The sequence below is a fragment of the Nyctibius grandis genome, chromosome 2 (assembly GCF_013368605.1).
Source record: "Nyctibius grandis isolate bNycGra1 chromosome 2, bNycGra1.pri, whole genome shotgun sequence".
In the NCBI taxonomy this organism is placed as follows: Eukaryota; Metazoa; Chordata; class Aves; order Nyctibiiformes; family Nyctibiidae; genus Nyctibius; species Nyctibius grandis.
This window is the reverse complement of record NC_090659.1, coordinates 81,354,160-81,426,248: the sequence shown is the minus strand read 5'-3', so window position 1 is coordinate 81,426,248 and position 72,089 is coordinate 81,354,160.

Sequence of the window (72,089 nt, the reverse complement as noted above, 5' to 3'; positions counted from 1 at the left end):
CATAACCAATCAAAGTAGCAGCTCAGGTAGCTAATCTAACAGTAGAGACCTAGAGAACGTGAAGTGTAATTGCATGGAGAGTTATAAGGAGTAAATACAGATTTCTACCCTACAGACACCTCTATTGGAGTTAGCTGAGCCAACTAGCTGAGCTAGTCATTCTACCTTCAGCTTACAGTCAATGAAAAGCTTGCATGTTTAGTGTAAAATACATTCTATACTTACACATACATATCAAATGAGTCAGAAAAGTGACTGTGAAAGAGTCTAGTTCTCTCTGGTCTAGACAATTGTCATCAACTATACCTGGCCAGAATAAATCCTCAAAATGGCTTTGTCAAATCAATTGATAATAACCCCCACACACATTTGGACATAGATGACCTATTTACTGCCAAGTCAGTTATCTCCTTTTTGCAGGAAAGCAACCAATAGAATGGCTGTGAAGAAGTTCTGAACTGACCTAAATTAGTAAGAATTCTCTGATGCTTCTCAAGCATTGTCTTTGAATAGCACAGAGATTCCAAAGGTCTTTCCATGACCCTAATTCTTGACATTGTTTCTTCACCCCATGTTTCAGTGCAAATACCTCTGAACACACGATTTTCTTCATCTAATAAGAGACTTCACAAGAAACATGAATAACTGAGGATTATATATGATACTAAAATAAGAAAGGCGTTTCTGAAAGGATTAATTCATGGGTTTTGTGAATACCTTCTGCTGTTCCTCTAGAAGCATATCTATCCTAGGAGATGGAAGATAACTGAAGACTGGTTTCCAGGCTCATTAAAATATACATAATTCTCCATCATTAGATTAGATCAGGAAAATATAAAAAATCAGATTTTAAAGCTATTATATGCATGAGCAATACTATTATTTTATTATTACTGAAAACACGGGGTTAATTAATTTTGCCACATCTCTTAAGTCAAAAAAAGTTTAAATAAATGTTAAATAAATTATCTCTGGCACAAACAAACATTTGTATGTATTTTCCATAAAATACAAAGTAATTCTGTTCTCTGAAGATTATAATAGTTTTAACCTAGTTATGGTTGAAATGAATATGAAAATACAAATATATTTAAATATTTTGCTATGATATCTACCAGCAGTCCTGGTTAACTGGAGAAGTTCCAGCTGACTGGAAATTAGCAACTGTAACACCCATCTACAAGAAGGGTCGGAAGGATGATCCAGGGAACTATAGGCCTGTCAGCCTGACCTCGGTGCCAGGCAAGGTGATGGAACAGATCATCCTGAGTGCCATTACACGGTACGTGCAGGACAATGGGGGCATCGGGGCCAGCCAACATGGATTCATGAAAGGCGGGTCCTGCTTGACCAACCTGATCTCCTTCTATGACAAAGTGACCTGCTTAGTAGATGAGGGCAGGGCTGTGGATGTAGTCTATCTAGACTTCAGTAACGCATTTGACACTGTCTCCCACAGCATCCTCCTAGACAAACTGGCTGCCCAGGGCTTGGATGGGTGGACTCTTAAATGGGTTAAAAACTGGCTGGATGGCTGAGCTCAGAGAGTGGTGGTGAATGGGGCAAAGTCCAACTGGCGGCCGGTCACTAGCGGTGTTCCCCAGGGCTCAGTTCTGGGGCCGGTGCTGTTCAATATCTTTATAGATGATCTAGACGTAGGGATTGAATGTACCCTCAGTAAATTTGCAGATGACACCAAGCTGGGTGGGAGTGTCGATCTGCTGGAGGGTAGGAAGGCCCTACAGAGGGATCTGGACAGGTTAGATAGATGGGCTGAGACCAACGGCATGAGGTTCAACAAGAACAAGTGCCGGGTCTTACACTTCAGCCACAACAACCCCGTGCAGCGCTACAGGCTGTGGGAAGAGTGGTTAGAAAGCAGCCCAGCTGAAAGAGACTTGGGGGTGCTGATCGACAGCCCGCTAAACATGAGCCAGCAGTGTGCCCAGGTGGCCAAGAAGGCCAATGGCATCCTGGCCTCTATTAGGAATAATGTAGCCAGCCGGTCTAGGGAAGCGATCATCCCTCTGTACTCGGCACTGGTGAGGCCTCACCTTGAATGCTGTGTTCAGTTCTGGGCCCCGCACTTCAAGAAAGATGTTGAGGTGTTGGAGTGAGTCCAGAGGAGGGCGACCAAGCTGGTGAAGGGTCTGGAGGGTCTGACCTATGAGGAACAGCTGAGGGAGCTGGGGTTGTTTAGCCTGGAGAAGAGGAGGCTCAGAGGTGACCTTATTGCAGTCTACAACTACCTGAAGGGAAGTTGTAGTGAAGTGAGAGTCAGCCTCTTCTCCCGGGCAACTAGCAATAGGACAAGAGGACATAGCCTCAAGCTTCGCCAGGGGAGGTTCAGGTTGGACATTAGGAAGGATTTCTTTTCAGAAAGGGTCATTAGACATTGGAACGGGCTGCCCAGGGAGGTGGTGGAGTCACCATCTCTGGATGTGTTTAAGAAAAGACTGGACATGGCATTTAGTGGCATGATCTAGTTGACATGGTGGTGTCAAGGCAATGGTTGGACTTGATGATCCCAGAGGTCTCTTCCAACCTGATTGATTCTGTGATTCTGTGATTCTGTGATTCCGTGATTCTGTGATACATATATATACATTGTAAATAAATTGGTCAAAATCACTCAAAATATCTCTTCTTAACTTAAATAATTTACAAGTCTTTTTAATGTTCCAAATAAAAACATGTAATTCTTACTCCATACTTACATAAATAGTCTGCATAATTGCTCTTTTAGCATGGTTACTTCATTGGTTGTTTTGACTAATATTAGATATGTATGAATTTCCTGCTGTTCCCTAGGGCTTTCTGAAACAAGATGAATCTCAAGAGACTGGTTTAAAGTTTAAATTTAGAGAAGAAAATCCTTACAGATTCAAGCATCTTTGAATATATTTTCAACTGTTGAAGTCTAATTTTCACCTCAAGTAAATATTTAATAAATAATTATTGCTTGAAGATTTACAAGCAATGCTAATATTAAGTAAATTTTTTGTGTATCTTTTTTTCAAGCTTTTAGATGGTTCTATATCCACCCAAACAATAAGTAGGACATGACTGATCTTAACCATATTTACTTTTTGCAACACTGTTCACGTTGATGAATTAAAATTTTCCCATCCAGCTGACCAAGTAACTAAGTTCCAATATCAGTCTTGGAACATGCAATTCTTATAACACTGTCCTCCAGAAATTGCTGATATCTTAGCTAGCTGCAGATAACAACTTATAATAACTGTCAATAATAACATTTAAATAACACAAGTAACATTTTGTTCATGCTGATAAGGAGTTAATCATTTGTTACGCATGAAAGAATCTTTTGAGCTATAATACAGGTATTGTCATTGATGGACTTGACATTGCCATTGCTACAAATGGTGAGTTTATGCAGAAGTCAATGAGTTTGCAAAGTATAGCATCTTGTTAAAAGTATGTAATGTTTTAATTCTAATACCCTTCAACATATAGTACATATGCCTCATTATATTACTTGCTCATGCATTCTCAAGAATGCCTTAATGCAGTCTTAAATACTGTACATGCTGAAACCATGACTGCATATATGTGCATCTTTGTCCTTCTACAGTTTATAGGATTATGTAATTGATAACAACACTATGTTGAATTTCCTGGGAACATTGAAATAGCTCTTGATAACTTCTTAACAAAGACCTAATCTTATACACTTTGAGTACACTGTAGGCTGTAGAGAGGTAAGAGTGGTAAGAATCTTAACGACAAGAGCACCAGATGGAAAGCTGGTCCAATGTAGCCTGTTAGAGCACTGTATTGCTGCAGGTATATAGCTGAGGTTGTTCTAAACTGCTTCTTAAGCCAGTCCTTAGGCAGCTAATGCTAAAGCTCTCCAAAACCATCTGAGCTGTAAAGGGGACAAAAAAAATAAAAAATAAACAAACAGTTTTTATAATCGTTATCAGGGCTCTTGGTCAAACTATAACAACAGGATGTTTAGAAACCATCCCTCATTACCATTGGTTATATACTTACGCATGTCAGTTAACTTTGCTGCAAACATTTCACATCTACACAAGTGAAAGGCAATTCATTTTAACTTTGGGTCTCTACGTAAAATAGACCATGCAGTTCTAGTAAATGACACCTCTTCTGACCCCTTCTAAAGTTTAGTATGTGACACACAGGTGTAGAGAAATGCCTTACTGCCAGTAATAACCGTTATGTTTTCCTGAATCTGTAGGTTATAAGCAGATACCGGATATTTTCCAGTCTAAACAGAAGCAAAAGTTTATTCATATGATGGTTAGAAAAAAATAAAAATAAAATTTGAGGTGACTTCAATGTGAGCCAAGTCATATAATGAACCTATAAAATGCTTAGTGAGATGCAGTCAGGCTTGCAGATGTGTTTACAAAAAGGAATCTTCTAGTTTCATATTTATTATGAGCTTTCTCTGATTTAAAACTACTATATATTGAAACTGAGTAAACAGGCCTTTATTTACATAAACGTCAGCATAACAAAACAAAACTAAACTGGAAAAAAAGCCTTTCAAAACAGTATTATCTTCAGCAAGTTTTCTGTAATTAGGGAATAAAGAAACCTCATTGAATGCAAGAAACAGTTCAGAAAGGCTATTAGAAAAAATCGATACCCTTAAAAATAGTAATGCAAAGATGGGATTCTAAAATGCTGTTCGTTGCATTCTGACTGCATGAAACCATCAAAGTGCAGCACTCCTGTAACATTTTAATAACACATTCAGGTGGTAATATAATAGATAGGCTTTTTGCATTATAGTCAAAATGTCTTGATGCATAATTCTAGTGTATGAAAAAAGAATTCTTACAAGCAACCTTGCATAAGCGGGTCTTTACTTTTCCAATAGCTGAAATATAGAACGTTGATAAGACTCTCCTTTTATCAAAGCCAAGGAAGCGCAATTGCATTGTAAACCCTAAAGCAGTGATAGAGTAGGACTTTATATTCATTTTCAAAAGTTCAGAGGACTAAACGAAGTACAAAACAAGGGACGTTTGGGTCTTTCATGGGTTAAACATGCAATTCAGTTCTCAAAATGTTAGTAGGAGTTTAATGACTTCAGCAGTGGGTAGGCCTAGATGGAACGGGTTTTGTCAATGAGATACTAAGTATTATTTTCCGTATATTGAGTAAAATCAAATACAACCAATTTCAAAAAGGCCTTAGCATCTCCTGACAAACTGGCTCTTTGACTGTTCCCACTGAAGTCAAGAGCAAAAACTCCCTTTTACTTGTGGAAAAGCAAGTCCTAAGTACATGATTCTTAAGCGAGAATTTTCCAGGCTAATTATACAAAAGAATGGCTCATTCTTTGCTTCTTTGAATGGCCGTAATATGAAATGATTAATTTAAGGACAATATTCCTACTGTTAAACCGGTTACTTTGCATAGTAACAAATAATCATCATCAAGGGAAATTATTTTGGAACATACTTCATACTGTTTATGCCATACAAATACAAATGATAGGAAAATGTTGCATATCTGTTCTGCTGCTCCTTTGGGAATATTGTAATGGCAGGAGAAACTGGCCAGTTCTAGCTTAGATAAAATCTGTTCAGTTTTCTTACGTTTAGTTCCCATATGTTCTGGCCCTCAGGAGATATGAGTTTTTCCATTATTTAATGGGGCTTCTACCACCTCCCTTGGGAGGCTATAATGTAGTCCAATAAATCACACCATTAAAGCAGCTTTTCAGTCTAAATTTCCTTTTTTTTATACATACATCATCGCTTTTATGTAGTTGTATCTCCACGTATCGTCACAAACCCTTTTTTCAATTGTTTTTACCTCACTTGTTAATAAAATCCTGCAAAGCACCAAAGGTCTTACAGCCAAAATAGAGAACTGACAAGATACTACTGTACTTTTATGGCTGCATGGAAAGACACAAAATTAAATTTGTTCCAAGCATAAGTACTGCAGAGCAAGTGAGATAGAGTACTTCCAGCAGTTTAGTCTTCCAGTGTGCAAAATGGTAATTCCGGAGAAGCATGCTCATCATGTGAAATATGAACATAAAATTCACCTACAGTAGAAGCATCTCCTTATACTCCAGTTTCAGAAACAGAGACCAAAGAGAGGCCACGTCAAAGATTTTAAGTTTATGTCAGACCTCTATACAGTTAATACGCATTCTGCTTTAGCTCAAAGGGCAACCCAATGTTCATCCTACTCCAGCCCAAAACAATTACTCTATCTGGGAGCCACCATGCACCAATTACTTCTGTGGTGAGCCATGAGGCATTAGCCACAGGCCATGAAATGACACACACTACCCAATAACAGCTCTTCCTTCCCCTGCTGAGCAAACACTTAGGGCTTAGGTGCTGCAATTATTTACTGCTCGTGCAGTTGCAAAGAAAGGGAACCAGAGGCCTGACTGCATGTTGGGACTACTTTTGCTGGTGCTCTGCATACACTTGCATGGTTTAATTTTAAAAGAGTCAAGGGTTATTATTTTCTTATTTGTTAGTTTCACCCACATTATAATGTAATATGTGAACCTAGCACTTCTACATGAAGAAGACATAGGAACTAGAGACTGGCAGCATTTTCAAAACCTTTCAAATAGCCAAGAGCACAAATAACAGGGCAAGTCAGGGGGCAGGTGCCCCTAAGCACATTTGAAAAAAAGGATTTGAAAATCAAGCTTTCTGCTGCTAAAGAAACAATCAGTCACATTCAAATACAGGCACTAAAGTTACGGATGAGCTTTTAATCTCACATTAATGCTTCTACATTTCAAGAGGGTGGTTGATCTACACTGGTTGGAGATTTTTTGTTTTGTTACGGTTTTTTTAACACTTGTACATTATCAGGTTTTTGGCTCCTGTACACTGACATTTTTCTCCTGACTTCCCTGAAGTTGTGACAATTTATGTTAGCTGATGATTTGACCCATCTCTGCCTGTGAAGGGGGAATTTTTCTATATGAACCTCTATTCTTCACTGCAAGATATTTGAAAATGTTTACTTTATTTCAAGGTGATTCTTGGATTATAAACATACAGAAAAAAAGCATAATCATATGAATGTTACACACAGCTTTACTGAATATACAGTAGCTTCACTTGATTTCCTTCTCATATTTGTATCAAGCTGGGTATCTATTCTAGACAGACTATCCTTTAAAACAAGAGACATACCAAATGAGTAAATGAGGTTATATTACTCATTAGCATACTGCCTCCTACTACCTCCAATAAGCTACTAAAATGTGACTTCCATTTTATCACATAGATGAAACAGTTATCTTTCAGGGTTTGAAATTTCTGTGATCTTTATGCTTAATAAGCTCAGTAAAAGGCATTCAAATTACATCACTTTTGTCTTGGAAGTTAAATTGGGAAATATTGCATTCTCTGAGATGATAAACTCTGTAGAAGATAAATTATCACGAGAAATAGTTTTAATTGATTTACCATAATAAAAGTTATGTGACTTTGAAGTGTAAATGACACATTAAAATTAAGCTACAGTATGTTGATAATACAGTGGCTTCTTTGTTAATGGAATTACTGACACTGCAGATGCTTGCAGAAGAGTTGTCCTCTAGTGTTAAGTGAGAAACACTGATGGAAAATGAAGATATACTTCATTAAAATCCAAGCTCAACTCTTCTTCTTCTGTGAGCTCTACACTGATCTCAACAAATGTAAATGCAATATATTTCAACAACACATGTAACATGAGAACAGCTTGAGTCTGAAATGTCAATGATAGGTTTAGAATACAGTTATCCTGTCTTTATTATTGTGACTGCACTGAAGCCTCAGGAAAATGATTAGTCCCTACCTCAATTTACTCATTTGCAAAATGAGCTAATAAAACCACTTTCATGATCAGAGACATTGGCCAATACCTAAACAACACTGTGTGTCACCTTCAGACATATCTAGTGTTCAAAATGAAGGAAAATGCACATAGGTCCTGGGAAACAATGCTTGTAAGCGTTCTCCTTTTAGCTTTGTAAGGCTAAAGAAGCAGCCTAAGAAAATTATAAACCCAGAGCGTAAAACAAAGCAACTTTGTTTTATCTCATTGTTTTTTCACACCGCTTACTTTTTTGATCTTTGAGTAGATTATGCAATGATCCTTCTTCCTTTATCCAGATATTTTACATTCTCTTTCTTGTGATTTTACAGTCTTTTTCACCACTCCCAGTGTTTCACTCCTCCTTCAGTTCTCTCTTACCTGTGAACCTTTCAATTTCTGTTTTCCTTTCCTTGACAAATATCTTTCCTGCTTTCCTTTCACACAATGGTATACATTTTCCATCTTTTCTCTGGCCTTTTCTCAGCTGCTGTATGTCTTATCCAACCTTATCCTTTACCCAGTCCTACATTCTCATTCTTTTTTCTGTGCACATAATTATTCTCCTTCTGAGATTTCCTTATCATTTATCTCTTCTCTTCTTTTGCTCCTTACCATTCCTGAATTCTAAGTTCAGAAATATAGTAAAAGAACTTCTGATATCTCATCATCCTGTTAATTTTGAGCAAAAAGCCTAATAACTATCCAAACTATTCTGAATCCATTGGTGTAAGTATCTGTAAGCACTCTACCCATAAACGTTGATGATAACTTCCTTCTTCAAATGATAGAGGAGCCAATGAGGAGTGGTGCTATGCTGGACCTTGTTCTCACCAACAAGGAGGGGCTAGTGGGGGATGTGAAGCTCAAGGGCAGCCTTGGCTGCAGTAACCATGAAATGGTGGAGTTCAAGATCCTTGGGGCAGCAAGGAGGGCACACAGCAAGCTCACTACCCTGGAAGTCAGGAGAGCAGACTTTGGCCTCTTCAGGGACCTGCTTGGTAGAGTACCATGGGATAAAGCCCTGGAGGGAAGAGGGGCACAAGAAAGCAGGTTAACATTCAAGGTTTGCCTCTTCCAAGCTCAGGAGTGATGCATTCTGACAAAGAGGAAGTCAGGCAAATACTCCAGGAGGCCTGCATGGATGAAGAAGGAGCTCCTGGACAAACTCAAACACAGAATGGAAGCCTAAACAGGGTGGAAGCAAGGGCAGGTAGCCTGGCAGGAATACAGAGAAAATGTCTGAGCAGCCAGGGATCAGGTTAGGAAAGCAAAAGCCCTGATAGAATCAAATCTGGCCAGGGATGTCAAGGGCAACAAGAAAAGATTCTATAGGTATGTACGTGGTAAAAGAAAGATTAGGGAAAGTTTGGGTCCTCTCTGGAAGGAAACAGGAGACCTGGTTACCCAGGATATGGAGAAGGCTGAGGCATTCAATGACTTTTTTGCCTCAGTCTTCACCAGAAAGTGCTCAAAGCACACTGCCCAGGTCGCAGAAGGCAAAGGCAGGGACTGGAAGGATGAAGAACCGCCCACTGTAGAAGAAGATCAGGTTCAAGACCATTTAAAGAACTTCAGGGCACACAAGTCCATGGGACCTGATGAGGTGCATCCACAGATCCTGAGGGAAATGATGGATAAAGTTACTAAGCCACTATCCATTATTTTTGATAAGTCGTGTCAGTCCGATGAAGTTCCCACTGACTGGAAAAGGGGAAACATAACCCCCATGTTCAAGAAGGGAAAAAAGGAAGACCTGGGGAACTACAGGCCAGTCAGTCTCACCTCTGTGCCTTGCAAGGTCATGGAGCAGATCCTCTTGGAAACTATACTGAGGCACATGGAAAATAAGGAGGTGATTGGTGACAGCCAACATGCCTTCACTAAAGGCAAATCATGCCTGACAAATTTGGTGGCCTTCTACGATGGGGTTACAGCGTTGATGGATAAGGGAAGAGCGACTGATGTCGTCTACCTGGACATGTGCAAAGCATTTGATACAGTCCCGCATGACATCCTTGTTTCTAAATTGGAGAGACATGGATTTGATGGATGGACCACTCGATGGATAAGGAATTGGCTAGACAGGTGCAATAAAGAGTTGGGGCCAGTGCTGTTTAACATCTTTGTTGGCGACATGGACAGTGAGATAGAGTGCGCCCTCAGCAAGTTTGCCAACAACACCAAGCTGTGCGGTGTAGTCGACACGCTGAAGGAAAGGGATGCCATCCAGAGGGACCTTGACAGGCTTGAGAGCTGGGCCTGTGCGAACCGCATGAAGTTCAACAAGGCCAAGTGCAAGGTCCTGCACATGGGTTGGGGCAAACCCAAGCACAAACACAGGCTGGGCGGAGAATGGATTGAGAGCAGTCGTGAGGAGAAGGACTTGGAGGTGATGGTTGATGAGAATCACAGAATCACAGAATGTTAGGGATTGGAAGGGACCTCGAAAGATCATCTAGTCCAATCCCCCTGCCGGGGCAGGATTGCCTAGACCATATCACACAGGAACGCGTCCAGGCGGGTTTTGAATGTCTCCAGAGAAGGAGACTCCACAACCTCTCCGGGCAGCCTGTTCCAGTGTTCGGTTACCCTCATCGTGAAGAAGTTTTTCCTCATATTTATGTGGAATCTCTTGTGTTCCAACTTGCACCCATTGCCCCTTGTCCTGTCAAGGGATGTCACTGAGAAGAGCCTGGCTCCATCCTCATGACACTTGCCCTTTACATATTTATAAACATTAATGAGGTCACCCCTCAGCCTCCTCTTCTCTAAGCTAAAGAGACCCAGCTCCCTCAGCCTCTCCTCAGAAGGGAGATGTTCCACTCCCTTAATCATCTTCGTGGCTCTGCGCTGGACTCCCTATAGCAGTTCCCTGTCCTTCTTGAACTGAGGGGCCCAGAACTGGACACAATACTCCAGATGCGGCCTCACCAGGGCAGAGTAGAGGGGGAGGAGAACCTCTCTCGACCTGCTGACCACACCCCTTCTAATCCACCACAGGATGCCATTGGCCTTCTTTGCCACAAGGGCACACTGCTGGCTCAAGGTCATCCTGTTGTCCACTAGGACCCCCAGGTCCCTTTCCCCTACGCTGCTCTCCAACAGGTCTGTCCCCAGCTTGTACTGGTACATGGGGTTCTTCTTGCCCAGATGCAGTACTCTACACTTGCCCTTGCTATATTTCATTAAATTTCTCCCCGCCCAACTCTCCAGCCTGTCCAGGTCTCTCTGAATGGCTGCGCAGCCTTCCGGCACATCAGCCACTCCTCCCAGTTTGGTGTCATCAGCGAACTTGCTGACAGTGCACTCTATTCCCTCATCCAAGTCATTAATGAATATATTGAATAGAACTGGTCCCAGTACCGACCCTTGAGGGACTCCGCTAGACACAGGCCTCCAACTGGACTCTGTCCCATTGACCACCACCCTCTGGCTTCTTTCCTTCAGCCAGTTCACAATCCACCTCACTACCCGATCATCCAGACCACACTTCCTCAGTTTAGCTGTGAGGATGCTGTGGGAGACCGTGTCAAACGCTTTACTGAAATCGAGATAGACCACATCCACAGCTTTACCATCATCTATCTGCCGGGTTACGTCCTCATAAAAGTCTATCAAGTTGGTTAAGCATGACTTCCCCTTGGTGAAGCCATGCTGAGTGCCCCTAATGATCCCCCTATCCTTGATGTGCCTAGAGACAGCATCAAGAACAAGTTGTTCCATCACCTTTCCGGGGATGGACGTGAGACTGACCGGTCTATAGTTACCCGGGTCCTCCTTCTTGCCCTTTTTGAAGACTGGAGTGACATTCGCTTTCCTCCAGTCCTCAGGCACCTCTCCCGTTGCCCACGACCTAGCAAAGATGATGGAGAGTGGCCTAGCAATGACTTCCGCCAGCTCCCTCAGCACCCATCAGGGTGCATCCCATCAGGGCCCATGGATTTATGGACGTCCAGACTGTTTAATTGGTCCCTGACCCAGCGCTCATCTACCAAGACAGATTCCTCCTCTATCCTGACTTCTTCTGGGTCCTCAGGGGTCCGGGGCTCCTCAGGACAGCCTCCAGCAGTATAGACAACATGAACTGACAATGTGTGCTTGCAGCCCAGAAAGCCAGCCATATCCTGGTTTGCATCAAAAGCAGCATGGCCAGCAGGTCGAAGGAGGTGATTCTTCACAAACTCCTCCAGCATGGGTCCTTTCCACAGGGTGCAGTCCTTCAGGAATGGTCTACTCTAGCGTGGGTCCCCCACGGGCCACAGCTCATGCCAGAAAACATGCTCCTGCATAACCTCCTCTCCACAGACAACAGGTCCTGCCAGGAACCTGCTCCAGCATGGACTTCCTTCAGGGCACATCCATCTGCTCCCATGTGGGGTCCTCCATGGGCTGCAGAGTGGATATCTGCTCCACCATGGACCTCAATATGCTGCAAGAGGTTAACCTGCTCCACCATGATCTTCTCCACTGGCAGCAGGGGAATCTCTGCTCCAGCACCTGGAGAACCTCCTCCCCCTCTTTCTTCACTGACCTTGGTGTCTGCATAGTTGTTTCTCTCACGTTTTCTCATTTCTTTCTCACAGCTGCCTTGCAGTATTTTTTACCCTTTCATAAATATTATCACAGAGGTACCCCAGCATTGCTGATGGGCTCAGTTTTGTGCAATGGCAAGTCTGTTTTGGAGCTGGTTGAAGCTGGCTCTATCATGGGGGCAGCCCCTGATCTCTTCTCACAGAAGCCAACTGTGCAAACCCCTCGCCCATTACCAAAACCTTGCCACATAAACCCAATACAGTGTGCAACTATGCAAAAATGCATTCCTGCTTAGAGGAATTTTTTTTTAATTTGGTTATCTATTCCTTTGAAAAATAATAAAATACAGTGTTTGCTATATCATTTCACATGCCTGTGTTAATAATACTTTACCAGTACCTAAACTTTTCATGCTAGGTAAGAGACAAATACAGAGAAAATAGCTGGGGTAACAATAAGCATGAGAATCTTACATGTGCATTCATTTGCCAGTTTGCGACACTCATATATTCCACAGCCTTTCAGCTTGGAAAGCTTCTATCCACTTTTTTTTAGTAGCTGTTTAAACAAAAATAGATGTTTATCTCTTTAAAATTTTGCCAGGAAGTTGTCACTTTCCCATTTACTCATGCTATGTTGTGACAGAATGTGTCAGCTTCTTGCACAAATGAAAAGAGATATAGACCTGTATTTACTTTAGCTGAAAAATAAGTAGTCATCAATTCTGCGAAAAGTGTTTTCCCATCTGAAAAGATGGATAAATAAGTGAGGTTTTGTGAAGTAACTATTTACCAATGCTTAAAAGGCAGTTGCACGCCGAATATTCCAGTTCAATTCACCAGTACTCATCACTGAGAGAGCAGATAGACTCATGAGATAGACTCGTGTAGAATTAGATATCTGTAGCAAATAAAAGCAGATATCCAAGGAGCTAATGTTCTTATTGAAGCCTTTGATGTTTAAAAGTATCAACAGTAACAAAAACAGGTAGATGAACCTATGCAAGACTTCCTCTTTGCTCTCATGTTTGACATAGAACAGAAAAGCCAGTTGGAAAATCTTTATCCTAGATTGGACTCAAATACTGAAAAGTAGTGAACTAATCAGTGAAAATTAAGTAGAACTGGTACAGTACTTTAGGAGATTCTTAGAGATATTTTTATGGGTGTGCATACATGAGAAGGAAATAAATAAGAAAGGGTAATGATACATAATATCTGTAACTTTCTCTTCTTGAAAATTCTTTAATATTTATAAGTGTCACAGAACCTAAATTTCTACCATGTAATAAACTAAAATGCAAGATGCAATTTAAAAAATCAGTTTTTCAAAATATCCATGGAAAACTTAACCCCTATGAGAAATCACAGTATGGAATTGCAGAATGCTTAAAATCTATTAAATTCCAACTCAAAAATTCCATGCACCATGAATCCAGGAAAAGAAAAGGAAAACTGCCTATGAAACATAAAAGTCAGATCTTAAAGAGATTTCAAAATGAAACTGCAGATCAGCTGAAATCCTGGGAAAACATCCACAGATTTTAAATGAACAAGGGTTCAGCCTAGAGGTTAAATCTGTAAGATAATTTATGATGCAGCATAAGACAAAAATGTCTTCATATGGCATGTTTTCTGTTGCAAAATAGAACATAGTACATAAATCATCAAGCCAATGGAAAGTTACTGAGAAATGTTTTTCTATCCCTGTCTGACACTGCAGTAATACAGCTATACTGCTGTTGGTACAGGAGCCAAGGTCATTGTGTATACCATGGAGGCTGCATTCTCTCTTATGTATGTCTTATTGAATCAATCCATTGAGTCATTTGGCCAAATGATTCCAGGATACCTTACAGCTGCATTAGGGCTGCTCTCCCTTGACCCTCTTTACTGAAGTCTTTCAGAGGAGTTAGAAGATACCAGAGAGATGCAGAGTCCAACCAACCTTCCTCTGGTTCCAGGTACAGGTAGATGTGAGGAAAGTCTACACAGTGCAGCTTTAACGTGATGCAAAAGCAAGAGAGGGCATAGGTCCTGATCTGTGCCAATGATCTAATGAGATTTTGTTCATGACAGACATGTTCTTCATAACCAGGCCTATATCCCTCATGGACAGGCAGTATGGAATATCTTAAACTGCTACTGTTTGTGTTATACCATGCATTCTGTTCAATGGAGAAACAAAGATATTAATCTTATAGCAAGATTGGTCTGTCATATTTTCATAAGCACTAGTATGTTTTCTAAGATAGCAGTCAATACTGGTATTAACAGCAGCTTTATAAAAATACAAAGAACCTTACTCAGATTGAAAGCCCACTTTCTCAGTCACAATATGGAGATAAAATAAGTAACAGCCAGATGCCTGTGAATAGTTAATAATCATCATCTGCCAACTTCCCCCTCACCCAGCCCCTACTCCAATCATCAGGAAAACACATCTTGTTAAATAATAGGTGGGGTACCCAGCTGTTGCCATTGCATTTCCTGTGCGCGTATCTGTTCTTAGTAACAGCTGCAAGTAGATTTTAGTTCTTTCATTTCACATTGAAAACTTCCATTTCAATGACTTAGAATCATAGAATAGAATCATAGAATATCGCAAGTTGGACACAAAAGGATCATCAAGTCCAACTCCCTGTTCCTCGCAGGACTACCTAAAACTAAACCATATGACTAAGAGTATCATCCAGATGCTCCTTGAACTCTGACAGGCTTGGTGCCGTGACCACTTCCCTGGGAAGCCTGTTCCAGTGATTGACAACCCTCTCAGTCAAGAACCTTTTCCTAATGTCCAACCTGAACTTCCCCTGACACAGCTTCATACCATTTCTTCATGTCCTGTCACTGACCACCAAAGAGAGGAGATCAGCACCTCACCCTCCGCTGCCTCCCTTGAGGAAGTTGTAGACTGCAATGAGGTCACACCTCAGCCTTCTTTTCTCCAAGCTGGACAAGCCAAGTGAACTCAGCCGCTCCTCATAAGTCTTGCCCTCGAGGCCTTTCACTACCTTCATCACCCTCCTCTGAACATACTCTAATAGTTTGATGTCTTTCTTATATTAAAGTGCCCAAACCTGCACACAGTACTCAAGATGGGGACACACCAGTGCAATGTAGAGTGGGACAATCGCCTCCCTCTACCGGCTAGCTATGCTGTGCTTGATGCACTCCAGGACACAGCTGGCCCTTTTGGCTGCCAGGGCACACTGTTAACTCGTATTCAACTTGCCATCAACCCAAACCCCTCTCCGTGGGGCTGCTCTCCAGCCTCTTGTCCCTCGATTTGTACATATTACCAGGATTACCCCATCCCAGGTGGAGAATCTGGTGCTTGCTCTTGTTAAATTTCATACGGTTGGGGATTGCCCTGCTGTATGATTTCATTTACATTTCAATGAAGAGATTATTTTTTGAGGTCACTGAGTAGCAGGTATCTGCTTTCAGAAATGTAGTGGAAAACTCTCATTGCAAGGATAAAGGCAAACAAATTAATAATCTGTAGCTCTGTAGGGTTTGGTGACTAAGGCCCTGTGTCTTCTATGGCCAAACGTATGTTTCATGGAAATTCTGCTAGGGTAAATTTGGCAATAATCTCTTTGCATAGCTGCTTTCACCCTGAAGAGTAAGCAGGAAAGTAACCTCGTTAGGCACTCATGAAAAATTACCAATTGGTTTGATAGTGAACTGGATCTTCCTTATTTTGATACATTTTTATGTATCATGTGGTTACAAATTGGACATCAGGGAAATAAATCCTGTATATGTATGAATATATATGTGTGTGTATGTGTGGGTGTATGTGCTCTAATAATTCAAAGTCCTTACTCTATTTCATCAACACATGAGAAAGAATAAAAACACAAATGGGAAAGAAAAAGCACTGTATCAAGCTTTGATTAATTCATTTTAATAGTGCAGGAATAATATTCTTGAAGTAAATCACAGCAAACTGTGATTTGGATAGAGGTCATATGCATACCTAAAAAACAATGTAAAGTCAAGGTCATTATATATGAAATTTCTCAAAAATAAACACTTGGGCTTTAGGATATTTATTCACTGACCCTGAAATGTCAGCCTGACGCTGATACTAATGTAGCACACTTGTCTCTGGAGTTTATCCCACTATGCAAAGGTGCCGCTTACTGTGAGAATCTTTCTGAGGTTCTCCAAATGCATTCTAGAAACCATCTGCATATGTTATTTTATTGCTAGGTCTCATAAATCAATATTATGTAGAACCATCTATAATTTCATATTGTATTAGAAATAGGATAGCCACAGTGCTACACATTTGAGGTCCTAATGACACAAGTGCTACAGTACTTACATTTTAAAAATTTTATTGAACAGCTTGAGGTTATTTGGTTTATAAAACCCCCAGACCGTTTCTTCACAAAGCCCTAGGGCTCTGACCTAGTAAAGTTCAGGCTGTTAAGGGAGGAGTCTTACTTGCACTTGCTAATGGATAAATAGTAGAAAACATTAGAAAACAGTAGAAAACTAAAGATCTGAATGCAGGTGGCTGCATATAATCAAGACAGCTGATAATAAATAATGGCTTTTTAAATAAGTGAACATGTTGCTGCAAAATAACTTGCATTAAATGTACAAGGGCCCAACAAGGAGAAACAGGGTGCACTAAACATAAGCATAAGCACAGAAAAACATCTAACAATGAATTCCTGGTTCTGGGCTATGGTACTACGGTGTGCTCTACCATGTTACTCATTTTATTGAATATCTCATCTGTATCGTCTTCCTACCCTGAGTCTGAATAGGATATATGTCAAAAATTGTAAGAACGATTCCCTTAGGAATTTCTCCCTACCTTATTGCTTTGAGAAGGTTTTGTCAGACCAGAGGATATTGTAGAAGAGGTCTTATTGCTCATTTTCTTTCTGCAAAACTATATCAAGGCTTTTGACTTCACAGAGGTACCTGACAAGCCCACAGTTCCAGATATATAGATTATTTCAAACTGGTCTCTAGTTTTAAGTGGTTAAATCAACAAGGCCAAAGGCTTCAGACATAAAAGGAGTTTTTCCATTGCCTGAATTTTGCTGGGCAATGCCATCTGAGATGTCTTGAGATATCTTTCCTCATCCTCAACCGCTGTTCCCAAGCAGCCCATCTGCCAGCCCCAAATGAAGAACTTAGTTCTGCTTAGGCACCATGTTTAGGCACCTGAACTACTTCTTAACCACTCTTTGTGCAAAAGCAATCTTCTTCAACCTTCTGTCAGTATTATTGTACAAGGCTAACACAAGCTCCTGCGAAGACTAGACAAAAATGATAAACCAGAATGAAGGACACAGCATGTGATCTACTATTCCAGACTATTCATTACAGAACAAATCCTGTTTCTATGGATATCTCCAGAGTTTCCTTGCTTACTTTGTCTCAATACTTTTGTGTTATTTCATCTGGTTTTCTCTCACACACACAAGCCCTGCACAGCAAGCATTCAGCCTTCTGATTTCCCTTCAGAATTCATGTGATCCCAATGCTGCCTGGCATGTGGCCTGCATCTTTGGCAACAACTCCTGTTTGAGATAAATACTCCACAAAAATCTGAATGCTCTTTTATACTTCATCTTACTTCAGCAGCTCGAACACTCATTAGTCTCAAAAAAATTTACCGAGGAGAAGACCTCGGTATTTCAGCATACTGAAATACTTTTACAAACCATAGGGATAGTATCTTTGGTGTGATTATACAGTCTAGAGTTTCTCAGCTGTGAAAAAGAGATCTATCAATCTGAGTTGTATGCACACTATTGTTTATTTATTTTGCACATGTCATGGTTAGTTTGCTAAGAGCCAAAGAATTATAATTATTTTGTTTTCCCAGTTTGGCCCAACCAGCCATGTTTAGATGACTTGGAAATTGTGTTAGCTGGGGTGAGAAACTGGTCGTGGAAACAGCTATTCCTCTAATATAATTCAGCTGTAAATTCAGAAGCTTCAGTTGCTGCTGTATATGATCTGTGACCTTGGACAACATACGCAACTCAGTGAAGGACTTCAGCATAGGGGAAGGAAAAAACAACTACTTATAACTGACTACAAGTCTCCATGAAACCTCCAATCCTTCTCCTTAGTTACATCGGGAAAAGAGCTTATATTGCGCCCTAGAAGCTTAGAAACTTGTTTTTTTCTGCAGCTCCAGATATTGCTGTCCTATTTCTACCCCATCACAATTCCTACTTTTGAATACATTCGGTGTTAACACTCTCACCTGTCCTCTCAATATAGTCCTTCTCCTAAAATAGTACTATGTAATTCCTTCTGAAGCTTCCCAAGCCAAACAGCAGTTAGATATCCTAACACCTTTTCTTCTATTACTTTTCTCTATCTGCTGTACTCCATGTTCTCATGTACTCTAGCACAAAGATTACTCTAGTACAGTCATATGAAAAGGTTATTGCTGCAGGCCTTTTCAGCAGAGGCAAGTAGCAAAAATGGAAGCTGCCTCACACTGCTAGGGGTTATACACTCTCTGTATTTAAGCAGCAGGTTAAAGCATAAGGTTTTTGTTAATGGGACAAGTCAGCTCCTAGTGTACATGCTATGAATTTTCCTTTCCAGGTTTCTTTGATCATGTAGGGAGTTCAGTCCTCTAATGTAGCTTGTGACATTAAATATCTAGTGTTAAATGGTGTAAATAACTTTGTGTATGTACAAAGTAATTATTGTAAATCCTACAATTTAAATTATTTATGTGCATAAGAAAATACTCAATTATGTTTTGATAATTTTTTATGGCATAGTTTCCAGATACCATTTTCCTTGCCTAATAAACACTGGTGAGTCACTGTTTTTTCCATTTTCCTGTGAATAAAGGTGTCTTTTGCAAAAGCTGTGCATTACTTTGTAGGAATGCGGATCATAATATAAGAATGAAAAAAGAACACGTGACTGTAAAAACTCAAGTATAAAACAGTCTTATGTAAATACTTTTATCTTTGTGGCACTAATCTTTTTTTTTTCATTTTATAACTGTAAAAACAACATTCAAAACACAATTCTCTCCTCTACTGTGAATAGAAAATGCTTAGAGGAGGCAGCTCCAAGACTGAAAATCAACCACAAACGGAAGAATATTCTTGAAAAGGAAAGCTTATTGAATATGCTGCATTTTAGTTTTTTCTTCCCTAGAGATATTTAGTTATGGTTTTGATATTTATGTATATTTCTGTCTTTGAAATCTGATTATTTAGGAATTGTAGCGAGTATGATTACCGAAGTTTTGAAGCTGAAATTGGCTTGAAGTAAAAAAAAAAAGTGTTTCTTAAGTAAGTTATGTCTGGTATCTATATAGTGTTTACCACCTGACTGAATTAACTTTCCTTTAATAGTATCTTTCTTTTTGATGCTTCAGTGTTGCTAACATTTTTTTAATATCTACTTTATTACGTTAAAATAGTATAAAATTTATGTCATAAGAAAACCTAGAACAATCCTTCTGTTTAAATAGAGGTAGAGGAAATGCTTATATACATGGAAGAGGAATGAAGAACATTTTACTTCTGAGGAACCTCCCTCAGTTTGAACACATCTAGATGCTGTCACAGAATCTTTCTAAGATAAAGTATTGTCATGGGCATTTTCATGGAGTTCCATGATACAAAAATATGTTTCCGTGGCTGAGTGACACATTTTCTAGAACAGCTGTTCAGACAAGAGCTTCATCTGGGGGCAGTAAATGAGGTTCTAGGATGTTTCCACAGCTGGCAATATCAAGTATCTTGCTAAAAGTTTAATTTGAAGAGACTCCGAGTTCTATTAAGTCCAGTGTTGTGCATTAGAATTACTGTCACCATTCAATTTTATTTTGAGGGTACTTGGCAAAACAAGGCTTTCTAATGTGTCTGAAGAAGCATGTTATACGAACAGAGAAAGCTAAGGGATAGAAACTTTGTGTTGATTACCCTGGAAATTCAAGATACATTTTCCATCTCACTGAAGTGAACTATCAAGATTTACAAGCAATACAGAAATCAGTATCCCAAGCTTTTTGCACTTCAAACTAGCTAGAACTGGATAGTGATGCGACATTTCATATCTCATTCTGCCTGCTATCAGAGAGTCCTGAGACATTAGAAAATGGCATGTTTTGTAACATATGAGCTTGCAAACTGAAAGTTACTGCAATGTTTTGATGGATGTGGAAAACTGCATTGCCATGAGCACTACCCATTATTGTTGTGTGGGAAGCTATGATATTAGGCAAACTTTGCAGCATTTCTTAGCAAAAATTTGTATTGATGTCAGTGAAATTCAGTACATTTTGTGAAATTCATTTGTACCATTTCACCTACTATAGGATTTTAAAAAATATTTTAAAGAATCCACACATATATGAAAAAGGTTAATTTACATCTAGGAAGACCAGTAAAGACCTTTTCAAAATAGTGTTAAAAATGTCTCAAGCTCATATACTGCTCGTATTTCACAGCACACATAGCATAGAAAACACATATTGCATTGAAATATGAGCACCATGGCCTTAAGAGATTAATAAAGTGAGTTCAGGAAGTCTTTGTTGTGTTATATTTTATATTTTATTTTACTGTGTTTTCCTAGAATATAAATAAGCAACAAGGTTAATTGCATGAATCTGAGGATAGGAAAGGATGAGGGAGACAGCACATTATCACCTTCATCTATCTTCCAGTTGATCCAGATTAAGTAGAGTTTTGTTAATCCTGTCAGCAGAAATGAGCCTGTACATGCTTCAGAAGTTCCTAGTGGTAGTAGAACCAACAGGGAAGCATCAGTTAAAGGGAACACAACGAGGTTAATGTGAATCCATAAATGGACTTCTTGCCTGAAAATGTTAAAGCTTCAAAAGAAGTCAGCCTGTCATACTCTTTCGAATCCTTGCGGTTTATTCCCCATGTGGCAATTTAACAGATTTTAAAATAGATTTTCCCCAATTAATGTAGTATTGCTTGCCTGTTGAGTTCATTGCTGGCAGCAGAATTCCAGAAGTCTTCAATACATTATATATTTATTCTGTAACTATATGTAGCATTTTGCCAAATCCACAGCTGGCTATTTTTTAAATAGCATGTTTCACTGCAGTATTATCAGAAGGACCTTGAATTAGAAAGTTTTGCAATCTTTTAAGAAGAAGATTGGGAAAAGAGAAAGAGGACAAAATGGCTGGTTACATATCAACACAATGCAGAAAGACTATTCTTCCCTGCTGCCACTTGGAGCCTAATGTATAACCATAATACTACAACCATATAACCATACATTCCTATAGCAATAATCACAGAATCACAGAATCACAGAATGTTAGGGATTGGAAGGGACCTCGAAAGATCATCTAGTCCAATCCCCATGCTGGAGCAGGATTACCTAGACCATATCACACAGGAACGCGTCCAGGAAGGTTTTGAGTATCTCCAGAGAAGGAGACTCCACAACCTCTCTGGGCAGCCTGTTCCAGTGTTCAGTCACCCTCATCGTAAAGAAGTTTTTCCTCATATTTATGTGGAACCTCCTGTGTTCCAGCTTGCCCCCATTGCCCCTTGTCCTGTCAAGGGATGTCACTGAGAAGAGCCTGGCTCCATCCTCATGACACTTGCCCTTTACATATTTATAAACATTAATGAGGTCACCCCTCAGTCTCCTCTTCTCTAAGCTAAAGAGACCCAGCTCCCTCAGCCTCTCCTCAGAAGGGAGATGTTCCACTCCCTTAATCATCTTCGTGGCTCTGCGCTGGACTCTCTCTAGCAGTTCCCTGTCCTTCTTGAACTGAGGGGCCCAGAACTGGACACAATATTCCAGATGCGGCCTCACCAGGGCAGAGTAGAGGGGGAGGAGAACCTCTCTTGACCTGCTAACCACACCCCTTCTAATCCACCCCAGGATGCCATTGGCCTTCTTGGCCACAAGGGCACACTGCTGGCTCATGGTCATCCTGTTGTCCACGAGGACCCCCAGGTCCCTTTCCCCTACGCTGCTCTCCAACAGGTCTGCCCCCAACTTGTACTGGTACATGGGGTTGTTCTTGCCCAGATGTAGGACTCTACACTTGCCCTTGCTATATTTCATTAAATTTCTCCCCGCCCAACTCTCCAGCCTGTCCAGGTCTCTCTGAATGGCTGCGCAGCCTTCCGGCACATCAGCCACTCCTCCCAGTTTTGTGTCATCAGCGAACTTGCTGACAGTGCACTCTATTCCCTCATCCAAGTCATTAATGGATATATTGAATAGTACTGGTCCCAGTACCGACCCTTGAGGGACTCCGCTAGACACAGGCCTCCAACTGGACTCTCTCCCATTGACCACCACTCTCTGACTTCTTTCCTTCAGCCAGTTCACAATCCACCTCACTACCCGATCATCCAGACCACACTTCCTCAGTTTAGCTGCGAGGATGCTGTGGGAGATTGTGTCAAACACTTTACTGAAATCGAGATAGACCACATCCACAGCTTTACCATCATCTATCCACCGGGTTATAATCCTAAGGTTATATGCCATAACTACATCAGAATTTCCTTTATATTAGTTATATTTAACATGGTTCCCTGTAGGAAGAAATGTTCTAGAACCACACAAATTTCAAAGAAGGACTACCTGAACGGTGTGTACTTTATACAATATTACCAGTTCAATAATTAATATGATCACAATAATTGCTAAATCTATGAATTTAATAAAGGCCAGATCCAATAAAGAGCTTAGTAATATGGGGTTAGATACAGCAATTTGTATATCGTAGGTGATAGATTTCTGAGTCAAAATGTGTTTTATACTGAGTCAATGAATGAAAGTATGCATAATATAAATCATAGGCCTCCATCCTTATAGTTAAGTTTACTCATTACGTACCGAAGTCAGTTTCCTTGTACACATGCCCTGAAGAAGAATTCAAGGCTCCCAGAGAACTCACTAAAATGACATCTAGCAAATTTTGACAGCAAATACTTCAAGTAATATCTCAGAGGAGATTTTCTAGATCACAATTTCCAGCATAAAACCTTCAGCCCACTCAAATCCTTTTTCTTGGATCTGGCACTACAGTTCCATCTACCAAAATATAATAAAGAGAAATTAATGGAGACATTGGCCTCACAGCAATGGTAGTACAGCATAAAATACTGGTATTAACTTAGAGTCTCTTACTGACGGCCACTTAACAGCAAAGCCTGGCAGATTCAGAATTATAAAAATTCTTAGTAAAGTAATGCTTCTTATCCATAAAGAGTCCAGTAATAGTCTTACAAGCTATAGTGGTTTTGATCATTATTGTAAAACAGGGCAGTATCTATTCATAAAGGCTAGTGCTTGATTCACCACTCTGTAACACCAGCTTGTATGCCTCTATAACAACTCTAAGGATTTTCCTTTTCAATTAATTTAGTACTCATGGCAGGTGCCAGGTTGCAGAATCCAAGGCTCATTACTCAGTCACAGAAGTAATTTCTCTAAGTCTATAGGATTCCCCACTGCTCAGCAGCTGACCTTGCCCTATTTGGTCTTTATGTGTTGTTGGTGTAATTCAGGCTGTATAAGATAGAAACATGAAGCACAGAGGAGTCAAACAGGAAAACCCAGTCTCAGTCCCTGGAATGTTCTTTACATTGGCCTATCAATTTTCTTAACAGCAATAAGAATGACCACCGCAATAATAATTTCAACATATCTTAACAGCAAAAACCAGAATGCATGGATATATAGATTTAAGTTAAAAAAATCAGCTGTCAGGCATTTATCCACTCACCTTGCATCTGACTGCATTGTGGGCCATTTTTAACAGGCAGGCAATAGAAAGTTCTCCACAAATATATTCCATGGTCTATTAGATACACTTTTGGGTGCATGAAATGGGAACACAGCCTGGAATTCATACCTTCCATCTCCTAGGCAGGTAGTCCCATCAGAGCCTGTCATAGAGTTATTAGGTTTCATCAAAAGTATTAACCACGCAGCATCAGATTAGGAACAACTGATGGGTTGATAAATGAGCAGAGGGGACCGACACCCTTCCTCTTTGCTCTGTATACCAATAAAAGAGCACACACAGAACACATGGACAGGGTCATCTTCTCTGGAATACTAGTGTCAGCTGAGAAACACTATTTCTCTCCAGTGACTCAGACTCTGTGTGTGTGTTTGCATGGGGGGCGGGGGGGGGGATGTTAAGACAAAAGAATACAGTTTTGCAGGAAAGGTGACTTAGTTATGCTTCTAAGCTAGGTGAACTCATCTTTGTATCTCAAACATGATAAAAAAGAAGTAGGAGACATATGAGATCATTTTATCATCTGTTGAGCTCTAGTGACATCAAAAATACAGACGAGAATCTTTTTAGAGGGTTTAAAAGCTATTTACAAAGTTAAGAAATTAATCTAATGTGTATTAGCTAGTAACTAACATCAGTGTATCTGCAGATGGAGGCAACCATCCAGCCATTTCCTTACCCATCTATCAGTCCATCCATCAAGCCCATCTCTCCAATTTAGTAGCAAGGATGTTGTGGGGGACCATATTACAGGCCTTACAGAAGTCTAAGTAAATGATGTCTGTAGCTCTTCCTTTGTCCACTGATGCGGCCACTTCATCATACAAGGCCACTAGATTAGTCAGATATTCTTTTACATAGAGGGCACACACCCTGCCTTGCCCCTCCCTCCATGTCTGTCCCTCTTGAACACGCTCCAGCCATGCGATTCGTCCCACCACGTTTCAGCAATAGCGATTAGATCATAGCTTTCTAGCTGCACAATGACTTCCAGCTTCTCCTGCTTGTTACCCATACTGCATGCATTGGTGTAGAGGCACTTCAACCAGGTTATCGACCATGTCACCTTTTCAGAGAAAAATGCCCTAATTCTTTTGAGGCACTTCACAGGTGTATCCCTGTTGGATCCTAAATATATCAGCAGCCCCTGGCTATTCTCTGTTGCTCAAATCTCCATACCATTCCACTGTTAAGTCTAGTTTAAAGCTTTCCATATCAGTCTGGCCAGCTTGTTGGCAAAGACCCTCTTGCCCCACTTGGTCAGGTGAATCCCATCAGCTCCCAACAGACGAGCTTCTCAAAGGTAGACCCATGATCATACAAGCCAAAATGTTGAGTAGGGCACCAGCCACACAGCTAGACAGTCACCCGTACAGTTTGTCTGTTCCTTCCTAAGGCACTTTCTCTGACTGGGAGACTAGAGTATAAAACTACCTATCCTCCGATCCTTTTAACATTGCTCCAAGGGACATGTAGTCTCTTTTGATGGTTCTAAATTGCCTCATCTCAGAATCACTGGATGCCACATGGAATAGTAGGAGTGGATGATAATCTGCAGGGTTCACCAGGTTTGTCAGCCGTTCAGTGACATCATGAAAATGAGCTTCAGATAGCCAGCAAATCCCTCTAGAGAAACTGTCTGTATGGGAAATGGATGTTTCAGTGCCTCTCAGTAAGGAATCTCCAGTTACTAATACTTTATGTGTTTTTCTGGTGGCACTGGTTCTAATGTGGTTGGATCAACTTTGCATGGCTAGGTTCCCCTAGATCCTGCCTGTTACTCATGTGCTCTTCTTTCCCCACACCCAGAGCATCATATCTGTTACACAAGGGCACTTTAGGGGAAGGAAGGGGGAATGTTCTTCCTTCTGCTCTGAGCAGAGACAAGGGTCCAGTCACTTTCATCTTGTGGGTCACTTGTTTCAGTCAGCTTGAGGCTGAATTCAGTCAGGCTTAGTTCCCCTTGCACAGCCTCAAGGCAGGGCTGTCACTCAGCCTGGGACAGTGTGCAATACCAGGTATCAATCTCCCACTCACATTCCCAGATATTGCACTGCCTGTTGAGCTCCTCTTGTACCACAGCTACTTGTTTGAAGAGTTCTTCTAGCTGGGTACGCTGGCAGCTATAACATCCACCACTGCCTTCAGGTGCTAGGGGGACTTCCAGGTGCTGGATCTCCATGCAGCTTGAGGTCTGGACAGCTATTTCATAATAGTCCTGTCTGCCTAGGTGAACGTATGAAAAATAATTTCCAAATATTTATATAATGAAGAATGGCCAATATGTATCTAAATGTGACTTAACTATCACTAATTTAGTCTAACTGCATTATGTGCTAAGCCTGCTTTTGACAAATAACATCTCTGTGCATGCAAGCAGAATATTTTGTTTCAGTTTTTGAACTAGTTATATTCAGTAACTTGTTTATTTAAACAAACAAACAAACAAAATTAGATTGAGAAAGCAAGAAGGCTTTTCCAGTGTATTGGAAAAACCCATATGTGAGAAATCAAGTTTTATTAGTTTTAAGTTCTTCAAGGATGAAATGACCAGAAACTATCACTTCAGCACAGTAACTAAAGATAATAGTCTCTTTGTTTAATAACTTAGTTATTTTTAAATGCAGGTAGGTATTGTTTATCCTAAAAGACAATTAAAAAAAATAGAAAATTATAGAAAACAATGACTCCATCTTTCTTTAGGAAAATTGCTAAATAGTAAAAAGAAAAAAGTTGAGTAATTTTAAAATAGTTTTACAGCTTGCTGATTTAAATAATTATTAAAATTGTTCATTTAAATCAATGAGTTTAAATCAAATTAATCTGTCCTACTTTAAAGTAATTATAAGATGAAAGATTCTTTGTAAGGATGACATTAAACAGTATTAGTTAAAAGGCTAGTTGTTCTATGACCCTCTTCCCAAACTATTTACCAAAAAGTCTTCTATACAGAAATTATGTAGGTTTATATGAAAGAAGGCTTTTGTTATGTTTTATTATTCCCTGAAGAGCTGTTTATTCATATATTATATTAGAAGCTGATTTTTTTAATAAACTTCATTTGGCTTTTATCAGTATTATATTCTTATTGTTTTCTTTTAACCTACATCTTAAGACAAACATCAGGAGACCTATCATCTCAGCAATGCACTCAGCAAAAGTCGAAGACCTTAAGAAGAACTTAGGAGTTTTAACAATGCAAAGTAATCAAGTAATCAATTTCTCATTTAATTAGATTTTTCCTAATTCAACTAAAATTAATTAATGCAATGCTATATCTTCTTCCTACAGTGTATGTGGGGGGGTGAACTTATAGCCAAGAGAATTGCCTGCTCAGGGATTCAAATGGTGAAGAGACTTCACCAGTCTCATGTGAGTACAATTTTATGTAAAAAACTTCTTCTAACTTATGGAAATTCAGAGATAAAACGAGAGAAGTGGTGAGTCCAGAACTAAAATCGGTGTTTCCTGAGGAGACAGAGAAACTAAGAGGGAAAGGAATAAACGGAGAAGACATTTATCCCATCTCTGGAGACCATAGCTTACATAGTAATGACTGATTACTAAAGCTTTGAAGAGATGTGATTAATTTCAGAAATCATATAGAGGGTCTGTAGGTCATATAGCTTAGGTGGGTAACACAGTTTGTCTGGAATTATAGAGTGTGTTAGCAACAGAAATTAAATTTGTGAATCAAAACTGAGTCAAAATCTTATGAGAGCCAAGAATCGGAGTCTAATATAAAATCTAGTGATTGTCATATTGGAAAGAGAAATCTAACATCACATCAAGGGTTACATGCTTTTTTTCTCAAGTGTGTTTGTCTAGAGTTACTTATTTGAAACAGCAGTTAGAAACATAAGTAATGATTTTGATAGTTTTCATGTTTGCCATGAAAAGAGCACCAGGCTAGAAATGCACTGGGAATGCAGAATGCCACAGGTCCTGCCACACACACACACATTTTCCCATTGCATCCTTCTCATTACCTTTGATCATCATAATAACTTCTATGAGAAAGATCATGTGTATAATCTTCATCTTTTAACATGGACTTTTATCAGAGAGAAGAAATGGAAATACTAGTTCTGTCTTGGGTCACTGTAACACAAAAAAAAAAAAAAAGACCCAAATCCAGTTTACACTTCCAGAGGGAAGTTGAGAATATTTAATGACATTCTGTTCTAATTAGAGTTATTAGACTTATAAGAGTCTAGTTTGCAAAGACTTTTCTCTTTCTCACCTTCAGAGCAGAAGACTGATCAGAAGCCCAAATTGACTGTTAGTCACCATGAAAGAAAACTGAAAAATAAAGCAAACCAAAATATCAGGCTACTCCTGTTCTTCCCTCTACTTCCCCATACTTTGAATCATAGTTCAGCTGACAGTTCTCACAAGACTGCCATTTGTTATAAAATGAAGGATGAAAGTGTAGGAAATCATTTCACACTGTTACCAAGTAGCAATTTTTGTAATTCCTATGAGCATGACCCAGAATGAAAATCAACTCCAGAACTTACTCTTTGATTTGTCCTTTAAGATCTCACCAAAATTCTGCCAATGAGGCTGGTATTAACTGGAAAAAGAAATCCATTTCTCAGCCTAGACTACTTTTTTATGAAGACCATTATAGAACTGTTTATAGAAAACAAAGAGTTGGATCGCTTCATCTATCTGCATAAGAGTTGGTCAAATATCCAAGTGGAACAAGACCTAAAAGATCAAATTTCTGAGTTAAATAAGTAATTGATTCCCTAAACAATTACTTTTATTCAAAAAAAAAAAAAAAAGAAAAGGCTATTCTTGATTTAATACTAAGTAACACATACTTTTGTCTTTGAACACTATTTAAGAGAACAGCTTAATGTATACCCACATTCAACAAGTTCTGAAAAGGGACTTTACCTAAACTCAGAGAAGACACTTTAGGAAAGCATTACAAAACATGAAGAAGTTTATCAAGAATCCCCTGCCATCAAAGGAGAGGAAATTCAAATCTGTGATGTCTATTTAAAAACTATACCATGCAATCACAGGCATGTGTTTTCACAGAATCGTAGAATCACAGAATGGCTTGAGTTGGAAGGGACATTGAAGATCATCTAGTTCCAACACCCCTGCCATGGGCAGGAACACCTTTCCACTAGACCAGGTTGCTCAAAGCCCCATCCAACCTGGCCTTAAACACTGCCAGGGAGGGGGCATCCACAACTTCTCTGGGCAACCTGGTCCAGTGACTCACCACCCTCACAGTAAAGAAGTTCTTCCTAATATCATCCTATCACTACATCCTACACTTCCCCCTCATCCTATCACTACATGCCTTTGAAAAAAAGTCCCTCTCCAGCTTTCCTGTAGGCCCCCTTCAGGTACTGGAAGGCTGCTAGAAGGTCTCCCTGGAGCCTTCTCTTCTCCAGGCTGAACAGCCCCAACTGTCTCAGCCTGTCTTCATAGGAGTGGTGCTCCAGCCTTCTGATCTTCTTCGTGGCCCTCCGCTGGACTCATTCCAACACCTCCATGTCCTTCTTATGTTGGGGACCCCAGAGCTGAACGCAGTACTCCAGGTGGAGTCTCACGAGAGTGGAGTAAAGGGGCAGAATCACCTCCCTTGACCTGCTGGCCATGCTGCTTTTGATGCAGTCCAGGATACGGTTGGCCTTTTGGGCTGCAAGCACACATTGACAGCTTATGTTGAGCTTCTCATCAACCATCACCCCCAAGTCCTTCTCCTCAGGGCTGCTCTCAATCCATTCTCCACCCAGCCTCTATTTGTGCTTGGGATTGACCCAACCCACATGCAGGACCTTGCATTTGCAGGACCTTTGCACAAGTCCAGGTAGATGACATCAGTTGCTCTTCCCTTATCCACCAATGCTATAACCCCACTATAGAAGGTCATCAAATTTGTCAGGTATGATTTGCCCTTAGTGAAGCCAAGTTTTCTTTTATATAAAATAGACATGGGAGGGTCAAGAAAAGCATAATTAAGTTGTGTAGGAAACCTGTCAGTTCACTGAGGCAGAAGGCAGTAATTGGAACAGAAGAGGGCATTATACATCAGGTGAAACATTTCTCTTTGTATTTTTTTTTCCATAAAGTTACTTACATATTCACCTTCTACAAATACATTTCAGGTGTTAAAAAATAGATACAAGAGATCAATGTGTCAAAACAGACTATATTTGAACAAAACTATCCATTGAGGAGTATTCACTGAGAGCAAAGGTTGTAATATCAGAAGTAGTAAGAATAAAATCAAGCTGATAACAAAAATGCACAATTCATTTAATACATAGCTTCAGAAACATAATCTAAATTTTCATGAGGAACTCTTAAAATAATTGAGGGGTACCCCATGACAAGGTTGAGCCAATTTAAATAAATGAAATTCATACTGATTTAGTTGAACTGATTCAACTTTTGTGTGGCCAAAATCAGTTCCATGGATTAGAAAAATATTGAAGTTGTTCTAGTTTTAAAACACAGTAGGATGATAAAAAGAATGAAAATCAGCTTGTTTTTATTTGGTGTCTGGAAAATTGTCTGGAATTTGCAGTAAAAAAGGAAATGCAAAAGTTAAATACAAAGAAAATAAACCTGTTTATTGACTCTGTGAGAGACTTTAATTCAAGCAAAATGAATTAATATAATTTGAAGGGACAGGAAAAAGGGGAAAAGAAAAAGGGGAAAGAGAGAAAAAGAGTACGTCATAACTGATACTTTTAAAAAATGGTAGTTTAAAGTTATTCCAGACTGAGTAGTTTCAGAGAGACTTCCAGTCAGGTCATTAGTTCCCAACAGTTCATCAGGAATTGCCTAGTATAGTATTCACCTATGGAAACATGTTTTTCCCAAAACTTTTCAAGAATATCCTTGGGAGTACCTCTGCTGAAGACAATTAAACTACCACAGTGACATACTGGTGTAAGACAGATGAGATCTAAGGGTCGCAAACTCTAAGACCAAGGTGAATGTATCATAATCACGACATTTAGGAGTCATATACTGTACCAAAAATATCAAGAAATCCATTGTGCAAAGAGCACTGTGTTCATCACTTTATAATATTGATTGCAAGTGATTTAAAGCACATTGGTTTAAAGAATTATGAGCTTTTTTAGTAGCAGAAGTTCAAACACCTGCCAGATTAAAAGACTCACCCAGAAAATAAAAGTGAACTTAATGCAAACCTTATGTCTGAATTGGGAGAGAACAAATTGATGAGCACGGGAGAAGAAAGTTTCTGATAAAGGGGCAGGGGCGTAAGTAGTATTCATTAGCTTTGAGAGTCAAAATTAAGCACAGTTAAACCAGACGCAGGTGGGATTTATAAAAGTTTTTGCAACTTTCAGGAATTAAAATGTTTGTGCAACTGTAGATGACATTTCTTGATTCTTAATTCCATCTTCCCTGTTTATGTACAAGAGTTCCATTCAGCTGGTCTTTATCAAAGGAACTCAGATCATTTCTTTTTTTGAACACTTACTTTCGGAGGCTGCAGAAATAGAGTATGTGGGTATGTAACTTTGGAAGTAAGAGGTGTTTAGTTGTAGGGGCTTCTTCAAATACATTGCAGGTAAAATCAACACTAGAGGCAATGTAGGCCCACTGATGAATGAGGTAGGGGCCCTGGAGACAGAGGATAAAAAGAAGGCGGAGTTACTGAATGCCTTCTTTGCCTCTGTCTGTACTGTTGGAGGCTGTCCTGAGGAGCCCCGGACCCCTGAGGACCCAGAAGAAGTCAGGATAGAGGAGGAATCTGTCTTGGTTGATGAGGGCTGGGTCAGGGACCAATTAAACAATCTGGACGTCCATAAATCCATGGGCCCTGATGGGATGCACCCGCGGGTGCTGAGGGAGCTGGCAGAAGTCATTGATAGGCCACTCTCCATCATCTTTGCTAAGTCGTGGGCAATGGGAGAGGTGCCTGAGGACTGGAGGAAAGTGAATGTCACTCCAGTCTTCAAAAAGGGCAAGAAGGAGGACCCGGGAAACTACAGACCGGTCAGCCTCACCTCCATCCCCGGAAAGGTGATGGAACAACTTGTTCTTGCTGCTGTCTCTAGGCACATCAAGGATAGGGGCACTCAGCATGGCTTCACCAAGGGGAAGTCATGCTTAACCAACTTGATAGACTTTTATGAGGATGTAACCCGGTGGATAGATGATGGTAAAGCTGTGGATGTGGTCTATCTCGATTTCAGTAAAGCGTTTGACACGGTCTCCCACAGCATCCTCACAGCTAAACTGAGGAAGTGTGGTCTGGATGATCGGGTAGTGAGGTGGATTGTGAACTGGCTGAAGGAAAGAAGCCAGAGAGTGGTGGTCAATGGGACAGAGTCCAGTTGGAGGCCTGTGTCTAGCGGAGTCCCTCAAGGGTCGGTACTGGGACCAGTACTATTCAATATATCCATTAATGACTTGGATGAGGGAATAGAGTGCACTGTCAGCAAGTTCGCTGATGACACCAAACTGGGAGGAGTGGCTGATGTGCCGGAAGGCTGCGCAGCCATTCAGAGAGACCTGGACAGGCTGGAGAGTTGGGCGGGGAGAAATTTAATGAAATATAACAAGGGCAAGTGTAGAGTCCTGCATCTGGGCAAGAACAACCCCATGTATGAGTACAAGCTGGGGGCAGACCTGTTGGAGAGCAGCGTAGGGGAAAGGGACCTGGGGGTCCTCGTGGACAGCAGGATGACCATGAGCCAGCAGTGTGCCCTTGTGGCCAAGAAGGCCAATGACATCCTGTGGTGGATTAGAAGGGGTGTGGTTAGCAGGTCAAGAGAGGTTCTCCTCCCCCTCTACTCTGCCCTGGTGAGGCCGCATCTGGAATATTGTGTCCAGTTCTGGGCCCCTCAGTTCAAGAAGGACAGGGAACTGCTAGAGAGAGTCCAGTGCAGAGCCACGAAGATGATTAAGGGGGTGGAACATCTCCCTTCTGAGGAGAGGCTGAGGGAGCTGGGTCTCTTTAGCTTAGAGAAGAGGAGACTGAGGGGTGACCTCATTAATGTTTATAAATATGTAAAGGGCAAGAGTCATGAGGATGGAGCCAGGCTCTTCTCAGTGACATCCCTTGACAGGACAAGGGGCAATGGGTGCAAGTTGGAACACAGGAGGTTCCACATAAATATGAGGAAAAACTTCTTTACGGTGAGGGTGACCGAACACTGGAACAGGCTGCTCAGAGAGGTTGTGGAGTCTCCTTCTCTGGAGACATTCAAAACCCGCCTGGACGCGTTCCTGTGTGATATGATCTAGGTAATCCTGCTCCAGCATGGGGATTGGACTAGATGATCTTTCGAGATCACTAACATTCCTTCCAATCACTAACATTCTGTGTGATTCTGTGATTCTGTATGAACTCATTGTAATTGAACATAAATTCCTGAAATCAAGCACATTATTAATATGCAAAAAATGCAAGAGTGAATAAAAAAGAATATGTACAGAAATAAAAACAGTAGAATAGAGCTGAAGAGAATTATTTATTTTAGGTCACTTTTAAAGTCACTTACTGTCCACTTATTTAAGCAGGCTTTTTTTCAAACAGCAACCTCTTCTCATGTATTTAATAAATTTCAGCTGTGGGAAAGTGTTCTACTCCAAAGGTTCCATATATATGAGTAAAATGACAAAGTAAAGATTGAATGGTAAAGCATAAAAACAAGAAAGGTTGAAAGAAAGTATTTATCTAGGAGGAATATATCTGAAAGAGACTCTGTATAAAACATGTCAGTGAGACATTCACACCCTTTAGTGAAAATACAGCAAAGTAATTTGTCCTGATCAACATTGCTCTTATCATATCATTCCCAGAGTTTAGATGATACAGTACCTTCTGCTTAGGTGATGGCACAGAACAATAGCTAAATCAGAAAGAAAATAAGAATATACGTTGCACTACCACAATTATCTATATATTTATCTTAGCCTATATATGTAAATAATATATATAATATATGCAGATAATTCATACATCCATTATGTTTAAATCTTTTACCTCAAAGGAAAACAGAGATCAGTTTATTTACTGGATATACCATCCTACTGTTTGCATAAATGAGAAAAGTAATGCTTCGGTTGGTTTTTTTTGACATACGCATAAAATGTTTTGTAAAGATCAAACCCAAAAACATATTTGCCTTCCAATGCACACTATATTTCTTTTTAGCTCACTCACTTCTAATCCTTTCACCAGATTTCTCTTATTAAAATATGATGATGCTTCAAAGCTACAAAGCTTCTGAGTTCTTTCACTGATTGATAGTAAAATAACACAGTCCTGGATCTCTTCCACTTACTCACGTGGAATAGTAATCTATTCAGGCAGCAGTCTCAATGATAACAATGTAATAGTGAACAAGTTTTATTCCTTTGTAGAAGTCTCATATAGACTCAGGTCCTGATGGAACCTTTTCTCACTTTCAGAATAAAACAGACATATTATTCTTATGTGAACATTTTCCTGTTCTCTGAAAAATGGATATTTCTCACACAAAGTATGAATCTAAGAAAGCAAGACCCTTGAACTGTAAACATTGATTTCATTCTCTTTCCTATATACAGTAGTGGTCAACATCTTTAGAAAGCTGAGTCTGAAGTGAGAGTAGCTGCCTTATGGACCTGCCCCTACTCATATACTTCTTTATTCTCACTTGTATCTTGGCTTTATGGCTTTGTAATTCATGAAACCTCCTGAACTTTGAAATATCTTCCTTATTTTGAGGGAGCAAATGGAAATTTTTTGTGCTTATTTTATTTTTAATATATGTTTCTCAGTTACCATTCCCCTTCTTACTTATGGACTGGATGTGAATCTCTAGTGTGGGGCCTATGAAGATCCTGTACATATCTGTTATTCCTTAATAATATTTTCATGGGAAATGTGCTTGCATGTAAATAAAAGGTGAAAATCCATATTCAGGTTTTTATACTTGCTTTTTAAGTTAGATCCAAATGCAGAAGATAAACCTTAATGTGGCAAATTAGAACACCTCAGGATATAAACTCAAACTTTGCATTATGTATCTGATCTTATTGGCTTACCAAGTTCAACTAAAGCTTACTATTTTATGACAAGTCTCTCAACATTTAGTTTCTTCAAGCATAAACTACAAATTTTGATCTTAAAGAATGGACAAAAATACAGTTTATTTCAAAATGTTTTAGAAAAAATGCCTTGAATGTGTTTTTCAATATGTCACTTTCCAAGGGAACCTCTTTGGGGTAATAGTACCATTGTTCAAATGTAATACTTATACAATAAGCATAGTGTGCCTGTGATGCAAACTCAAGATAGCTAAAATGTGAGAGTAAGAGGGACCTGCATCAATGATGTTCAAACTGTGAGCTTCTGGTGCTTTTGAGCCTCAAGACTTCAAGTTCTGTCTCTTATGAGAGGATGTCAAGGGGACAATTTGTGTACATTTATGAGGTGAAAGTGTCCCATGAGCCTCCCCTTGGGATTTTTATAGTAAAATATTTGAACCACGCTTACTGTTGAGGAGAGGCATTGAGGGTGGAGATTAGCAGGGGGCTGCTTAGCAGGCTATTATAGCTCCATCATTTCCGACATTGACCAGAAAGAATGTGAGCAGATGCTGTCCTTTCCTTGGTAGTACTGACTCCCTGGTTTCTCTTTTCGTGTGGGGGGATGTGAGAGACTGAAATGTAAAGTGATTGTGTCAAAGTTTGCTTGTGAGTGCTAGCTTGACAAATAAGACAGTGGATGCAGCACACCATTCTTCTGCTTATCAGTTACCAACCCTCATCCGGGTTGAGCGAGCAGCCCACCAAGAACATCCCGTTTACTGTAACGAAGGCCAAGTGATAAGCAAGACCTAAGGTGTGTGAACAGCGCATGGGATGTATTTGCATGCACTGAACTGTAATCACACAAAGAACAGGCATTGATGTCCACCGTCGCCAAGACAACAAAACCCACTTACATGATATAAAAGAAGACCACCCCCGAGATACGGTGCTGGACCACCACCAGAAGACAGAACACCGAAGACAAACAGAGGACTTGCGGGACACCACTGGATCCTGGGTGGTGACTATCCTATCCTTGCTATACTGTCCATAATCTCAGCTTATTTTTCCTTCTGTCTTTTGGTTTCTTTTCCATGTCTTTCCTCCTCTTTCACAAAATATCATTATCCACTTATAGAATATCATTCTCCAAGTAAACATAGCCAACCATGAATCAATACCGTGCCTCATTTGTGCTTTATCTTCGTCTCAAGGATCAACTAAGAACCTTTTATAGGAGAGGGGAACCCCTGCTCCCGAGTGCACCGGGAGGGAAGAGGGGGGAAATTATTTTTAGGGGGCTCTAACCCACATGAGTGGGGCTGACCGTGGAATTTTTAGGGGGCTCTAACCCATATGGGTGGGGCTGACCCAGGAGGGCTGCAATCTGATGAGTCGTAGCTGGTGAACCCTGCTCCTGGGGAACCATACCAGTTCTCATCAGGGGGAAAGAAATACAGGAAGTTACCTTAATTTTCCCTGAGACACAGAAGCAGTTAGCAGAGGCAGGGTTTTTTAACAGCTAAGAAAAGGAAGATACATTAATAAGCAAAAGCGTTCACCTTTTTTCTCTTGTTTATTGCTGTTATTTGGTGAGCTACATGGCTTGGTTGAGTTTTTATCCGACTCAGCTGAGACAATTCAGATCAAAACTATGAGCTATGCTAATTCACATCAGTTAACAATAGTTTCCAGCTAATGACACCTGAAGGTTTAGTTCTCATCAACCCTCAGAATTTTCCTATTACCCAGCAGGGTCTTCCTGTCATCCAGTGTAGGGGAGTACAGAAGGGGAAGAGGGAGGAGGTAGAAAATCCCTCTTCCCTATGCATATATCTTCAGGGAAATCATACATTTTTAAGGAACTCTCCAACAGTGCCTTATGGAATATGGAAAATGAGCAGAACAAAAGAAATAAAAAACCCTTTTCCTAGGTCTTGATTATATGTTGGTCGTGATGAAAAGCTGGCCAGCATTATGAACAAAGTCAAAACCAGTACTTCTGTGGGTAAGGAGAAATTTTCAGACAGAGCACAAGGCTAAAAAGTTGATTAAACTTTCCACTTGTTTCCAATCTCCAGAAACTGCACAAGCTGTTCCCCAGAAATAGGTAGAAATTAGTGAAGCTCCACTATTCATATAGTGGCCTACTAACAAATATTTACCTATTTTTTCAATCCTTGCTTCAGTAAGACTTCTATTTTTCAGTTAAGTCCTGATATTACAGGTAAAATAAATTCATAGTGGCAGAATTATTGTCCTCTAAGTTAAAAATGTAAGATAAAGGGAGCTGACAATGGATTATACTGTATGAAGATACAAAATGAGACACATCTTCCCCCTTCAATAGCAAAACTTTTCAAACCATCATCAAACCTTTTTTTCTTTTTCTTTTTTTGTCGTACAGCAGTTCAGGGTACTATTGTTTAACAACTTGTAATTTACACAACTAATAAATGTTAACAGCCATTTCAGTATCCCATATCTGATAATCAAATATTTTTGCATCAAGTGAGATTATACTGCTGTGTGATTTGAATAATTATATTTATTTAAATAAACATAAAACAGATTTGGGGGGATGAAAAGGACAGCTGTAATGTCAGTGTATCAAAATAAAATGAGATCATTACCACCATACACTGTAGGAATAGAGAAGGATGAAAACCAACAGCTCAGCCATAATGGTTTCATTAGGATATATATGTGGAGAGATGAAAGGAAAAGATCACTAACAGATTGCTAGCAAAACAGAAAGAGTGTGAAAGAAGCTGAATGTGGCAATATTTAGAGAAATGAAAGTAGAAATGCTTCAGAAAATAAATATAAACTAAATCTTTTTCTCTGTTTAAGGCAGGTCACAAGCAAAACATAAAATACACATTTTGTCAATTCTCCTTGGAGTCATTGATCTCTTTTGAGCATTGAGCCTAATGAGGCAAGTAGGAGAAAATTGTAACGGGTCTTGCATGTGTATATTGTTGGTCTTGGATTATTGTGTAGAACTAAATCATATTTTCCATAGAAATTTCTTTCAAATAATTGTAGGATTCTATTACAAATAAGGTTACGAATATTATTTCATAATGAAGAATTCCTGAGCTGCTTTAACTATAAATAAATATACATTATGTCAAATCCACAAACATACACACCTTTTTTAAAGTGGCTACATGTTATTTATGAATATTAATTCAGATAGGTCATTTGGGGGGGGGCATGATTTATGTAGAAAATAAAATGAAACTGGAGAATTTTCCATCATCTTCGATATAACTGCTTATTACTTAATTCAGTGTTCTGCAGATCTATATGAGATCTATTTCATCATCGACTAAAATATCTTCATAAGGATTTATAATTTTATATCATACATCTTTACAATGCATTTGGAAATCATCAGCAACAGGACTGTCATGTGTAAAGTGAAGGAGTGTATATATATCATAAATGCCGAACTCCGATTTTTGCACACATTTGTGAACAAAAGTGTTAGATTATATAAACTAAGCAGTGATGTTCTTTACATATTCAACAGTGTGATTAAGATGTCTCTTAAAAAGCAAACCAGAAAGTGCACTACTGAGTGGGAAGTCACCTTGAGAACAGCCAATAGGAAATGCTAAGTGCAGGGATGTTTCTGAACTCTCTCTGCTTTCTGGAGATTATGATACTTTTTCTACTAGAGACTGTGTTTTCCTTAAACAGGTGTCTAACCAAGTAGTTTTTATTATCTGTAACCATACTTTTAAATAAAAGAGGACAGGAATCAATCACTTATCTACATGCTGAGTGTCAAGGTCTGGCTCGCATCCTTGACATTCCTTATGGCTAGCTTCTATATCAGTTTCTTCTTGAGGAAAGACAACCAAAAAAAAAGCAAAGAGTGAATTTAAAAAAAAAACCAACTTGTTAAGAACCAGTTACAGCTGTGCACATTCATGCCCCTCTTCATTAGAACGATGAATGTACCTGTTGGTTATTTGTAGATCAAGCAGGGCCGGTGCCCAGGCTCAAACCCTATCACAAAATCATTCATGCTTTTTGGCTTCTAGTATGCTTCCTGGAATGTTTTTACCCAAACCAGTGCCCAGTTACAATCCAGGATGTAATTTGGATTGGCACAGTTTCTGGCAGAAATTATGGACAGGATCATTGATTTGGGAAGGGAGAGAACTGAACACAATATGAACACAAAGCATGTAGTACCACTCTAGGGCACAACCAAACACCTTTCATGTCCTCATGCCAGAGTTCAGAACTCAGTGGGTACAAATAAAGAAGTTTCCTATATAAACCAAGTATTGCTAGTAACAGTTTCCTTTCGTGTAGTCCCAGGCCTTATTCTTTTCAGGACATATTAACTGGGATTAATAGTTACAGTGTGATAATATATCAGGGAACTTTTTAAGGCTTTTGTGTGTATGTAACTGTATCTGCATGAATATTCATATCCAGGATGCCATGGTGTATGATGCTGTATGAACACTGCTGACAATCTCAGTTCCCTTGACATTTCAGTAGCCTATTGTTTCATTTTCTTCAGTTATACTCCTCAAACTATTGCTCAGTGCCAATCAAAATTCTTTGGGAACCTTCAGCATTAACCTTGATAGACCTTTCTTTGGAAGCAGAAAATTAGAAGGTTTGTGTTTATCAGATTTACCTAATACCCACAAGACCTAGAATATTTGACTTTTTTTAAGCAATACAATGGGAATGCAGCTATTCACGCCACTGAGTGTATGCAGACTCTCCAGACAGCTTTTTTGCACATCTTTTTTGTTTAAATCCCTTTTTTTCCACTTACATTTTCCCTGGCCACTTTGGCATTATGTCAATTACTAACTGACAGAGTGATATGTGTGACATAAATCTAGAACTATGTGCACTTCATTTGCTCTATTATTTTAATGTCAAAATGCAGCTAAGAGAAAAACAGCAGCATGAAAGTTGGATTATTATTCCCCTATAACTGAAAGGGAAAAAGTCAGAAAGACCTGCAAAAATTACTTCTCTTTTCAGATAACTTTTCCTCATATGAATAGAGAATTTCCTTCAATAACAAAGAAAATGTCTATGACATATTTCTCATATGACTTTGTAGTGCTTGTAATTCCTTTGTAATTTTGCAGTTGATTAAGAGGGAAACAGACACAACAGACTTCCTGTTGAAGCTTTTTATTACATTAATTGTACTGCTTTTTCTGATTGCTTAGAACTTCTGCGTTACATACATACTGTCTATTAAAAGTAACTGGCTTTAGATTGCCATTATTACTGAGATAAAATCTTCACTGATTAGGTGACAAATGTGCAGCTATATTTACTGGTGCGTGTGTAAAAGCTGATAGTTCTATAAGTCAGTGGCTACTGAAATCTACCAGCCTCAGTGATCGGTGGATTGGACTCTTCAAGAGATGTGGTCCAAAGTGATTTTAATACATTGGTAAAACTAAGATAGCTATTTTCTTTTGTCCAATACAGAGTGTCCTTTCAATCTGTCAGAGCCTTTGGGTTTCAGTGTGTACAAAATTAATAGAATTCTAATTTTCTTCACATAGCTAAGTTGTCAAAGGAGCAAAACAACAGTGTTCTAGTATTGTCTACTTAACAAGGGCAACAAAAAAAATGAAGATGAGGGCACGTACTTCAGCACACAGTAGCAACTTGTATAACATCGTACATAAAACAGGGAGCCTGAAATGTTATTATTAGATGGGGAAAACAGAGATTTACTGAACATGTTACCATCCTGTCTTCATTTTGCTACGTGAACACATATTATATAGTGACGTGAAAAGGCTCTGATATCATTTGAAGTACTGAAATTATCAGAGATAAACATAACTCTTTATCCAAATTGGAGACTTAGCCAGAAGTGGCAGTACCCTTAGCAGGCCAAACACACAATGTGTTTGGGCTCAGAATACAACTAATCAAGGAACATTTATATATCTCACAAACAAGAACTATATATGCATGGATGTTAGAATTTCAGTTTTACCATGTTAATAACCAGTGGGCAATATCTCTTTCAGCAGGGAACGTAGAAATTAAGGATGGTATTTGGAGCTGGAAAGACTGGCTTAAAATGAAGGGTTAAGAAATATTCTGGTAAAAGTCAGTGAGGCATACTGTTGTGTTGGAAAAGGTAGCATTTGTCTACAGTTTAGAAAGCACCCATGTGTTACTATTGTAAGTTAGGATGTTAAGAATAAAACCTGGGCATGACTACCACTTTACCCTTTCTGAGTAAGAAGAAAGTCTCCTGCAACACCTCCTGACTCATGGTCATTTGCTAAATCTTACTGCTTTGGGGTCAAAGCATACTCCCAGCTGTTTTACGTAAACAACAGCAGTAACCAAGACTGATAGCCCATGTTGAGATTTTATGCACTGGATTACTGTAATATGCTTCACTATCAGCTCCAAATCCATTTGGAAGATGTTGCTCTGAGGGGGAAAAAAAGTGAGTTCAATAATATTTTAGATAATATTTTTAAGGGAATATAAAGAAACTAGTTTACAATTTCACTGTTGTCTCCTCTTTCCAGGAGGATGCAAGGGTACTGCTCCTGACTTCTAAGGCTCCAAATGGCTTAGCGCAAGGCAGTCAGGAGAGGCTCTTTTCTACTATTAATATTGTATTCTACTATTAATCAGGAAAGAATTCCAAATCCCATGGCAGAAGAAAGGAGAATGCTAACACTTAATTTTCCATTATGTTCCTGTAGCTCTTTCCCTTCTTGTTCAAGAATAATCTAAACATCTTGCCCTTGTCAGATTTTTCCAAAGCCAGTCATATTGAACAGATGCATGCCGAGAACTGAGGTCTGTTGAGGAAGAGGCTACTTTTGGAGAACTGGAAGGGCTGGCAGTTTTTATTGCCAATAGATATTTGCTGATTGGTTGCTATATTTTGGCTAAAATTTGTTGCTGTTTTTTCTCTATGCTTAGAGATTATAGAATTACCAGGATATCTTTTATGTAGATTTTGAAGGACCATTTCAGCACTGTAAATATGGAAATAACACCTGCTCATTCACAGTATGCAATGCTCTGAGAGAATACTCGATCAGACTGAAGGGTAGAGGATTCACCCATGTGAACTGCAAGTAAAAGAGATCATTAAATTAAAGGCTCTCTTGGCCCTGATATAACATTCCAAGTCACTTCCATGCTGTTCCCATGTTATAATTCTTAGGTATATTGATTGGGAGGGAGGTGCTCCCTGTAGGCTGTTGAAACTTCAAATTTAGGGCCTTAGTCAGGCAAATGTCCTATAGATCTTCAAGGGAATTTTCCCAAGCAGTTTTCTAACAGTAGCAACTTGAATAACATCGTACATAGAACAGGGAGCCTGAAATGCTATTATTAGATGGGGAAAACAGAGATTTACTGAACATTTTACCATCCTGTCTTCATTTTGCTACGTGAACACATGTTATACAGTGACATATAGTTCTCCCTCATATATGCAACAAATGCAGAAATATTTCTATATTATAATATGTGCATTGTGAGATGAGAGATCTGATCTCTCAGCATATTAGTGCAATTCTACTCACATTACACGTGGCAATATCTAATTTAGTTTTATGAGTCAATAGATGTTTTTCTTTGACATCTGGAGATTAGGGCTTCTTCCTGAAAGTAGGAATTGTTGTTATGACCTTATACTTTGAGTCTAATCACACACCAAGGCCAAGCCAGGCCTTTACTGAAAGGTCTGTTGATTATGAATACACTTGAATTTTTCATTATTTTACTAGAACCTCAAACAATTAAGGTAGGAGGCAAACATGGAATTCTAACCATCAGTCTTTCCGATTTCATTAAATACAAATAGAATAAACCCTGAAACCGTTTATGGATTCAGTAAACATGTTACACATAATAAAGGAAAAATAGGGGAAAAAAAGTTGGAAAGAATAGAAAATAATATTGCAAGGACGTAAGAGTCACCATCTCAATCAGATTAGGCCATTATTCTTTCACCGATGGTCGCCAGCCTCTGACAGTTCAGAGATGTTTTCTGGTTTGACCTTCAATATGCAGAGGCCAATTCAAGTCACAGAGCTTTAAATTTTTTCCCCAAATTTTGTTATTGTTTCTATCCCTTAACTCTGTCATTAACTCCAGATATTCTGCTGTCTGCAACAACTCTGAAGCTTGCTAAAATCTTGGTTCTTAACTCTGTGGGATACTGGACAATTTATACAGCAATTTACAGACATGTCAAAATGGTACTCTAATTTAAAATCCCAGAACAATGAGTATGGAAAGGTGGAGATGGATCACAAGCTCTGTATCCTCATTCTTTCTTCTTTGTCTTTTCTTGATGAATAACTTCTACAACTGTGGATATAAAGAAATGTCCACAGAAAGAAAACAATCTCCAGTGAAATACAAAAGGAATGCCTAGACCCATATATCTATGGGTTCTTGAGATAGGCATAGCATCAGACTTTGTTTTTCCTTCCATCCCCCTATCCCACCCCCCAAAAAAATAGTTTATCAAGAAAAAAATACAGTGGGTTATTCTGGATTCACACGTACCAACACTGCTGTGATGTAATAACAAAAACTTCCATATTTTAAAATTACCTGGGTAACAAAGCGGATATACCCTGGTACAAGCAAGCTGTATTGGATTTGTGTGGCAAGGTTTTGGTAGAGGGGGATTACAGGGGTGGCTTCTGTGAGAAGCTGCTAGAAGCTTCGCCTGTGTCAGATAGAGCCAATGCCAGCCAGCTCCAAGACGGCCTCGTCACTGGCCAAGGCCCAGCCCATCAGCAACAATGGTAGCACCTCTGTGATAATATATTTAAGAAGAGGAAAAAGTTGCTGCACAAGAGCAATTGCAGATGGAGAGAGACGTGAGAATATATGAGAGAAACAGCTACGCAGACACCAAGGTCAGTGAAGGAGAGGGAAGAGGTGCTCCAGGCGCCAGAGCAGAGATTCCCCTGCAGCCTGTGGTGAAGACCATGGTGAGGCAGGCTGTCCCCATGCAGCCCATGGAGGTCCACGGTGGAGCAGATATCCACCTGTAGCCCATGGACGACCCCATGTCAGAGCAGGTGGATGCCTGAAGGAGGCTGTGACCCTGTGGGAAGCCCATGTTGGAGCAGGGTCCTGTCAGGACCTATGGACCCATGGAGAGAGGAGCCTATGTTAGAGCAGGTTTCCTGGCAGGACTTGTGACCCCATGGGGGGCCTGCGCTGGAGCCGTCTGTTCCTGAAGGACTGCACCCCATGGAAGGGACCCACACTGGAGCAATTTGTGAAGAACTGTAGCCCGTGGGAAGGACTCCCGTTGGAGAAGTTCATGGAGGACTGTCTCCCATGGGAGGGACGCCATGCTGGAGCAGGGGAAGAGTGAGAGGAGTCCTTCTTCTGAGGAGGGAGGAGTGGCAGAGACAACACATGATGAACTGACCGCAACCCCCATTCCCTGTTCCCCTGCACTACTGGGGAAGAGGAGGTAGAGAAATGGGGAGTGAAGTTAAGCCCAGGAAGAAGGGAGGGGTGAGGAGAAGGTATTTTAAAATTTAGGTTTTATTTTTTCATTATCCTACTCTGACTTGATTGGTAATAAATTAAATTAGTTTTCAGCAAGTCAAGTCTGTTTTGCCCGTGATGGTAATTGCTGAGTGATGTCTCCCTATCCTTATCTCGACCCAGGAGCCTTTCGTTATATTTTCTCTCTCTTGTCCAGCTGAGGAGGGGAGTGATAGGGCAGCTTTGGTGGGCACCTGACATCCAGCCAGGGTCAACTCACCACAGAAGCTCAAAACCATACGTGGAAAAGTATTCTACATTGAATTATTTCCTAAAAATTATACCTTGATTGTAATTTATTATTTGGACAATTATGTGAAGTACCTTTTAAGTACTTACGTGTTTTACTAGAAGTGCTCCTTAGAAATGTGTGATTTGTTATAAAATTAGCAAAGTAAAAGGTCAGGGTGGTACACACACACATGTGTATATATCCATATACACACATAGATATATGTGGTATGTATATGTCAATTGTATTTTTTGTGTCTCTGAATTTCAGATATTTTGTCTTCTACAAACTGCAAGGTTTTTTGATAATGTTCATTTTTTGCTTTATGTTAAAAATATATCTAACGATTTTTTTTACTAGGGGCTTTAACAATTAAACTCTGCAAAAAATATTTGTATAAAAGTTTGCTGATCTTTTAATGACACTCTTTTTTCACTGCTTCTCTGTATATGATTTTGTGGTGTAAAAATATAATGACCTTACAGTCTAAGTGACTTTTCCAAGCAGTGAAACTAGTGATTTCATGGGAAGACTAAGTTCAAGATTCTATCTCCTTGAAATTTGTTTCCAGGATGTTAACTGCAAAGCAAGTTATATATAGCAGTAAATGCATGCTTAATTTGTGCAGAAATCATGGTGTGATGAATACAATTAAGAGCCTCGGAGGGAATAATTATATTACTGCATAAAGCTGGTGGATCTCAAATTGCTTGGTGCCTGGACTTTAAATTGGCCTGCGTTCCTGTTGTGAAAGTCATTCATAGTAGCAACAAAACTGCAGTCAGAAATGGGGTAGTTTCAAAGTCATATAAGTTTATTTACTCGTTTGCTGTAAATGACGGAGCCTAGAAAATGGAAGCAGCATTTAGAAGTATATGAGCAAAAAGTTGATTCCATTAAAAATATGTGCAATCAATTATGAAAATAAAATATGATAAACAGTGTACATCAAAGCATTGTTTCATGCAACAACAAATCTTATAGAAATTATAAAATCTTAACGACTGCATTTTCTTTCATACATACACAAGTAGCATGATGTAGTTCTTACTTGGTCTTTCCAGTCCATCATAGGTGTACTCTAAGAGGCTTTAATGAAGATCTGTAATTGAATTAAAAGCCACAAACATAGCATAAGTCTAAAATTTGACTAGTATACAGTTGCTCTGTATCAGAGGGTCAGATTCCTCACCTAAGGTGTGTTGTAACCAAGGCCAGGAATTATGGGACTGGATTCTATCAATCATCTTAACAGCGAAGCACAATTCAATGGGCTGACATAGGGTCGTATGACCTAAAGTATTTTTCATAATAAAGACAGTTTTGTAGCATTGCACACCTAGTTACAAGAGGTTCACTTGACTCTATGACCCAAAACAGAAATTCCTGAGCACAGAATACATCAGCTGCTGCAGCCCATTTAAGGTTTGAGGCTTTTAAGTGTATTCAACTTCTTTTAGCACATGGGAACCATTTTCTTATTCTTCTACTTCTTCTTATGTTTGTTAAACATACTACAGGAAACGTGAAATTGTGTGTGTTTCACTAGAAAAAAAAAGCAGCAAACAAACAGTTACTGGTTCTAAGGTCAGTAACTAAAATATTACCCAAGGGAGAAAAAAAAAATTACGGAGATCTGAAACTGCGATTATGATGTGAAAATAAAGGATATGGGCATTAGTCCTGAACTGTGGTAAATTTCCTTTTCCCCGGGCAGTATTTTATAAAACTCTTACTTGGAAACTAGACATTATTTACTCTTGATACATTTCTATTTTTTTGAAAAAAGGTGATGACACAGTGTCTGCTTCATCAGGCACCTTTTTTATGTGAAAAGGTGTATGCATAATTATAAGAACTATTGTTTTTCGGATAATGATATAGAACACAGATATTAGTAGTCTAGAGGTAAAACTAGAGCCATAAAAGATATGGCTCAAGGTTTGTGTATCCTAAGATATCATGGTAATGCTGGTGACATCATAATAACAATGAGAACAGCGTGTGACTCTTAGCTATACCAGGATTTCATAATGGTGTCCATTGCCATTATTCAGAGTTCTTCCCACATAATAGCGAATGAGAAGTTCGTTGGTTATGGAATTCATGTTAGAACTTTATCTTTGTCAGGCCAAATTTGTGGTTTGTTTGGATTTCATGTTTCTGTAAAAGTTTTATTCAAAGTGTGTGTTGTGGTAATGGAAAGCCTGTCTTAATTTTCCTAAACTGTTCTTTTAACACACTTAGAAATTTCAAGTATACAGGCATTCCATTGAAAAAAATATTTTTTTCAGATTAGTTGTATCATAAGGTGCTTTTTCTATGTGACTATAATTTACTATTTTAGATAGAGGAAATGTAATAAGGACACACAATATGTTTATATTTTATTGTTATTAACAATGTCGATGCTTTAGATAATATTTATCATCCTGTCTGAAGTGGATAGGCAATGTTGCACGTAATGTTACTTTCAGTGGAACGAAAAAAAAATAGAATATTTGCTGAAATTTGAAATTTCCAATAAAAGGTTTTTTAATATGAATTTGGCAAGCTTTAGTCTTGTTTCATTCTCATGAAGAGTCCCCTTTAAAAGTTTACATTTCCAAAAATTATTTTCATATAGCGAAAAAAAAGGAGGGGAGAGGGACTGATAAAAAAGATATAAAAAAGATATGTTTAATTATTTCCATTTACTGAATTGGCCATAGTCTTACTCAATCCTCACTTTTCTAGACTTTGAAGGGATTTAGTTTAGTGGTATTATTCCTGGACATATATCTTTTCCATTTTATTATATGAGCACATTTCAGAAATGAGATGGTATGTTAGTGCACAAGCCTTCTCCTTCATTATCTGCACAAACCATGACCATTGCTACTGCTGCCTTTCCATTTAACATTAAAATTGTGACTGAAAAACAACATAAAGTGTTAAGTTCTATTTGGTATCAGCCTATTTTATTCACATCTTTTTCATCTGCTTGTTCTTTGTGCTGGAAAAGATGGCCGATGCAATGTACCGTCCACCTTTACGCCTACAGTCTCATTCTCTCTCTTCCCACATCTTCATAGATGGAAAAATCTTCAAGCTACAGTCCTTAGGGAAAGATGAATCAAAATTAGCATGTGCAGCATCCATTTTGTCACTGTTTATTCCAACACCTTTACATGGATAAAGCTTACATCCAATGGGATTGCTAGGAAACAATGATCTCCAGATGAGCTGTAGAAGCTGCATAACATCGCAAGTAAAATCATTTTTGCAACTAAGACTTCCTTTAAAGTCAAATAGAATCAAAATGACACCAACACATCTGCTGCCATATTGATTACAAGACTCCTATCAATCACTCTTGATAATTCAAAATGAGCACAAGGGCAACTTTAAAACATACTCTAGAGGATACATTTCTGTTTTCCTTCTCTTTTTAAACAAATTCAGCTACAAGTAAATATCTTCTAATGACATTTTCTTTAAAAAAGTGGCAAGTATCTGCTAGTGATATGTATTTTAATAAATATTCTCTGTATCTCAGTACAGGATAGTTCTTGCCTTCATTTCTGAAAGGTATTCACAGTGCCCAGATGTTAAACCATAGAAATTTCCTTTCCAACAGTAGCATCTGGCTCATTGGCAGTCTCTACTTGCTGTTTTGTTGGCTTCACTGCAGTTGCCTTTAGGCTGTGAAATGGTTGGGATACTGATGTGATATCTTATTCACTGGAATCCTATTGCTTTTAGCTAACTCATGGTTTCTGTTCTGTAGCGTTTCCAAAAAAATCTAAATAACAACAAAATTTCTCCCAAGGATCTCTGCATGAGCTGAAAGCAATGGGGAAAAAAATCCAAATGATTTCTCCAAGGATGAGGCAAAATGAATTCTTTTCAGAACAATCTGGGAAAGGGATGACAAAAAAAAAAAAGAGAAGAAAATAGCCAACAGATATTTCATTATTATAATGTGATTCATATTTTCAGTATATTACATTTTTTTTGAAGAAATTGTTGATAAACTGCTTTATTTTCTTCTCAAACAGGATTCACTGTATTTATAAGATGAAAGTTGGGATCTTCTTTATATCCTACTTTTAGAAAAGAACAAGAAAACTTGTTCTCCAGACCCTTCACCAGCTTCATTGCCCTTCTTTGGACTCACTCCAGCACCTCATTATCTGTCTTGTAGTGTGGGGCCCAAAACTGAGCCCAGTATTCAAGGTGTGGCCTCACCAGTGTCAAGTACAGGGGGACGATCACTTCCCTAGTCCTGCTGGCCACACTATTTCTGAGACAAGCCAGGATGCTGTTAGCCTTCTTGGCCACCTGGGCACACTGCCGTCTCATATTCAGCCGGCTGTCGACCAACAACCCCAGGTCCTTTTCAGCCAGGCAGCTTTCCAGCAACTCTTCTCCAAGCCTGTAGTGTTGGTAGTACATATAAAATTCTGGCATACAGAACCCAGTCTTTGTTTTCTTATTTATAAATATACATACAAACTGTAGATTTAGATATCAGTACTGTCTTCTTTTAGACTCTAAACTTAATCTTACCTTTTATTTTGAACAATGAAAAAATGTTTTCCAAAGCTGTAAAGTATGAAAATTCTGTGATACTCAGACCGCATTTTGAATCCAAATTGCCATTTAGCCATACTTCTATTATATAACAATAGCAAAGGTGGCACTAATGCAAGTAAAGCAGATGGTAAAAGGTGCCTGCTGACCAAACAGGAGCAGTGGAACTGAACTTGGATAGGTCAGCCCATCTGTAATAGATAATCTCAATTGTTGCTCACATCAATTGCTTTTGATGTTACTGTATGTCATTTGATGCCTAGGAGCTGTATGGCTTTCTTTGAAACCTTTAACATAATACTGTTGAGGTGTTGAAATATTTGTTTCATTTTTTTGTGTTGAGTTTATATATGTCACCCTCCTACTTAAGAAGCTAATGTTGTTGGAGTTATTTCACTTTAAATGAAACATGCATCCTTTTGTAAAGATACAAGACCGTTACTTGCTATATATCCAATTTATCTTCTAATTTATGAAAGTATAATGATGTTGCATTATTGTTATAAAGTTAATCAAGACTTTAATGGGACAGCTATGTTACTATTGAGTGCTTTTTTTTCTTTTACTACAATGCATGTCTTCAGCAAGATGATTATGCAGTGTAACAATGAATTCACTAATTAGAAAATTATTACTACATCTATAATGAGTGGGAATTCTAGCTTTGTAAGTCGCATTTCAAGATGCTTTCAAAGAGAAGATGATAGATATTAGAAAATTTAAAAATGTATATCAATAGTTACAGCAGGGTGCTTAATCTATGGGCACTTGATCTGGTTTACTTTCCACGTTTTTTTCCCCTGATGATGCATATTTCCATGTATGCAAAGTAAACACAAGATGACTTCACATAATACCTCTGTGACTTGAGCATTTCTTTTACTTGTTTTACATAGATGTGAGCAGCTTATGCCAAGGACCAAGAAAAAATGTGGGGTTTGGTTTGAATAAGAAGACAATTGTTTACACATTTTTAACCTTATTTCTTCTTTGAATTTCACATGAGAATTAAAATCATATTTCCTCTCAGAACAAAAGCAGAAAAAAGCATATTATTAAGAAAAAGAAATACATTTACTATTAGAAAGTCCAAATGTTGACATATTAGAAGTGAGGTTTTTTTGCTTTACCTTTAATTGGAATGATAATTGAATCCTGATTATCAAGAAACAAGTTCTCTTCAAGTTAAATGAAGACAACACCTTCAACCAGAAAATCACAGAATCACAGAATCACAGAATGTTAGGGATTGGAAGGGACCTCGAAAGATCATTTAGTCCAATCCCCCTGCTGGAGCAGGATTACCTAGATCATATCACACAGGAACGCGTCCAGGCGGGTTTTGAATGTCTCCAGAGAAGGAGACTCCACAACATCTCTGGGCAGCCTGTTCCAGTGTTCAGTTACCCTCATCGTAAAGAAGTTTTTTCTCCTATTTATGTGGAACCTCCTGTGTTCCAACTTGCACCCATTGCCCCTTGTCCTGTCAAGAGATGTCACTGAGAAGAGCCTGGCTCCATCCTCTTGACACTTGCCCTTTACATATTTATAAACATTAATGAGGTAACTCCTCAGTCTCCTCTTCTCCAAGCTAAAGAGACCCAGCTCCCTCAGCCTCTCCTCAGAAGGGAGATGTTCCACCCCCTTAATCATCTTCGTGGCTCTGCGTTGGACTCTCTCTAGCAGTTCCCCTGTCCTTTTTGAACTGAGGTGCCCAGAACTGGACACAATATTCCAGATGTGGCCTCACCAGGGCAGAGTAGAGGGGGAGGAGAACCTCTCTTGACCTGCTAACCACACCCCTTCTAATCCACCCCAGGATGCCATTGGCCTTCTTTGCCACAAGGGCACATTGCTGGCTCGAAGGAATCTGTGTGATATTTTACTTATAATCTGGAGCTACTAGTCTCAAAACTATTCATACAATTCATTCTTCCTTGGTTTATCTCACTGTACACATCAAAGGTCTAACAATTCTTAATGACATTCTAGACACAAAATGACAAATAGATTAAACCTTTGTCTTATTATCTAACTACAAAACCATGGAAAGACCACAGATGTCTTACAAAAATACAGGATAAAACTTAGACTGCCACAGCTAGACTGACAGTGTGACCCTAGAGAAAAATGGGTCTCAACAAGCTGTTGGTAAATTGCTGATTTAAAGAAGCTTGGAGTTGTGAGCAGAGCTTTATCTGGTATCATTTGACTCTTCTTGTGTTGAGGATAGTAGGACTTTACTAATGAAGAACTTCATAGAAATACAATTACATCAGCTATATCTCATCTCTTTACCAAACTGCTTAAAGAAACAGCACCCGGGTTTTTTTCCCCACTTCAGAGAGAGCAGTGAAGAAAAAATTTATAAACGGGAGACGTGATTACCTGGGATACGGAGAAGACGGAGGTACTCAGTGACTTCTTTGCCTCAGTCTTCACCGACAAGTGCACTAGCTTCACCACCCAAGTCGCAGAAGGCAGAAGCAGGGACTGGAAGGATGAAGAACCGCTCACTGTAGGAGAAGATCAGGTTCGAGACCATCTAAGGAACCTGAAGATGCACAAGTCCATGGGACCTGATGAGATGCATCCACGAGTCCTGAGGAAACTGGTGGGTGAAGTTGCTAAGCCACTACCCATCATTTCTGAGAAGTCGTGGCAGTCTGGTGAAGTTCCCACTGACTGGAAAAGGGGAAACATAACCCCATTTTTGAAAAGGAAAAAAGGAAGACCTGGGGAACTACAGGCCAGTCTGTCTCACCTCTGTGCCTTGCAAGGTCATGGAGTAGATCCTCCTGGAAACTAAGCTAAGGCACATGGAAGTCAAGGAGGTGATTGGTGACAGCCAACACGGCTTCACTAAGGGCAAATCATGCCTGACAAATTTGGTGGCCTTCTATGATGGGGTTACAGCGCTGGTGGATAGGGGAAGAGCAACTGATGTCAGCTACCTGGACTTGTGCAAAGAATTTGACAATGTCCTGTATGACATCCTTGTCTCTAAACTGGAGAGACATGGACTTGATGGATGGACCACTCGATGGATAAGGAATTGGCTGGATGGTCACGCTCAAAGAGTTACGGTCAACGGTTCGATGTCCAAGTGGACACCAGTGACGTGTGGCTTTCCTCAGGGGTTGGTATTGGGACCGGTCCTGTTTAACATCTTTGTCGGCCACATGGACAGCGGGACTGAGTGTGCCCTCGGCAAGTTTGCCTATGACACCAAGCTGTGCAGTGTGGTCAACACGCTGGAGGGAAGGGATGCCATCCAGAGGGACCTTGACAGGCTTGAGAGCTGGGCCTGTGCGAACCGCATGAAGTTCAACAAGGCCAAGTGCAAGGTCCTGCATGTGGGTTGCAGAAATCCCAAGCATAAAAAGAGGCTGGGTGGCGAATGGACTGAGAGCAGCCCTGAGGAGAAGGACTTGGGGGTGATGGTTGATGAGAAGCTCAACATAAGCCGGCAATTGCACTTGCAGCCCAAAAGGCCAACTGTATTCTGGACTGCATCAAAAGCAATGTGGTCAGCAGGTCGAGGGATGTGATTCCGCCCCTTTACTCCACTCTCCTGAGACTCCACCTGGAGTACTGCATCCAGCTCTTGCGCCCCCAACATAAGAAGGACATGGATCTGTTGGAACAAGTTCAGCAGAGGGCCACGAAGATGGTCAGAAGGCTGGAGCACCTCTCCTATGAAAACAGGCTGAGACAGTTGGGGCTGTTCAGCCTGGAGAAGAGAAGGCTCCGGGGAGACCTTCTGGCAGCCTTCCAGTACCTGAAGGGGGCCTACAGGAAAGCTGGAGAGGGGCTTTTTACAAAGACATGTAGTGATAGGATGAGGGAAAATGATTTTAAACTGCAAGAGGGTAGTTTTAGATTAGATATTAGGAAGAACTTTACTGTGAGGATGGTGAGACACTGGACCAGGTTGCCCAGAGAAGTTGTGGATGTCCCCTCCCTGGCAGTGTTTAAGGCCAGGGTGGATGGGGCTTTGAGCAACCTGGTCTAGTGGAAAGGTGTTCCTGCCCATGGCAGGGGTGTTGGAACTAGATGATCTTTAACGTCCCTTCCAACCCAAACCATTCAATGATTCTATGATAAGTAGAGTGGGGTTCACTTCCAGATTGTAGTAGATGCCTAAATTTAAATGTACAAATTTAGATCTTCATATCTGAACAAGGTATTCAAATGTCTGTGATAGGTAACATGGATTTACTTAGTACATGAAAAGCTTTTGGACAACTATTTAACCCAGCTTGAAATACACCTATACATTTGATTATTGAGTTTCAGTACATTCATAATAGAGAGTCTAAAGGGAATACAGCCTGTTCTGCTCCTGTGACTGCTTTCAGGAACCTCCTGTTTATCCCAGGGTCTCATCTTGGCATCTCTTTGTATAAATAAATAAAATACTAGAGAAAAAAAATATTACAGACTCTTTTCATCATGTTTTAGCCAGATTTCCTCTTTCACTTTTTTTACTATCATAAAATATATCCTTCCAAATGCTATTAACAAAATTATTTGCCATTTTTGCCTCTCTCTTTTTCACTACCCTCAAATACTGTTCATCAAAACAAAGCAGAGAAGAACATTTGAACTAAAAAATAGGGTTTAAAAAAAAAAGAAATATGGTATCTTTCAGTCATTACTTGCTTATTTTTCCCTTGTAATTCTAACTATGATGAATGTGAACTGTGTATCTGTAAACTTCTGAAAAATAAAGCCTCTGTGTGTATATTTCTTAACTAAATTAATACTATAGGCCCTGGGATTTTCTTATTTCCAAATTAGACATCATTAAGAATCATCATTATTCAGAACTAACATGTGCCTGCAGTCTGAGCACCTGCAAAACTTTTCCATGCAGAGGCTCCTCGGAGAGAGAAAATAATATTTCAGCTGTTTCTGATGAGGAAGATTTTCGATGACATATAAGAGACTAAACTTTCTGATTTTCCTTCCCTCCTCAAATTTCTTATGTAATCGATCAGGGTTACAAATGTTTATTGAAACATTGAAGGTGTAAACAGGCCAAAGACATTTTCTCAAAAGTGAATTGTAATACAAACAGCAAGTTAGAAATTAACTTAGTGCTTGCACAGGTTTCAGTCCCTAAATATTCCACATGTATCTCTAGCTTTGTTCATTTTATGCAGCAGCAAAATTGCCCCTAAAACTCAATAATCATGTAAGACAGGCCATTCTAATGTTATATGTCCTAGAAACAATAAATCTGTATAAGATTTCTCATTGTATTCACATACACTTACATTTGAACATACTAGTGAATGAGGTCGAAAAGGTAGATACAATCAGACGAAGCGTAATACCACAAACCAAAATAATTCTTTGTTATTTTTTGAAGGTTCTGCTTTCACGTTCCTTATTGGACTTTTCTGTTTTTGTTGATAGTATGAAGAAAGATTTTATGCAAAGGAAATTTTTTCTGAAGGAAGCTTTTCTCATAGTGTGTGGTTTTGGTTATGTTATGTGTTGGACCCTTGAACCCACTTCCAAACAAAAGCATAGCTCTATACCACTTACAAAACAAGTGCGTGAAAACATGAGAAAGCTTGGCAGGCTCTGGGATTAAGCAGTAGCTGACACCTGTTATGGAATATAGAAATAAGTAGGTACCTAAAAGGGCCACATTTTTTTGCTTGTTTGTTCTTTAAGATTATGTCCTTACACAAGTATTTTATTGGTGTTACACCTTCTATCACCTTCTGTTACTCAGCAGCTGGTACAATTCTCTGCTCCCTGGAGTAGAGGTGTTAAAAGAATCACCTGGCATATAGATGAATTTCACTGAACCACAACTTTTTATCTCCAAGATTAATTATAATGAAATACTGTGTCCATGAAAAAGAAATCTTGTATCAAAAATTATTTTAAAAAATCAACACTCACTACAGTGTAGAAGCAAATTAAGCAAGCCGTTCATCACAAAGAATGGCAAATGTTGTCAGATTTGAGAGTTTTGTGACCCCACTTTATGCAGTTAGCTGAACGGAGAATTTGATGCCCAGATCTCCTGAGGCTTCATTTTCTTCTTAGGTGTTTAGGCAATTCAAACTGACTGAAGGCATTTCAATTGAATTTGTCTGGATTTAAATGTAACTCAAACTGGATCAAGGTCCAAGAACTACAGCAGAGATTCACACCATGCATAGATATTCTAAAACTGACACTAGAGGATCATGAGAGTGTGCCTGAGACAGGCAAGATTATGTTGAAAAGCATCCAAAGAATATTATGTTTTCCTTTCTGGGAAGAATGGCTTCTCTAAAATATTGGATAGCCTCCACTAAAACAGCAGAGGAATCAATCTAGGAAATTACAGAACAACAAGTTTAAATTCAATAGCTAGTAAATTGCCAGAACATTTATTACAGCAGTCAGTGTGTAAGCACCTCGAGGAAAGCAAGGTGATAAAAAGTAGGCACATATAGTAGTTACACAGAAATCATGCCAACTTAACAATGTCTTACTTTTATAAGCCTTAGTAAATTAAGGAAATGTTGGCAACACACAGTAGATCTCAAGCTAAAATCCTGCACAGTATTCTCACGTGGCAATTAAAACACAAAGAGGTTGAAATATTGCATTATGAACACACAACCAACATTAAGATTGACATAAACAAATAATGATTACACTTCATTGTTAGATGGAAGGACTGCTGATGGAATCATTTTCTCAAGAGAACTATTGTGCTTTTTTTATATTTATTTCATTTTTTTAGTTTTCCTCATTATTTACTAATAACTGGAAAAGGATGTTTATTTCTATTCAATGGGAAGTCCTTTATACATACAAGTATTTTCTGTTTGCTTTAGCTGAACAAAAAAAATCAAAATTTAATATTTATCTCCAATTTCCTCTCACTTGGAAGAGAAATAACTATCATTTGCATTGTACAGAAAAACAGAGGCAAAATCAACTCACAAACTGCTTTGTAATATTGCTAGCACAGAGCTGGGACACTTGTCCAGCTCACTGTCACTGCAAACACCAGGTACAACTGACTGTTTTCACATGGAATTAATCAGAGTTTAGAAATAAAAATGTCCCATCCCCACTATTGATTGTCTTTTCACAGTTTTAATAAAGACAAGTAAAGGATGTATACTCCTTGGGCACTGTGGGACTCATAAAATACACAGTTGTGTGTTGCAGCCCATCTCCTTTGTGATGCTCTCCAACATCTGCACCAAGTTTCTAGAAACAAGAACTTAGTGAAAAGACTATCCAGATTTCTACACAGGGCTGACAAGTTTTATTAGTTCTGCATATGCCAGACCTGAGCTGAACCATTTATTCCACACCTTTTCCTTTACACTTATATTCTGGACATTTTAGTCACTCGAGAACGCTTACAACTCGATCTTAGTATTGTGCCAGTGTAATAAACTATCTATCTCATCAAAGCGCTCAAAAACACTATGTAGAGACACCCATTGTGTCAGGTAAAATCTGGCGTAAAACTGAGAAGACCAGTCCCAAGCTGGAGGTAATAAGGCTAGCTAGAAAGTACCAGAAGGCTTGTCAGTTTTCATATAGTTCCAGGCCTGACCTGTCTCTGTCTTAAACTCAGACTGTGTTGAAGTTAATTTCCAGACACTAGATCACTGCAAGATGTACAAGTCAAGAAAGACTCGGCAAAAGGCACTGTATTTATGCGGTTTAACTTTAGACTGCAGGGTAGGACTTCCTTCCAAAATGTAAACTAGTTTGTTTATATACAATTATCTAAATGGACTAAATGGACTACACATGGAACATGCTCTCACAATAGTCAGTGGAGGTACAATCAAAGGAGTTATAGTCAGTGCAATCAGTGTAGTCTGCGGAGCACAGCCTAAAGCAAAGACCTATGGGTAGTTAAGTATGTCTCCTGACTCTATCAACTAAAATGAGTACGAGACCAATTCAGGAGTTGCAACCAAAACTAATCTAGGATAGAAACGGTACTAAAATGCCTATGCTTGGACAACAAAGTCCCTTCCCTTACAGGGAAGTGGACTATAATGAGGGCTTAGGAATAGCCCTCAGGTAGATAATCGCATTCACAGGCCAACATATGGGTGTCTACAATCCTGAGCTCTCATTTTCTCACACTTACACTGTGGGGCTACAATAGCAGAAGGCAACTGGCTCCTCTAGGTTGTGTGTTACATCTGTGAATTGTTGTCTCAGATACTCTAGAGTGTCTCAAATGGCATAACAGTCCTTTCTGCATGCAAACGAATCAAGCCAGATATATCTTCATAAGAGTTCACCTATACTCCAGGGAAATAAGTAGACACTCTAGGGTACAATTCATCTCAGTTAGACATCTAAATACATCAGACAAATTGTACTTCAGTATTTCCTATTGCTTTCCACTTAGAACTTATTTTTAGCACATTCCTCAGAGCTTCATAACAGCACTTTTAATGCGGTACTCCCAACTCACCTTTGCCTCAGAAAATGCAAAATTTGCTACAGGCTATAATACATTTGGTTTCTGAACAGACAGTTTAAAAATACTAGCTTTCCAGAGCTGATTTGGGCATCCATCCAGCAGTTCATCACATTGTATAGATGTACCTGACCTGCTGAAGAAATTCTGTATTCACACCATTTAATCACATTTTGGTTTAAGTAAATTAGCCCACTGGTCCCTCACATGTTATATCCATTTCCTAGATTCATCTTGTGATGTTAGTGCTGTTAAATTGCCAGTAGCTGCTCTTATTGTCTTTGAGGTTATTAGGACTTAGACAGCAATTAAGCAACATGTCAACTGCACTGGAGTTTCAACATATAGTATAAGAGTTTATAAGAAGATTGAGTGTAGCTCCTGTCTAATGGTTAGAGCATGTGGCTACATATTCTGCCATAGATGCCAGTACATAAAATAATTTTTCCATGACAATATCATAAATAAGGTAGAATATGACTTGGCAAAACTTCAGAGAATGCACTGAAAGTATTGTATTCTGAATTTTGCCATGAAAATTGATTCATTAGGCAATTAGGACCAGAAACAGTGGCATTTACCTGTCTCCTCAGGTAAAGTTCATTGTCTTTCCGGTCTTTAGGTCATACAATTATTGTATCAAAAGCAGTATTCTGCATTAGGAGAAGCACTAATGCCATGAGACTGTTTCATATGAAGAGAGCAGACAAAGAAGCCGGGTTAGTGAGGACACTGGAACGGAAGCTGGAATGGATGATAGAAAATGTTTGCAAAGCTGATAGCTAAACTGGGTGAAGGGTAATAACTGAATACTTGATGAGAGTTTGGAAAAACTGGAAGATAGCTACATTTTAGAGATAACTGGATATCCTGAGAGAGAAGCTGTGAATCATTGTATTTGTGAGGAGTTTGAATCATAGAATCATAGAATCATTTAGTTTGGAAAACACCCTTAAGATCATCGAGTCCAACTGTAAACCTATCGCTGTCAAGCCCACTGCTAAACTATGTCCCTAAGCACCAAGTCTATATGTCTTTTAAATATCTCCAGGGATGGTGACTCAACCACTTCCCTGGTCAGCCTGTTCCAATGCTTGATAACCCTTTTGGTGAAGAAATTTTCCTAATATTCAATCTAAACCTTCCCTGGCACAACTTGAGGCCATTTCCTCTCGTCCTATCACTTGTTACTTGGGTGAAGAGACCAACACCCACCTCTCTATGACCTCTTTTCAGGTGTTTGTAGAAAGCAATAAGGTCTCCCCTCAGCCTCCTTTTCTCCAGACTAAACAACCCCAGTTCCCTCAGCTGCTCCTCATAAGACTTGTGCTCTAGATCCTTCTCTAGTTAAAGAAATATGAAGTTGATCACTATTCAGAAGAGACAATGGATATTTTCTGGTAATTTTATAAAGGAAGATACAGATAAACAAAAAAGAAGGTTAAAAAAACAATCTTGAAGTGTCTTTCTTTTGGGAAAAGAAAAGAAATTCTTGTGTTGCTCCATTACAAATAAGGAAGTGGATATTTTTATTAGAAATGTAAGACAATTTTCCCAAAGTTTTTGTAGCCAGCCTTCAAGGGCTCTAAAACAATCTTTAACTCCTATAGAAATAGACTTAATGAGATCACACAACGAGAAGTTGTCTTTTCTTAGAAAGAAAGAAAGAAAATTGTCACAGCTAAAAAAAAGAGAGACACTGGGCTACTTGCCAAGTAGACTTGTAAAAATAGGGATATATTGGACCTCAGATATAGCGTGTAAAAAAGACACAGGTGCTGATATGTAAAAATGTACTTGACAAGATAGAAAAGGTATATTTAAGCACTCTGCAAGAAAAACTGGTCTCAGTTAAACTGAGGATTTGCATAGCTACTCTTTTTATTAGAAACTTAAAACAACTGTCCTATGTAAATCCAAAAAGGAAAATAATCAGAAATAGTTCTTGTGGTCACTGCTGTTTGCTCTAGCTGCGGACCCTCTATCAATAATTAGAGACAAAAAGAATAAGGATGAATGAGAGTTCAACCATAATGTTGGTCTTCATGTTAACTTAAATATTCAGAGAGATATTTGAATAGATATTCATCAAGAGATCACAAAAACTTTTAAAACTACTCTTGTAGCATTCAGGTCTAAAATAGAGAAACCCTGTGGAATGAATAAGCAAAGAGATTTCTTGGGTGGATAAAACAGTTACAAGTAAAAGAAATCAACTTGCAAAATTTCTTTATTTTCATTTCAAGTTTTGCATTACCATTATCTCATAGCATTAGAGACTAAGACTGAGCCTGTTAATGTTGTAACTGTTCTTTAAAATGGGAAATTTGGGATTATTGTGCACCTTGGGTAGAAACATATATTAGTGTATGAATACTTGAACAAGGTATGGATTGATATCTAATGAGATTAAGGAAGGAAATGAGTTCTTAGACATGTAGCGGATAAAGACAGTTGCAGCCCCTCCCCATAAAAAAGATCACTACTTTACCCAGGTTATCCTCAGATCCCTAGAAAAATATGAGAAGCTCCTGTACTAATTCTTCTCTCTAATAAAGTCGTTGTTAAAAATTAGTCTTCTTCCTTTTAACCTATCAAACATGTTTTGTGCTTTTTTCCTCTTTTTTTGGGAAACTCATTTCTCAGTGCCCAGATAAGCAAGGTGTGATTTTACACGGTGTATCCCAAATATGAGTAAAAACCATTTGACAAACCTGAAAAAGTTCCCTTTTCACAATATCTTTAATTTATAAACAATATACTCAATAATATGAAAAAAAAAATCAATGGGTCACTAATACCACTTTGAGTGTCCATTTCTAAAATGTACACGTAAGTAATGTGTGAACTATTTGCATTTGTTGGAACAATAGAACTAGAAAAATAGAGAGAACAGAGTTTTTTTTCTTTCTGATCTCTTCTCTGTGTATTTTATGTGAACAGAGTTTATGGAATACTGTACAGCTAGTGTTAGCTAGTCCCCTATACAGAGCCTCTGGGAAAAAAGTTCTCTCCATATTTAGCCTCCTTTTTTTAAAAACAGAGATCCAAATACTTTTGATGGTAGTACATAGAATGATAGCCTAGTTAGTTGATGGCAGTGTCCACTTGGACCTCTTGCTCTTCCAGCTAAGTGTTGCTCTTAAAGAAGCTGACTTTGTGAGAAGTGAAGAATGGATTTTCCTCTATTAGGTACTAAATGCTTACATGTGTGAGCAATTATCCACAGGCTCCCCTCTTTCGGAAACCTGACATGCTAACATATGCTTTGTAATAGAGCAATTCCACAAAAACAGATTGTTACTGAAAATTCAGACTGTTATCTAAAACCAAACATCCCTTCACACTCAGAAACAGAAGATGACACGCGAGTAATCGTGAGTCTTCGTATAGATTCTCTCAGTATTAATAAATGCATGCAGAATATACCACTAGGTGATTTCTCTCTTCCTTTATAATACAATCCATAAAATGTAAGTACTTATTTTGCTGTTGAGCTTCATCCTTGTAACCTCAGAATGGCTGGATTGTTTCTAGTTACAAACGAAACACCTGTTGGGTTGTATATAATAAAGGCAAAATGAAGTGCATGCTTTCTTCTATAAGTTAAATGCAACAGTGTTGGGTATTTGTTAATGTCTACCATCTGGTACACAACTTTGGTGTTCCCCTTTCAATAACGCAAGTTCCTTTTGTAAAATGAACAGAGTCATAACATGTTCTTTTCAAAGTGCCAGCCTTGTTTCAAGACCCATGGAGTTATCTCATGATATCTCATGAGTTAACAGTCATACCTGTCGTAGGAATTGCAACCTTGAGATAGCAGCATGCTCTGTACACTCCTACACAGGTAATACATACATTTATTTGAGATTCTGTGCTGCAAGCAAGCAGCAAGACACAACTACTACTGACAAACAGAAGACCCTATTCCACATATACAGTAAAAGCCAAATTATCTGGAGACAGAAAATAAAGCTAAAACCACATCCTGCAGCACTGGTGTGGTCCACCTCTAATATAGAAGGAAGAGGAACTTAAGCTGTCTGCCTGGGGAAAACATTTTCATTTGATAGCTCAGTAGAGGACTGAAGCACCTATACTGAGAGAATGTAACAGTATATAGTCAATAATGATATTAGTGATGAGAAAAAGGTAGCACTTTTACTGAGTGCAGTAGGGGTTAAACCTATAAACTGTTGCATATCTTCTGCTGCTTCACAAAACCACAGTGCTAAAAAAATGCCGACATTGTAGAAATTCTAGAAATTTACTTTACTTCAGAAGTTGCTGGTGACTGTGGAGTGTTTACAGACTGGTTAAAGAAAAAAAAAACAAAAAAAACCCAAACATTAATAAGCGGCTGAATTAAAGAAATACATTGCCAGTGGGTAGGTGATTTCAATTAAGAGTTAAGGGACAATTCTCAATTCTAAAGGGACATATAGTTTGTAGTATGCAAAATTAAGAAAACAGAAATCAGCTAGTGACTGTGGTTGCTTTCACCATAAAATGTATATTAGATATTACTATTTTAATTTGGACTGCTACTGAAGATGGCAAGGGGTCACAACAGCATCAGAAAATCTGTTGATCAACAAATACACCAGGAGAAGAGCAGGAAGGACAGTGTAGGGAACACTTACAGGCTGTATATTTTTATTATGAAACAGTCTCACACTTCCAATTACTGTTGGTTCAAGGACAAACACTGTGCAAAGAAACTGGGACATACACAGGAAAGATGTACAGGTCAGTGCAAAAAGCCCCTCATGGGGACAATACCTGAGAGTTACAGAATCATCAGCTTGCGGGCAACAGCACAGAGTCCACAGAGAACACCTTAACATCTCTACAGCTCTTTAATTTAGAAGTTATTATTTGAGTTCCTTTGCAATGAAAAGCAATGCAATATAAAATTGAGCTTGATCCAGAGTCCGCCGCTTCTGTAATCTCACAGCAGGTTTATCAGAGGCTACTTAAGAAGGTGAAATTGCAGAAAACTTCTGTATTTCTAAAACACATACTAGGAAAATCCTCACTCCCCCGAGTGTTGTAATGGTGAAGGTAACATATAACTGTAAACAGCATATGTTAAATCCTTATGCTGTGAAACGAGGAGGTCATGCATTATTTGGTAGAGGATGGCTGAGAAAGATTCAATTGGATTGGCAAAGCAGAATGTGTTTGCAGGCTTGAAAATAATGATGGACTCCAGCCCAAAACAGAAATAACTGTTCTGAGTGTTTATACAATGAAAACTGTCTTTAGAATGGTATCAGAACCATAGGGATAACTAAGAGGCATCAGCATAACGTAGCTGTGAAAAAAGGCAAACAGGATAGAGTGTACTAAGCAAAGTGCCAGCAGCAATAGAAAAGTATTTATGTCATCAGTCAGGACAATCCTGAGGTCTCCCTGTGTTATGAAGTGTGTATGGATATAACTTTTAAAAAAAAAAATGTTACAGTTGTTCCTGTCTGTGAATCCATCTATTCTTCTTAAGTGACATACATTTTAGTAATCAAAATGAATGGGTATTGTAAGCATAATATACATTACTGTTGTTAAAACTGTTGTTGAACTGGTGTTCAGAAAATGTCTATTTCATCTTTTTGATTTTGTATTCCTACTTTGTAAGACCTAATGTTGTTGCTATCCAGGTTTCCATCAATGATGACCAGGATTTCTTACCGGCTAATTAAGCCATCACAAGTTTGCTATCACAGACAAATTCGTATAATCTAAGAAATTTTTCACTCCTTAGAAACTAGTTATTGCCCTTTTGCCTGAAGTGTAGTAACTGATCCAATGGATACTCTTAGCCCATTTCAGAGCAAAGCCAAGCACTGTAGCTTAAATCACCACCAGAGCTAAGACCATAGTATGTAGTATCACTCTGTCAGTGACTAATGATAGTTTAACAAATCTCATGTCCCTATTCCTTCTCCAACTACTCTGGCACACGAAAATCTGAAGGCTTTGCTGATATAGTCACATCAGGAAGAAGGAGACAGTATTTTCTTACATTTATAATGATGTGATTTCAGCATAGTTGTTTTTTAGGAAATTTTACAGCAGAGATGTGGAGGACTCTCAGGGAAAGTTCACCAATCCCATTTACTTCACATTTGCACCATTTAACAGCAGTCTTAAATTTCATTTCCCTATTTAGTCATGAAGGCTTGCATTTGAATGGCTAACATACCCCTTCTTCCTTATAAGTCATTATCCATAGAGAAACTACATTTCCCATGAAATTTTGTGACCTTCCACAGTAGTGGAAATTCTTCAAATTCACAGTTCTTGTGACTGATGGGACACAATGTGCTTGTGCTCCAGAGAGGAGGTATAAACTGTCTTAGTCTGCAGCATATTCTGTATCATTAGAAACGTTGTCAGTAATGGATTTGTAATTTTTGTGTGACATTTTACATGAAAGTGATTACGATTTAATGTGTAAGAATTAGATTGATTCAATGGGTATACTGAAGGCCTCCCTGAGACTTGCCTCTTTTCTATTACTGTAGCCATTTAGGACCCTACTAGAACAACAGCATGTATAAATAAATAGGCTTTGCATACTTCTAACCTGTGGATAAGTACAGCTAATATTGGCACAGCTGCCTTCCTGTGACTTGTCTTCGTGTTGTGAAAAGGGCAAAGTATCTTTGTCCTTGTTTCACAGTCAGAAAGTTAAACCATAGTGGTATCAAGGTCTTGGACCAGATCTAGACTCATTCTTGTACCCCAGTGTCACATTCCTCTAACAGTTGAGACTGGTTAGGTTTTGGAGTGGGCCGTGGAAACCATCTGATCAATGCCTCAGCATTTATTCTTTGTGGAAGCTGGTTAAAAACAGCAAAGTGACAAACAACAACAATAATAAAACAGTGAAACACCACTAGGTCTAGCCTAACATAGACCTAGGATGGAGCCACTGTGTATATATGAACATGGGACACAAGAAACACTTTCAGGTGCCTTAGCATAGATTTAGCCACCAGAACATAATGAGAGATGGGGAAAAAGCTATGTTTCCTGAGAAACAAACTGCTTGTCTGAATCACTCCACCATCTTTCAAGCCTGTCTTCTAAACACATTTTGCAAATAGCTATTACATTCTTATTGGTGTAGACTTTGAATACACTGCAAAGACTAATTTATCCCTTGTGTAGAAGTACTGTATGTGTATATAAATGGAGATAAGACTTCCTTAATCATAGCATGAAGTGCTATGAAAGTTCCAGAGCTAAAGTGACAGTCTTTGGCAGTCTGTTTTTCTACTAAATAAAACCTACTTTACTTATTTTTCTTTTAATTATATGATAAATATTTTACCATTTGTAGTGTAACTGTCATATGATTCTAACTGTAATAGCTACAGAAGGTCTTACTTTTTTGACCGAGACAAGCAAGCATGTGATTTTCTTGTATATAGATTATACTTACTATGCAATTACATGGTAAATAAGTTGTGAATAAAAAAAATAATTGTATATCTGTTTGCAATCTATCCAATCCAAATCTGAGACATAAAAGAGTGACAGAATTCAAAGCACCTCAAGTGTTATCAGATGTCAGCTGCTTTGTTGGAACTGTATAAGACTGGGAAGCAATTTAGCTCTCAATATGAAGTCATATATTTGAAATATTGTACTTGTAATTAATACAGATGCTGACAACTAAAAAGCCCAAATGTTTTTGATATAAAGGCAGTCTGGATATTTTAAGTGTTAATATATTCGATAAATACTTTTACTGTTATATCACACGTGAATTTAGGATAATTGCCCCTCAAGTTTTTGAGGTAAGGGATTATCATTTTAAAAATGCATAGTTAAAAAGTTACATGCTCTTGCCTATGATCAAACTGTTTTGTATGGCTCTTTAAAATACAAAACAAAACAAAAAACCCAACCAAACAAACCAACAATTTAAGTGCCTGCTTATCTTTAAATACAAAGTGATACAATTAAGTCAGAAGGAATGCCAACATGCTTAAAAAGAAGCTCAAAAGATATTTTCTTGGTTTGGGTTTGGATGGAACAAAGCATTCCTTAAATCTTCCTCTACTTAGTTCAAGATTTCTTCTGAAAGAGAGATTGCTTAACTTGTGTCAAGGAAATGTGGTAACTAGTCTAGTGAAACTGCCTTGCTGAACATACAACAGGCTTTCGTGCTGCCTTCTAACTTAGACCCCGGTCATCCTTAATTTCCTTGAGTCCTAACAGAATCCAGACAGTTTTACTTACAGGGGTGTTTATAAGCACTCTCCAAATACCTGGAATTCATTTCACCTAATTTCAAATTTTTAACACACAGTCCACTAAGGCTAAAGAATTCATCTTGGTTTCCCTTTCCGGTGCAAAGAAATAAGTAGTTCAGAAGTATGTTTCACTTCACCTACTTTGCAAACCCATTTAAATATTAGATGTTTTTTCCTGTTTATTATGTATGGGTGACTTCATTAGACTTAGAAAACTAGTAGTGACCCTACAGATACTGAACTTAATGTGAAATGAATCCCTACTTTTCTCTCTAGTGCACTTGCCCGAGAGCTGAGGTTGCAGCCTGACTTCTTCAGCCAATACCGGTCCTTTAGACATACACACAGCGAGACAAATTCATAAACCTTCTAGATATTTCCCCAAATGGTTTCTTCACTATATCAGAGCACTTATGTAGTATAAATCACTGCAATGTGCTGTCCAGGATTCTTCACTGTAATTCAAGGCATTTCTTCTGAAATACAGAATTTCTTTTCTATGTATCTTAAATTCCTTATACTCACCTCAACTACTTTGTTCTGGTCATTTCTTTTGAGCTGGGTTTGTTTCCCTATTAAAGACAGTCACCTCCCCTGAAAAGTTTTGGGTTCCCTCCCTCCCAACCATTTTTTCCTGTTTATGTTCAGGTTGAATAGGGACCATCCTTGAGCCGGATCCGAAGCCTATTGAAGTCAACGTAGATGTTTCCGTTGATTTTTAAGGTACGTTCAGCTTTTTTTCGTTATTTTATTTCTTTATAATAAGTCCCATTGAAATCATAGGTATGACTTATTGAATAAGATACCATGAATGGGACTAGCAGAATCTGTCCTTCAGTAAAATTTCTCCAAGAAATTTTTGAGGTTTTTAACTAGCACTTTATAAACAAAGTATTGAGTAAAATGTATTATAACGTAAATTGTATCAAACACTGCATCATTAGCATTTAGCAATCTTGTTTATTCAAGTCAATCTATCTATATATACAAATCTGATATTTGCCTTTTTAAAAATTTAACATGCGTAAGTGCCCATAAATCAGTTATGACAATCATTGTTAAAACGATCAATAGTAAGGAATATGCATTAATTCAAATAATATTGATAGCCACATGAACCTGCATCAGTCTTCTGTGAAATAAGAAAAATGAGACATCTTCTTAAAATCAATATTTTCCTTTTTATGTCATTCATTTGAAGAGTATCAATAATATATTACTTCATACCTTATGTGTCTGTGGCCCTACTTCTAATTGTAGAGATATCTTGAAAAAATATTGAAGTGAAGCAAAAGAAAAAAGTCATCAAAACAATGACCTGCTAAAAAGCTTTCATTCATCCATTGTATAGTGGATATTCATCTGAACTAAAATATGTATGTGCAGCATTACTGGTTGGATGTATTATTTATAACTCAGACCTCAGTAACAGATGTTTGTATACTACATTTGTCCTGGACTTAAAGAACATGAGGAAGAGCAAGAGAACTCAGTATTGCCTTTATCTATCCTCAGACTTAAGAACCAGGAAGTTAGGCAGGTGTTTAGACCAAAGTGGAAACACAAGATGTGGAATTATACATTCATCACAAAAGAAACATTTTAATTGGTTATATGTGGAAAATATCTACTTGACAGTCAGTTTCTCACTTTTCACATAAGTGCTTTGCTGCTTGGATGCCTAATCTTGTTTAGTATAGGGAAAGTAATTTGACATGAAAGTACCTAGATGGCTGCCGAAAATTAATTGCCAATTAAAAAAGAAAAATGTTTGTGCTACTCTATAAACAAGCCAACATATAAACCTTTCAGTCTTGTTGCTTTATTTATGTCTTTGTAGATCTGGTTTCAAGCTATTTGCATACAATTTACAAATTCATATTATAATTCTCCAGTATATTTATGATTTTATAGTTGTATATATTTTACCTCTATGAAAAATATTTATTTCTTTATGCTTCTGTTGCTTATTATTTAACAAAAAGATTTCATTACATTTGATAGTTTATGTCTCTTCCTTAGAACAAGGCATTTTTATTTGTAGGGCTCAAAGAGAGAGGTTTATTTCTCTCCCACATTTAAAAGAAAATAGCCAAACCTCAAAATGATGAACTCCTGTCTCTTAACTTTCCATAGCTTCCTCAGTCTGCTTTCAAGCGAGGATGAATACCCCAATGATTCAAAGTATAAAGGTTAATCTGAGTGGAAAATGAAGGCTTTAACAGGACTGTAAAGCTTAAGGACTCCTTTCAGCACTAAAGAGACTTTTGAAAGTGGTTGAGCCATAGAAGTTTCATGAGTATCATGGAATAGTCCCCTTAGATCCAAAATACAATTCAAATGGCACAGCTGGCTGAATCCATCAGTAGAAAAGGATATTGAATTCTATTTTCTTCCTTTTTCTCCTCCCAAAATTAACTTTCTACACATTAGGTAGATAGTGTGAATCAATGTTATGTCCATATAAACATTAACAATTATGTGTAGATAGATTACTGAATATCGTAAATTTGAGGTAATAGAAAATTAATAGAATTTCAAATCTTGTATGATTTTTAAACAGTAACATAAGTATATCTCTTTTAGATTTTGAAAGTTCTTTAGTTTTTTTTAAGTTGAAATGTGTTCGCAGTAGGTGAAATTCAGTCATTTTTACTTCCATTGATAAAGAGTTGGGAATACCTATGGTTGTTCAAAGCTATTACTCCTTATATTAACTTTTTTATTCAGTCTTCAAGTCCAAATAAGTGAGGCAAGCCAGGGCTCATTTGCTAAAGCCAATCCAAAAGCCAGATTTTAATGGAGGAGGAAAAAAAATTATAATAAAAAAAAAAAAACCACAAACCAAAAAGCCCAACAACAAGCCCACAAAGCTTTCAAGAGTAAGTTTTGATGATTGTGAATCTCTTGGCAAAATATGGGTCCAAGGCACCTGATCCACATATTTAACCAGCATGAAAGACTGACTACAAATCATTTGTGGATATTTTTTAGGTTAAAACTATCCTATAAGAAACTTCCATGCACACTTACACACTGCTTACTTTTCTCACAAAGCCTACAGCTCCACACAAAACATCAACAGTGTGGAGATAATGTCAGGGTCACTTACTCTGATTGTGCCAAACAGCTCTGGAATCCTCAAAAGACAGACACGTTACATACAATAGCTGCCATTGAAGGCATGAATGAACAAACAGTGACCTGTCTTATTTTCCTTTCACTTTTACTCAGAATGATAAGAATAAAAATATGAAATCATATGTAGATTTTATTGAATGCAACTTTTTACTAGGGAAGAAAGTTAATGAACATCACTGTAAAATTAACTTTTGAATCCTAATAAAAATAATATAGAATACCTTTTTATTTAAGATTTTCAAGTTTTTGTTGTTATTATCCCCATTTTCTAATTCCTATTTGCAGCCCTTTAAAAGGTAAAGGATAATAAAGATCACAACAGAGTGCCAAAATTATCATGTGAATAAATAAACAAGGCCTGTCAATCTGCAAAATTATCACAAATCTCAGAGAAACTTGTGTTCAATTAAGTCTCTCGAACTTAAGTAACATTCAGCTTTTAGTGAATTCACCGTTATTATGGATTCAAAAAAAGTTTCATTTAAAGTGAAATCTTTTATGAATCTTTAGTTAATAATCCTATTTGATCTTCTTTAAAACTGTGATAAAATTAAATCCTAATAGAAGCTTTGAATCAATTACGGTTCTATAATATGGATCGCTGAAGGTATTGGGTAATATGGTATCTGATCTTCCTTTTCTAATATGTGATACCAGAGAAACCAGCAAAAACGACAAGCCAGCTGTCAAAATCTTGGATCAGTAGATATACATGCAGTCATAATTTAAGAAATAGAGACCTACATGATCTTTAGTAGGTGACTGCTGTTGTCTGTGAGCAAGGGATAAACTCAGTGATATTTCTGTATAATATTCCATTACATTAGGTATTTTGCACTCAAATTTTTATACGGCTCCCCCAGTCAACTGTAAAAAGAGTTTCGAAATTTTGCATTTTTTCCTCCTTAAATTAGATATGGTTGGGTATGGGCTGTTGTTGGTTACTGTACCACAAGTATCACAAGACCTTCACATTATTTATCACAAGACACATACAAAAAGCTTGTGGGACACCAAGAAGTAAAACACAAACTTCATGTTCCTTCATTTCAGGTATCTACTGCAACTTTTTAGTCATTCCTTCAAATCAGCACCATAGTCAGGTAGCTATAGCTGCAAGTAGGAATAGCATTTGAAAGAGATTATCTTCTCTATGATAATCCCTATTGCTGAGGGCATTATTAAGTTGGTTTATAATCTTGTGGTCTTTTTGGTTTCCTTAGTTCTGTGAGGAGTTGTACCAACCATTGTAATAAAAACAGACAAACACAACGTATCTACCCCTTATATTCTTAAGAGATTACTGTGGTCTGTGCTTTTGGACACAGATCTAGACACAAGATTTAGACTTAATTATTTTATCTTCCCTCTAGCAACTGAGACACACATCCTGAAAATCTCCAATTACTTGCAAATAAACACCAGAATTCTCTTAGCTATGTAGGTCACCACAAATCCATCACTTGCTCTTAACTAACTATAGAGAGCAATTCAAAGTCCTCTGTGACTGACCTGCTTAAGATATCATGCCTTCCTGTGGCGCATAATACTCTGTTAGGTTGCTTTCCACTGGAACAATAAAATAGTATATTGCAAAGGAAATCTTGCGAGAGTAATGAATCTTTCCATGAAGGGGAATTCAGTGATAAAACTCACCTGTGAATTCACTTGCCCACTACTTAGAAATTTACTATTTTCATCTCAAAAACTTTTTCTTTTATTTTACTTTGTAAGTAAGAAACTATCCATCCTCAGCTGTACCTATACAAACAATGAACAAGTGAACAAACACACAAAAAATCCTGCCAACATGGTAAAAACAGTCCCTTCCTAGGATGGAAAAGAAACAAGAGAAAGACAGTTTTATTGTCACAAAAGCATTTAATAGAGACATTGACATACCTTGACTTATCTCATTTTAGTAAAAAGTGTCACATAAACATCAGTTATCTAAATAATTTGCAAAATCATCTGCAAAACTTAAATGTAAGACACACAAAAGTAGTTTTCTTGTGAAATCCTCATTATACTACCTTTTCAAAAACGTAATAAAGTTGTGAGCTGATAACTGTCAACAGCATTTAGCACATTTATTTCTATTTCTTCCTGAAAGTAGAAATTGTAAAAGCAGATTCAATTTTTTTTTTTATTTGTTAGTATTTGGTTTTCTCAAAAACATTCCTGTTTGTTAAACATTTGGAGCTGAGCCACAGATTAACATCAGTTCTATTCTCACCTTCTTGTCCTTACATCTTCAGGTCCATTTATAATTCTCCATTAAATGTGTTAGGCACTTCAATACCTATCTATATTGGGTTATATTCTTAAAAAACAGTCATCAGCTGAGGATAGCTTTCAGTTGTTAAATCTTTGGTGATCAAATTCCTTAAACATTATAGTGTTGCAAGATATATAATCACATAATCATCACACTTACAGCAATGTCTATGAAAAACAGTTCCACTGAAGAAATTATTTTTCCAGTAGTGTCAAATCAAAATTGGACCAACAGTACTTTACCACTTCATGTTTCAACCTTCTGTGGTTCTCGTCATGTCACATATTGAAAACCAAGATAATGACTCGGCAGTGATCACTGTATTCAGCCTTTCAAAGAAAACTGAATATCCAATTTGGATAA